This window comes from Topomyia yanbarensis, chromosome 2 (genome assembly GCF_030247195.1).
Source record: "Topomyia yanbarensis strain Yona2022 chromosome 2, ASM3024719v1, whole genome shotgun sequence".
Lineage (NCBI taxonomy): Eukaryota > Metazoa > Arthropoda > Insecta > Diptera > Culicidae > Topomyia > Topomyia yanbarensis.
The window spans coordinates 276,092,910-276,164,998 of NC_080671.1; the positions used below are offsets into that span (position 1 = coordinate 276,092,910).

General features: G+C 39.8%; 5 protein-coding genes and 2 long non-coding RNA genes across 11 annotated transcripts in view; 6 read left to right on the plus strand and 1 right to left on the minus strand.

Annotated features, from left to right (window-relative positions):
* Positions 1 to 13,960: 13,960 nt before the first annotated feature.
* LOC131683171 (uncharacterized) lies at positions 13,961 to 26,461 on the plus strand. 4 transcript variants are annotated; one of them, XM_058965010.1, is made up of 2 exons: positions 13,961 to 14,164; positions 22,880 to 26,461. In XM_058965010.1, exon 2 carries the CDS (start codon positions 23,695 to 23,697, stop codon positions 26,455 to 26,457), a length of 2,763 nt encoding a protein of 920 aa, XP_058820993.1. In that variant the 5' UTR covers positions 13,961 to 14,164; positions 22,880 to 23,694; the 3' UTR covers positions 26,458 to 26,461. The 4 variants fall into 4 exon arrangements, with proteins under 4 accessions (XP_058820993.1, XP_058820990.1, XP_058820991.1 ...); XM_058965007.1 differs by having other exon boundaries at positions 14,131 to 14,164; positions 22,282 to 26,461; XM_058965008.1 differs by lacking the exon at positions 13,961 to 14,164 and adding an exon at positions 21,778 to 22,367.
* Positions 23,085 to 23,657, plus strand: LOC131680352 (uncharacterized). The gene has a single exon (XM_058961072.1). The coding sequence runs from the start codon at positions 23,085 to 23,087 to the stop codon at positions 23,655 to 23,657; it is 573 nt and encodes a 190-aa protein (XP_058817055.1).
* A 573-nt stretch (positions 26,462 to 27,034) lies between the features above and the next one.
* LOC131680353 (uncharacterized) lies at positions 27,035 to 28,138 on the plus strand. The gene has a single exon (XM_058961073.1). The coding sequence runs from the start codon at positions 27,035 to 27,037 to the stop codon at positions 28,136 to 28,138; it is 1,104 nt and encodes a 367-aa protein (XP_058817056.1).
* A 25,930-nt stretch (positions 28,139 to 54,068) lies between these two features.
* On the plus strand, positions 54,069 to 56,405 carry LOC131683172 (uncharacterized). Its single transcript, XM_058965011.1, has 2 exons — positions 54,069 to 56,214; positions 56,282 to 56,405. Exon 1 carries the CDS (start codon positions 54,126 to 54,128, stop codon positions 56,148 to 56,150), a length of 2,025 nt encoding a protein of 674 aa, XP_058820994.1. The 5' UTR covers positions 54,069 to 54,125; the 3' UTR covers positions 56,151 to 56,214; positions 56,282 to 56,405.
* A 45-nt stretch (positions 56,406 to 56,450) lies between these two features.
* Positions 56,451 to 59,516, minus strand: LOC131683176 (uncharacterized). Of its 2 annotated transcripts, XR_009304410.1 has the most exons (4): positions 59,305 to 59,516; positions 58,871 to 59,233; positions 58,678 to 58,816; positions 56,451 to 57,690 (listed from the first exon to the last, which is right to left on the minus strand). It is a non-coding gene; the product is annotated as an uncharacterized LOC131683176 (long non-coding RNA). The 2 variants fall into 2 exon arrangements; XR_009304409.1 differs by having other exon boundaries at positions 58,871 to 59,507.
* Positions 59,517 to 65,167: 5,651 nt separating this feature from the next.
* On the plus strand, positions 65,168 to 66,950 carry LOC131683173 (uncharacterized). The gene is made up of 5 exons (XM_058965012.1): positions 65,168 to 65,759; positions 65,819 to 66,148; positions 66,236 to 66,350; positions 66,423 to 66,547; positions 66,604 to 66,950. Exons 1-5 carry the CDS (start codon positions 65,652 to 65,654, stop codon positions 66,928 to 66,930), a joined length of 1,005 nt encoding a protein of 334 aa, XP_058820995.1. The 5' UTR covers positions 65,168 to 65,651; the 3' UTR covers positions 66,931 to 66,950.
* A 910-nt stretch (positions 66,951 to 67,860) lies between these two features.
* The window catches only part of LOC131683178 (uncharacterized), a 13,090-nt gene continuing 8,861 nt past the window's right edge, over positions 67,861 to 72,089 (plus strand). The window contains exons 1-2 of the long non-coding RNA XR_009304412.1: positions 67,861 to 67,913; positions 67,971 to 68,020. This is a non-coding gene — a long non-coding RNA (uncharacterized LOC131683178). The remainder of the gene's footprint in view (positions 67,914 to 67,970; positions 68,021 to 72,089) is intronic.

The window sequence follows — 72,089 nt, forward strand, 5'->3', positions numbered from 1 at the left end:
TTCCTCCGGTGGACTGGCTGCTTGCTAGTGCTTGAACGAATGCGAATGATGAGAAAAACCGACCGACCAATATTCATATATGAAAACACAAGAAAGCACTACTATCGCTCTCCCGCTCGTTTTCGTGCCATTCCTGTGCCTTTCCTTTCCGTTCGGCTACCAATACTAGCATAACCAAAACGAATATTCTGTCTTTCCATCGCCTTCAATCTAGTGGCCAGTGCTAGCAAACTTGCATGTTCAGTTTTTCAATAACAACATTCCAACAATATTTTCAAAGAATGTTGCAGATTTGAAAAGAAGGAAGGAGAAGATTTTCACAAATTTAAATTCTTTTGTTTTATTTGTTAGCGCTGATAAAGGCTATTTAGTTTGCTACTAGCAAGGAGCTGCACAAACAAATCGATTTATGCAGTTAATCAACGGAGGCTGCCAAAAAGTTCGAATAAAAGCATGCGACTAGTGTACTTTGCATGTTCTATATTTTATCAATACTAGAGAGGATCAATAAAATAATTCAAATTGTTATAGCGACATGCAATTGTGGCAACACTGGCCATGAGATGGTGGGGGAACACGCACATTCGTTTTAGTTATGATGGTAGTAGCAGCAGAAAGGAATGGAAAAGCAGTGCACGAAAACGAGCGAGAGAAGATAATTTAAATTCTCTTTCTTTCTTTCCACACATCGTATTTCTTATATTGCTTTCTGAAAATTATTTGTTATACACCATAAAATGTAAATTTCAGTTTAACTCTTATTAGAACACAATTAATTGGTCCTGTAAAGAACCGTTTATTGTTTTATTGCGGGAGCATAATTCAGACGCACTCCCCGCGGACACGGTGAGCTAGAAAGCACTATTTTGCATTCTCGAACAAACCGACCAAGTAGGCATCGTTGGCTTCTCGGGGCATCATTACGACTGAGCTTTGTAAGCGTAGCTCGACTTTGCAGTCCTGCACAATCTCACGACCCAGACGCTGGAACGATAGCCTACTCTGTTGCCCTTTAGTTGGGGCGAAATTCTTGCAGGGCGACAGTTCCGATGAGTCACCAGTAGCTGGGGCACTTTTTCCGTCCGTCGCTATTGCCAACTGCTTTCCTTCGGTGGACTGGCTGCTTGCGAAGACTCCAAATCAAGAAGACTGATATCTCTTTCCTTCCCCCATACAAACGAGAAGCGACAAAGGTTACAGCGCCTCTATTGGAAGAAGGGAGGAAGCTTTATGTAAAAATGTATATGTGTGTGCATCACTATGGAAAGTACCACCTTTACCCGCAAGTGGCGTTGCTGTTACTGTCTCCGGATTCTGGACAGAGTTGCCAGTCTTCTTGATATGGAGTCTTCGCTGCTTGCTAGTGCTTGAACGAATACGAATGAGGAGAAAAACCGAACGACCAATATTCATATACGAGAAAGCACTACTATCGCTCTCTCGCTCGTTTTCGTGCCATTCCTGCGCCTTTCCTTTCCGTTCGGCTACCAATACTAGCATAACCAAAACGAATATTCTGTCTTTCCATCGCCTTCAATCTAGTGGCCAATGCTAGCAAACTTGCATGTTCAGTTTTTCAATAACAACATTCAAACAATATTTTCAAAGAATGTTGCAGATTTGAAAAGAAGGAAGGAAAAGATTTTCACAAATTTAAATTCTTTCGTGTTATTTGTTAGCGCTGATAAAGGCTATTTAGTTTGCTACTAGCAAGGAGCTGCACAAACAAATCGATTTATGCAGTTAATCAACGGAGGCTGCCAAAAAGTTCGAATAAAAGCATGCGACTAGTGTACTTTGCACGTTCTATATTTTATCAATACTAGAGAGGATCAATAAAATAATTCAAATTGTAATAGCGACATGCAATTGTGGCAACACTGGTCATGAGATGGTGGGTAGAACACGCACATTCGTTTTAGTTATGATGGTAGTAGCAGCAGAAAGGAATGGAAAAGCAGTGCACGAAAACGAGCGAGAGGATAATTTAAATTCTCTTTCTTTCTTTCCACACATCGTATTTCTTATATTGCTTTCTGAAAATTATTTGTTATACACCATAAAATGTAAATTTCAGTTTAACTCTTATTAGAACACAATTAATTGGTCCTGTAAAGAACCGTTTATTGTTTTATTGCGGGAGCATAATTCAGACGCACTCCCCGCGGACACGGTGAGCTAGAAAGCACTATTTTGCATTCTCGAACAAACCGACCAAGTAGGCATCGTTGGCTTCTCGGGGCATCATTAAGACTGAGCTTTGTAAGCGTAGCTCGACTTTGCAGTCCTGCACAATCTCACGACCCAGACGCTGGAACGATAGCCTACTCTGTTGCCCTTTAGTTGGGGCGAAATTCTTGCAGGGCGACAGTTCCGATGAGTCATCAGTAGCTGGGGCACTTTTTCCGTCCGTCGCTATTGCCAACTGCTTTCCTTCGGTGGACTGGCTGCTTGCTAGTGCTTGAACGAATACGAATGATGAGAAAAACCGAACGACCAATATTCATATACGAGAAAGCACTACTATCGCTCTCTCGCTCGTTTTCGTGCCATTCCTGCGCCTTTCCTTTCCGTTCGGCTACCAATACTAGCATAACCAAAACGAATATTCTGTCTTTCCATCGCCTTCAATCTAGTGGCCAATGCTAGCAAACTTGCATGTTCAGTTTTTCAATAACAACATTCAAACAATATTTTCAAAGAATGTTGCAGATTTGAAAAGAAGGAAGGAAAATATTTTCACAAATTTAAATTCTTTCGTGTTATTTGTTAGCGCTGATAAAGGCTATTTAGTTTGCTACTAGCAAGGAGCTGCACAAACAAATCGATTTATGCAGTTAATCAACGGAGGCTGCCAAAAAGTTCGAATAAAAGCATGCGACTAGTGTACTTTGCACGTTCTATATTTTATCAATACTAGAGAGGATCAATAAAATAATTCAAATTGTAATAGCGACATGCAATTGTGGCAACACTGGTCATGAGATGGTGGGGGAACACGCACATTCGTTTTAGTTATGATGGTAGTAGCAGCAGAAAGGAATGGAAAAGCAGTGCACGAAAACGAGCGAGAGGATAATTTAAATTCTCTTTCTTTCTTTCCACACATCGTATTTCTTATATTGCTTTCTGAAAATTATTTGTTATACACCATAAAATGTAAATTTCAGTTTAACTCTTATTAGAACACAATTAATTGGTCCTGTAAAGAACCGTTTATTGTTTTATTGCGGGAGCATAATTCAGACGCACTCCCCGCGGACACGGTGAGCTAGAAAGCACTATTTTGCATTCTCGAACAAACCGACCAAGTAGGCATCGTTGGCTTCTCGGGGCATCATTACGACTGAGCTTTGTAAGCGTAGCTCGACTTTGCAGTCCTGCACAATCTCACGACCCAGACGCTGGAACGATAGCCTACTCTGTTGCCCTTTAGTTGGGGCGAAATTCTTGCAGGGCGACAGTTCCTGATCGGGTTGCGATGAGTCACCAGTAGCTGGGGCACTTTTTCCGCCGTCGTCATCGCCGACTGCTTTTCTTCGGTGGACTGGCTGCTTGCTAGTGCTTGAACGAATACGAATGATGAGAAAAACCGACCGACAGATATTTATATAATCGCGCTAATATGCACTACTATCGCTTTCTCGCTCGTTCTCGTGCCGTGCATGAGCCTTTCCTTTCCGTCCGGCTTCTAATGGCCTAACCAAAGGAATATGCCGTCTTTCCCCCACCAAGTGCTCTCGTCAAGCAACCCAATGCGAATAACTATACGAACAAACATGTAATGGACCTATATATAAACTTTTCATTATTTTATTGTTCGGTTGGTCTACCATAACGACGGCTCTGTGCGGGATGGGCTGAAAATTTTCACTTTTCCGAGTCGTTTTCGAAAGATTTTTCAAAACACATTTTTTTTGTTATTAGCACATGTTATACATACTTCAAATTTTAATACAGCATAGAGGAACATATTTGCAACAAATTGGTCTAAAAATCAAATCATTCTGTTAAGTATGATAAAAGTTATTAACGTTCAAAATCTGACGCGGCGCCGCAGCCGATATTTTGAAACGGGACCCCTATATTGAAACCTTAAATGTATTCTACATTAAAAACTATGTCCCGAAAAAACACAAGTCCCGAAAAAATCGCGAAAACGGCTAAGTGTCAGCCGTCGATGAAAAAAATACAAGTCCCAAAAGCGGGCTGCGCTATTACGATGTTCGCCCGCCGTTTACTAGCCATGGCGGACGAAATCAAAATTTCATTAGCCATCATGCCTCAGCAGAAAGTGGGAGGTCGGTGCAACAATCTATAAATTCGTCGATTTCAAAGTCGGGCGATTCAGCCGACCAAAACCGATTTGATCGTGGGTAAAATCGGAAGAATTTTTTATAGGGATGACACAAACATTACATCATTATCTGGTGGAAAATAATAAACAGACGGCAAAATCAAATGAGATTGTTTTCAACCAGGAAGCTGCAGAAGTGTTCGTGAGACCAGGCGACAAGAACTCAATGGGATACTGTTTTCGTTACCACAGGCTCATTTCGCAGTATTGGCATCATAATCAGTGCAATTCGCCAACTAAAATAATTTGAATTCGTCAATTATGTATCGTGAAAATTCAATACATTAAATAACGTTGAATATTTGAATAAAGACTCGACATATCAATAATTTCTTTACTTTTTATATGTTAGTTTCATTTCGACCTGTTAATAGCATTCATATCAAGCAAAATCACTTCGAATTCCATTTGAAGAAGAACATTGACTATTCTCGTTTATAGTTGTAATGTCACTGACTTATGCATGAAAAGTGAACAAAATATGTCGAATCATTATCCAGTGATTCTGCGTTTTTATGTATATCTATGAAATAAAAAGTGTATTGTCCTTGCAATATGTTACTATAGAACTCGTGGGGTAGTGTTTTTTTTTATTTATCTAAAATTAATTGGCTTAACTTCTAAAACATAGCCCTGCCAAGTGGAAACATATGCATAAACCTAATCTTGTTTACAGATCGATATCACATTCGATTATAAAATCGGCAACTGCCACAAATAATTCTCTATCGTTCGCTTTTAGTACTGGTTGTATATCTGGCACTATGTGCTTTCTAAGGAGAATCCGCCATAAATTCTCTCGTTGTCCATCGAACCTTGTGCAGCTGAAAATTATATGATTCGAATCTGCTGTTGCTGACCCACAGGAACACATGTCATCATCGATTATCCCATTGCGACACAAATGTGCAGGGAGTCGTGAATGGTTACTTATTAGTTTGCATAGGATTACTACTTGCCTTCTCGAGAGTTGCAAATCCTGGAACCACGGTTTAAACGAAATCATCGGCAGTATGCTATAACAGAAACGACCTTTTTCCCCGGTCGTCCACGCTGCCTGCCATCGTTCTTTAGCACGAAGCCTGTGGGGGAATGTTACGTCGAGACTAGTGATGACATAGTCTTCTAAAGTTGATCCATTGCAAGAAGCCAATTTTGCTTCTTGATCAGCTAACTCGTTTAATGTTATTCCCCTATGGGACGGAACCCACATGAAGATTAATTCTGAACCTCTGTTTTCAGCTGAAATAACTTCGCGTTTTATGTCGAACCATGCTACTGGAATCGTTGAACTTATCTTACAATTACAAAGACTTGTTACACTGCTTAAACTGTCCGTCATTACCACGTACTTCCCCGTGGGCATCGATGCGATTTGTTGAGCAGCTTTCCGAATAGCCAACAATTCAGCCATGTACACCGACACTGTTGAAGGAAGCTTTGTTTTAATAGATGGAATACCGGAGTCATTCACTACGGCATAGCCAACATTGTTGTTATCTTTAGATCCATCAGTAGCAAATATTTTGACGTTTCCATAGTGTTCTCTAACTCTTTTGTTGACAATTTCAGATGCAGATACATGATGCTCTTGAGAAAGTTGATTCTTGATGGATAGATCAACTTTCAGTCTCTTCATTCGTATTTCCGAAGGGAACATGAAGCATGGCAAATTTGGCACGGTTTGCTGTACCGGATGATACTCGTGAAACTGTAGAACCGCCTGGCTTATAGCTGTGGCATTACAGCTGTCGCGGATCGTTTGCGCTGCAAAGCGCTCATACCACGACTCTAACGAAAGGCGTCTATTAACGAACCGTATTACCACTGATTCTCGTCGCAAGCTTAGTGGGGTCAGGCCCGCTAGTATATCTAAGGAATCAGTATGAGTTGTTCTAGTGGCTCCTAGGCATACTCGGATACACGCCCATTGAACCCTATCCAATACTAATGCATCTCGCTTTGTAATGTTGACCAGGAAGATGGCACCGTACTCTAATATTGATCGCACACATGATTTGTAGATATTTAGTAATGCTGAGGGATGCGCACCCCAATACTGACTGGCCACACTGCGCAGAAAGTTCACATATGGCATCGTACGCCGCTTCAGTTCGGAAATATGAAGACCCCAGGACAGTTTTTCAGTTATATGCATTCCCAACAGTTTCATCGAGCCCACACAAGTAACAATTGATTCATTGATACGAATTGACGGTTGCTCTTCCATTTGTTTTCTTGAAATAACCATAACACGACTCTTAGTTGGAGAGACCTCGAACCCCAGATCAGACACGCTTTGAATCATACTGTCGATAGCCCTTTGTAATACGTTGCAGCTATCCCTTAACACAGATCCACGAACCGCTACAGAAATATCATCAGCGTAACCAACTTTAATAACCGCATTTGGAATGTTTTTCATTAACCCTGCTATATAGATGTTGAAGCAGATAGGACTGAGCGGAGATCCTTGGGGAAGACCTTTCCACGTAGTCCTCTGTATATTTTGAGAAGCCAAGTGAATGGAAACGATACGTTCTTCGAATAGCCTGTAGATGGCACTGATGATACAGTTGCAAACATGTGTCGTTCGCAATTCTCGAACCAACAGGTTAACATCGACGTTGTCATAGGCACTCTTCAGGTCAATACTGCAAATGATCATGTGTTCTCGTTGCCGTAATGCTGCTGATGCTTGATCGATGAGGAGATGAAGTGCATCCATCGTCTCTTTACCCTTGCGAAATCCACACATTTCGGAGGGCAGAAAATTTCTGCTCTCTATATGCTGCTCTAATTTGTCTTTAACCATTAGCTCGTAAATTTTACGGAAACAAGATGCCAAAGCGATTGGGCGGATCGATGAAGCACTAGTTAGGTCTTGACCTGGTTTCGGAATTGCCACTATCTGGAAGTTCTTCCAGCTCTGAGGTATGTCAGCACCGGCATGTACGTTGTTGTATATTCCCAGCAATACTTTCAAAGCACTAAACGGTAGATGATTGAAGACAGAGTAGGGAACTCCGTCTATTCCCGGTGAAGAATCCTTACCAGATTTCAGCACGGTCTTTAAGTCATGCATTGTGAAGAAGTTGGCTCTTACTTGGTCGCTGCAGCTACAACTGGAGAATTGTATCGGATAATTTTTTGCAGTACTAGGAGCCAGTCGGTCTAGCAGTTCCTCAATCAGCGACTCTGATGTAGCTTGCCGATTACTAGAAGCCACACGCCCTTTGAATCTCCGTGCCATTTTCCACAGTTTATCGACGGAAGTGTTGCTATCTAAGGGGTTACAGAACCAGTGCCAATATTCCGTTTTTTTCTGCTTCACCATAGATCGGAAAGCACGTTCGGCTTCAGTATGCTCATAATGTGCTTCAGCAGTCAGGAAGCGTTTCCACAGCTTATATGTAGCTCGTGTGAGTGCTTTGGCTGCTGTAAGTTCCTCGTCCCAGTATGGTTGCGATATTTTAGAAATGCTCGAAACTCGTTTCGGTATAACCGCCGAAAATTCAATAGCCTCCCAGACACACTCAAAGAAGCGCTCAAATGTTGGTTCGTCTGAAAAGTTGTCTATTCGTTCGTCAAGTTTATCGGTGAATTTGTTCCAGTCCATTTTTTTAAAATTTATTGGTCCATAATGCTTTGTGATTGATGTTGCAGCAGATCCAAATATAATTGGGAAGTGATCACTTCCACATGGTGATTCTTGAACTTCCCAGGTAAAGTCTAAACTCAACTCCGATGAAACAAACGTGATGTCAATTGAGCTCCATGACCGGTTCGCATCGAAACGAGTCGGTTCACTGTTATTCAGGATTACCAGGTTACATGCATCCAGGGCCTGAGACAGAAGGTGTCCCCGACGATTTTCCGATTGGTCGCCCCATAAGGGGTGTTTTGCGTTGAAATCTCCTCCTATTATGCACGGTGAAGGTACTGATAACATGAAGCTCTCAAACTCGGCTTGAGAAACTGATGCTTGCGGATGTACATATACTGAAACTACCGTAATTTTTCCAGCGCTACAGCTGAACTGACAAGCTGTTTGTTGAATTCCTGCTATTGAGGTTATATTATAAGCAGTTGGCTTGAATTCTCTACGTACTGCGAGTGCGACACCCATTGAGTTTCTGGTATGATCTTTGCGGAAAATCACATGATGGGGGAGATTGAAATTTGTATACCGATCAAAATGTGTTTCGCTGAGAAAGGACACATTAATATTTAGGTCGTTTATCATATTTATAAGAGATGCACGTTTGCTTAATAAACCTCTACAGTTCCACTGTAAACATTGCAGTGGAATTACATACTGTGGGTAGGTCGATGTGACAGATTATCATAACCTTAGTGTTGACAAATACTCTTGCACTTTGTTATTTACAACTGCCGTGATTTTCGAGAGAACCCACTCATTAATTTTCTTCTTCTTCAAGCGACACTTCTAGCACATCAGCGATGACTTTCATTACTTCGTCTGACCCAATGCTCGACTTGATAGAATTGCATACCCCATCCGAAATATGTACCTCGAGACGGGGCAGCTCATCATGCAAGTCAACATTTGGACCATATCTGCGTTTGGGTGGAGGGGCATCCGGATAATGCATTTGCGGCGGGGAAGCGGCCCTTCCTTCCTTGACGTTGGGTGGGATTGCAGCTAAAGTTGTTGGTGTGGTGTTTCCAGCAATGAACCAATCGGTGTGACCTTGAGAATAGGTTTGACGGCGTTCAGCATCTTTCTTTTTTGTTGAGAAATTCTAGGGCATAGTTTATGATCGTTTGCACGGTGTGAACCATTGCAATTCACACAGCGGGGTATAGATGGGTTACATTCATGTACAGAGCCAACTTCATCGATACAGTTGTTACAACGGGTTGAGCTTTTACAGCTCTTTTTGTCGTGTCCTAAACGCCAGCACTTGGCACATTGACGAATCGGGTACACATATTGTTTAATTGGGTACAGTACTTGATTAATTTCAAGGTGTGACGGAAGATTTAATCCTTGAAACGTAATTATTACCGTATACAAAGGTATGTCCTTGCCATCATCCGATTTCTTGACAATACGTCGAGCGTCAATTATCGGCGGATTACAATCCTGCGCCATTTTGGATTTATTGAAAGCCTTCGCGGTTTTCAATTCCGCACTGTCCACCTCAGGTTCGATGTATGCTACTCCAAGGCATTCAACCAAACGTTGAGGAATTGTAAACTGCACATTATCGTTGATTTCGGCCACCAATTTATTGGCAGCATCGCCAGTCCTCATTAGAATTTTCATTTTGGTTTTTGATATGGGAATAGCTCGTACATAGTCCAATTCAAATGACTTAATGATTGATTTAGCAATCTTAGAGCAGTGTAGATTGCCGTGTTTTGCCTCTGCAATAACCAGGTAAGGCCCCGCATGTGAGGCACTATATTTCCTCACACGACGCACCGGCTGGTCGTCTGGCATTGTTCAGCTCCACAATATGCAGAAGAAAAGAGATGGGATAATAGCTTGTTATTGAAACGTTTAGCACAGCACACGATAACGATGTGATACGTACCGAAGCACAATGCGAACTGGTGGGGAAGTGTTTTACCGCTTTACCAAGCCATTGGACTTGTGTAAGGAAGATATTGGTAGAGGTGAAAAGAAAACAACTGAATTACATTTTTTATTTTAGCAATGAATTTGACTCTAGTTTCGTACAATTATGATAGCATACTGGAAACACTCATATTTCTTTTTTCTGGATTTTTTGGACTCACCAGATTTCAGGCGAAAAGATATGAATCTGTTAATAACAGCTTGTTGGAACTGATTGCAATGAAAAACATTATTTGGTAGTACTTTCATCTCCATTTCAATTTTTTGTTGCAAATTTGATTCTGATGAAAAGGTTTTTTTACTATTTCTAAAAATTATTTCCATTATTTTGAAAAAAATGAAAACCTCGTCCGATGGGAAAATCGTCTTTCGATTATTAATTGATCTCAAAAGTGCAAAGCGAGAATATACGTTGGCATTTGACTTCTTTCCTGTACATTGTTTCACACACATTCGGCAGGAAGATCGACGATTTCCGATTTTTCTTAAAATATATCCGGAAATATAATAGAGAGTATTTTCTTCTGCTCGATCAAAAATATCGCTGGACTTCGATACACAATCATCGTAGTCAAGTTCTACCAAATCATCCTCAATTTCTTCAACAATGTTCCGATGTGCAACGATACACGAAGATACATTGGATAAAGAACTTGCCTCCTCTTCTGGATGAAGAGCATGTGTCTCTAGCTCTTGTGCCAAAGAAACTTTAGATTTATTGCATCTATTCTTCCGTTGGGCAAGTAAATCGGATATTCCAATCAGATGGGTCTGGTCATCATGGTCATGAGTTCGGAACTGGTTGCATGTATTGCGACAAAGTTATGATCCGTAAATTATTGGAGAACTGAAGCGGTGTTGAACGTCTTTGTCGATATCGGATCAATGAGAAAAGACTCTCTAGGCAGTCCTGTGCAAACCTAGCTGTGAATATTTTCGCATGTCCTTCGTTGAGCAGACGTTGTGTTAAGGGAATAATCGCATTGTAACTCATCGCTATTACAGACTTCCAAGGCTTCCAGTGCCCTACAAATTCGTAAACCCATCAATATAGCTATTCAAAAACATCGATCAACCTACCTGTACTCCCAACTTTTAGGTCATATACTAATTTCACCGTGTGATGTAAATGGTTAATCACTTCGTGTATTCGTTCGATTTCACTGTTACAAAGTGTGTATTCCTCTTGTCGAATATTTATCATTTGAAACCAATTAGTAATGTCCTCTAGAAAAGCTGCGGTTGTGTGCATTTGAAACCGTCCGGTCTTTTCAGCGACTATGTGCAGTGCCGCGGCCACTACTGCATTACAATACTTCGTTGCGTTCGCAACTTTCATCTTATCAACTAATGATATTTTGTTCTCAAAGTCAACGTTGGAAACACTCAGTTTATGGCACATCTTTAATTCATTCCCGATCTCGAACTCCACAACAGTTCTTAAATGATCCCTATGCACAATATTAGATGAAAGATTTTTCTGCTTCACATACCAATCCGGGATGATCAAGTGTTCGTTATTTAACCATCCGTGAATTACGTTTTTGAACAAATGAACCGGATCCGGTATAAACTCCAGCCGATGTTGAGGGTGAACAGGATGCGAGATTGACAAATCATTCAACACGTTAGTTTTTGTGAAGTCGATTCCAAAATTGTTCCACATTCTTTGATTTTCTGAACCGAAATCCGATGTAATAAAATGGACTCTCAAACCAATTTGCTCTGCTTTATGAATCAGTGCAGCAACGGCTTGCTTCAATGATTCCTTCTGAATAGAGCTGCCAGTGTATGCATATCCAACAACTTGTTTCCATCGAGAAGCGAGTCCAAACAAGTCCTTTGCACGCTAGAACTACTGAAGGAGGGAGAGTGATCGTTCCTACAAATCGCTTCGAATTGTTGCAGTATTCTTTCGCTTCGTCCAGACTCATTTCATCTAGTACTATACCGCAATCTTTCTCAATATCCTCCATAGTATCTATTTTTGATATCATTAACGTAAACATATTTTCCAGAACTCCTAGATTTAGAATTCCTCGGGTTAAGCGAGAACCGAAATAAGTTTATATTTTGCCTATCTGGATAAAACTGCACGTCTCATAGTACCGCAATAGTGTTCTGTTGGATGGAAACGGGAATCCTCTAGTAATGAGTCTGTCATAACCTCCTTTGCAAACGAAGCGTATTTGAAGACATTCTAACAATGTCTTTTCTGACCACTTTTTGAACTTCGATACTTCTCCGGTTAACAGTTTCATCTGATCCTCGTTGAAGATTTTCTGCGCAGGATGATTAATTTCCTTCAACCAGTTATATTTGTTTTTCCAACGAATGGCGCTCCTAATAAACATATAATAAGTTAATAGTACGTTACTCAGCATGCTCATGACTTTTATTACCTTCTGAACCTAGAAACCTGTTCTTGAAGATAAGTAATTTTACGAAGAAGTTTCGAGTTATGGGATTCATTAACGAAATTCGACACTTCAACTGTTTCGAGGGGATTATCAATATTTACAGACTCGTCTGTGAACGGCGCTCTCAATATAGGTGCTATTGGTGTTCCATCGGGGTTCATTCTGCCGTTTGGAAAATGGGCCTGAAGCAATCAAAATAGTAGTACTTACACGACCATCATCTTAAAACAAACGTACACTGCTAATCCTAAAACTGGGCTTCACTTCAAAGTTATCGATGTTGTTATTAATACCACAAAATTGTATCCACGTTTGGCGTTCCACTGGATCTACTGGAAAACGATGAAAATGATAGCCGCGATGCTCGCGACTGCTCCGACCGCATGCTTTGCACTTCATATTGTGGAGTCAAACAAAAAATCAGTGTACAACAATCCTATTTATTCGGTTTAAAATCCCTTTATTACAGTGTTTACTACTGTTGGATTACACGTCACTTCACTATCCTTTGCGAGATCAAAATTGAAAACAAACTGTTTTCATCAATCTGAATCGATTGCTTATATAGCGCACGAAAATGTAGCACGACAAAAATTGGAACATTCTTGAATATTCGACAAAACTAGCGCACTGCAACTCGCGCGGTCATCTTTCAGTGCGTGTGATGATGATGATGGTAACGAGGTCTGGTGCTCATCGGTAGCAGCGTTGCGCTTGTTTTCGTTCTCTCGCTGTCTCGTATTCACTCGGTAACTGAATATCACAACGCTCTAGCCGCCCTTACACGTTCAACATTTTTGTCAATACTAGAACGGAATGACAAAAGTATTGATCGTGTAATGGAAAAAGGAAGAATTAACGATGTACATTAAAATAAGATTGACGTATTGATGGGAATTCCATCAGTATATTGAGTGTGTAAATCGGGTTTCTGGCTCGCATGAATTGGAAATTGTAACGATTCGTTACATGACAAGTGGCGGAATGGTGAATCAAGTGGATTTACCAACATTCGTTTTGTTCTTGCGGACGCAACAATATTCGTATTCTAGTTTATGTAATCCAGCTAGTGAAACAGTCAAAATACTACAAGAATATGACAATAGAGGTGTTTTCATATTTTCGGTTGTGAAATTCTTGGTGTTTATTTTATCCACTCTGAGATGATATTATGTTGGCCAGATTTGCTAGAAACATGTGGTATGCGATAAAAATGTTGAATCAATTATAACCAGATAAATTTTCGCCAAATACCACTTGTTAATAAAACGGACATTATGTATTATAGCAACAAAGCTAAATATGAAAAAGAAATCGGCTGCACTGCCAACATCACTAGCCCAGGGGGCCCACATTACCACGGCAGATGGATAGCTAACCGAAGGCGAGATGCCCCACCTGCCAACACCGATCGCCTCAATACATGCCGACAAGTGACGGGCGAACGAAATGCAGGCTCAGATGCAACAAGGAACGAAATGCAGGCTCAGATGCAGGCGGATGGCTGCGTTCTTTGCTATGAATATTAGCCCCGCCATTCGCATGCCTTTTGCCTGCCGTTAGCACGCCATCCGGTCGCCAGCATGCCTGCCGGCGGATGGTACCTTCGGGTGGGGCATCCCGCCTCCCATAGAGTAACAAATAATTCAAAGTTGTTCTAAATCGATGAAACGTGTATAAGCTGTCTGTAAACGTCAAAATTTGACGTTTAATGACAGCTCATACTCCTTTCATCGATTTAGAAATATTATTCAGGAAAAATTGAAAATGTTTTACAAAGTACATTTAATATTAGTTAATCTGAAAAAAAAAATCTTAAAGTTTTGTATTTCTGGATTTGTGTGAATAATTTCTGCATAATTTGGTTTGGAATTTTGGACTGCAGTTTTTGAATTTTCTAGTTGATTAATTGTTTGATTTTTCAGTTGTACTTATTAACATTATTTACAGTTATACAATGCTCTGCCAAGTGATGTTATGCAGCAAAGTTAGTGTGATGCAGCTTAACCACACAACTGAGGCCAAGTTTCCGCTGAAGAACGTGTTTGTAAATCATCCGTCGGAAGTGCAATCAAATCTGTGATCCACTCGTTCGTCTGGTTTACTCAAACATGGGTTATGGCTAGTTTAAAGCCGACTAAGTGACAGTGAAGATGGATAACGCACATAAATGCAATGTAACGTTGCTACGGATGTAGTACTTTGATATTTTGTATAAATGATATGCTTAGGCACAATCACAGTGCGTTTTTGTGGATACCAAGTTACTGCAGATCAAATCGATACCGCTCAGTCGGCTTACCCGGTAACTGGTCAAACCATTCGCAATTTGATTCGGAATCCTGAATGAATTCAATATGGAATCCAGTTGAAAGGCAACAACCGATTCCGAAACCTACCCAGGTAACCAATAAGCATGCTGAATGCGTCTTAACGGCTACTTGATAAGCACTTAAGTCGTTTTAAATGCTATTTAAAAATCGGTTTTGGCAAAATATACGGCTACATTACTGCTGTGCTATGAAAATGCTTTTTTACTACTGTTGTGCAGGCATGTCCAAACACGCCACGGCACCGCGTGCTGCATTTTACCACCGCAACCGAGTGTATTGAAATGAGCACCCCAAGCCAGTGCTCGATGCGAAGCACCGATACATGATAACCGAAGCACCTGTGTCGGTGGCGGTGTTAAATTTTCGATCCGGTGCTTGGATGCTTCGGAAAACACTCGGGCCGGGTGCTTTAAAATTTCTGAAGCACCGGAGCCGAGCGCTTTCAACTTCGGATAACACCTCGGAAACTCTTTGATTTTGCACCCGTATCAAAGCGAGAATGTTTAAGCCCGCTAGCATATGCACAAAAAGAAAGAAAAAAAGATTTTTCGGTGCGACGGAATAAAAGAGAACAGAAAATATACTTCTATTATCACGGCAGTTTGATTTTTAGTTAGATATGTAATTATAAAATATCCAAACTCGATGCAAGTATAGATCGCGGATGGTGGATTTTTTTTAATTTTGCGTCTTGGAAATACTAGTCAACGAAAATTCTATTTCTTCATCTTCTTGCAAATGTATATCAAATTGAAAGCAAAAGATATGAACTTTGCCATCGATAAACATCTTTTTATTTTTTTATGATCCCAATCTATACGGATAACCAAGGATGCAAAATGCCTACCTTTTCCACGGCTGTAATTTTTCTGCCTACATTCTCATTTCTCTCTCGATGCTGCTGTCATTCGCTAGTTCAGGACGCCCAGCGCTGTACGGCTGCCTGTGTGTAAAGCAGTAACATGACAGAAAACTACTGTCCCCAGTACAGCGGCTCATTTACGCTACGGCCGGCATCAACGCTTTCGTGTGCGGGAGTCTCCCTTTGACTATGCAGAGAAAAATGTACAAAGCGAGAGAACAAACTTTACTACGCCACACTCTCACCGAGCAGTCGGAGTACAGCAGCAAAACAAAAATGTATTCTACTGCTGTACGGGAAAATGTACTCGATTTGGCTACTGTTCTGGCAAGAGCTGTAGTGATGCGTCGCTGTAGCGGGCTGTACGGCTTGTGCAAATGTAAATATATCGAAAAAAATGTAGTTTATCGGTACCGTTGGCATCCCTGCGGATAACGCACATATGGTGCTTAGCTCAATTTGAATCTATTCCTATTGCCGCCATTTGGGGCACACGTTTCGAATTTTCGATCAATCAATCACAAGTATTTCACAGTATTTGGATAATTTTTATTATACGAAACTTTGTTACCAATTTTTAGACATTCTATCTATAGCTGGTCGTAATAATAAAGTATTGAGTCATTTCATGTCGCAAACTCTATTACAATATTTAGCTAAAATAGTGATGAACTGCCTCATAGTGCTTTTTAGGCTGACAAAATGGAGACACTGAAAAAATCTGTTTATCCGGTTACCAGGTTGTTTTGAAAAAAGAATTAATTTCAATTAGAATGTCAAATTACAGTACTAATTTTATCATTGCGGTCAATAAAACGTATTTTCAGAGGAGCTAATCTCATACAAAATTGTGGCCCTTCGCTAAAACAAGGTCATGTATAAGGTGATCATATTTCGCAAATATTTCATATTCATTCCAAGCACCCCGTCCTGGTAAGTTAAAAGGGAGGGAGGCTTCGCTTTACTCTAATGGAACTGGAATTGTTCATATCATTTGTAGCAAGTTACCTACTGCAGAGAACTTCAATTTTCAAAATTACTTGAAACACGTTATCGTATGTAAAGGCGTTAGGGCACAATCAAGGTGCGCCCATACGATTTATTTCCGCTTTATACGTCATTACCAGTGCCATTACAAAACTTTTAACACAGCACAATGCATAGAAATGAATTTTGGCCGGACTTCATTACTTTTCTGGAACATCCAACGGCGTCCGTGTGTTGACGTGCCGTTTGGTTCGCTGTACTATAGACTTATAGAGCATTAATCTAGAAAAAATCTACGTTATCATAAATATCGCTAGCTAGTGTCCTAGTCCTTATCAGTTCTTCGATAGTTATACTATATAAGCTATATTCATTATTCCGCATGTAAACTCAATAAAACAAAGACAAATTTAGTTGACAAGATGGTAAGTGATCAACCAAACCACATTCTGAAGTGATGCAGTTTGACATCTGAAGACTAGATTTTGGGTTTTTACAATTTGATCGGCAAAATTTAATTTCTGCATGCATTTTAGGTACATAAAATTTTATTTGACTGTCTAAAGAGATTTAAATTCTTGCACAGTATAGTGGGTGTGTAGACTTACCAGTCATAGAGAGTATAACTGTACTGGAAACAGTGATCGATGTAAGGATATGCGATGATTTTTGCTGATACGGTCGGGCATCTATCATCGACATAACTTTTTATAGTCCGTCGGAGATGGCAAACATGAGTTGGAAAGTTTGTGAAAACTAAAAGCGTATTGACCACCAGACCATCCAGTACAATATTGGTCAATGAAATTATGTTTTGTGTAAGCACTACGCACAGGAAGAGACTCCCCTCACTTAAACGTCGAGAAGTTAGCTAAAGCATTAACACCACAACACAAACGAAAAGCTCATTAATTTACTTTATTTTTTAGTAGTTGAAAAATTAATTGACTTACACCAGAAAATCGAATAACAGACCAATGATTTCCCGGATAATGCGACCTGTAATGCATTAAATACACCTTAAGTTTGTTTGAGAATTCATGCACAAATAGCTATACAAAACTGAAATATATCATGAACCCGTTAACAATATATTATATAAATGAAAAGCAACTGAAAAGACAAATCACACCTTGGAATTTTACAAATTGAATAGAGCCAAATTGATACATTTACATTTAACATATTTTATTTTAGATTCGATTACCCGGGGTAAGATTTTTTAAATCCCCGGATATTCGAATCTGATCTGTTTATTATTTGGAATAAATTTCCCTTTTTCCACAGCAAAACAAAAAAAAATTGTGTGCATACTTTGCATCTATAAGATGTTAACAACGTTCTTAAGAAATGATACCTACTTGAATTTGGCTTGGTTCGTCAATAGACCATCGGTATAATTTGTGTTGGGTTTGTGTAAGTCATAGAAATTTAAACGCGTATGTAAATGATATGTTCCCACGCGAGTTGATTTTATTCGCTTGCGTATTATCGTATGATAAGTTGTTTCTTTTTACTTTTACTGTAAATTTTGACAAATGAACAGTACATTTGATTGAATTTATTAGAATGACAAAATAGGATGATTTGTATTGAACAAAAACCAAGATCTAAAAATTGCAATACAAACTAGTTGGACCCACTACCATTTGCCCGAAAGGTAGACTGAAAATATTGGTCTTAAAGTTCATACACGGGACTCATGAAGTCATTTGATGGTAGCTGAAGCTGCAACTTTAGAAATTTTACTAAAATACTACAATTTCATGTTTGATTTTACCTATGCGGAAACTAAAGAGAATTTCCACAGATTTTAAATATTGATCTTTCTACCTAGAGTTAAAAACTAAAATGTTTTCTCAATCAGTAACATATTCACTTTCCAGACTGATTTCTGGAAACATAATTTCTTTTTGAAGTTATGACTAAAGCTGAATACTTTACAGGATACTTAACGACCTTGACTTATACTACTTTTTCAGAAATCATATTTTTATTAATTTTATAATGACGGGACTTTATTTTGAGCATTTCGAGACAAATGAAAAATACAACCGTCAAACTGGGAACTTGCAACACTTCTGTTAATGTAAATTTAGCAACGGTAATAATAATTTTAACAATTTGGAGTCAAAAGTCTTAAAATTATGCAAAACATATGAAAGGTGTTGACCGAATAAAAATATTTAAAATCAAATTTTTTTTCTATCACGCATTCCTATTTGCTTTTCAATTCAATTTAGGCGCATATGTATTTCCATACCTGAATAAAATTTTCAAACTGAGCTATTTAGTACTAAGTAGCGGAAAACTTTGACACTTTAGTCTTTCAATGATACTTTTAGTAATACAAATGTGGAGGTTACAATCCAATCGCTATTAATCGTTAAATAGTTAGTCTCAATATTAATTTTTTTTAGTTTTTAGAAGAGAATTTTCTCTTATTTTCTCTTCTTAAAGAATACAAATGACCGGACGATATTTAAATTTCGAAGTGCAGAAGAATCTTTTTAATTTTGATACTGAATAAAGGTCAGTTATGGTCTTCAAACGTAATACTCGGACTGAGGTTGTTTGATGTAAGAGTTGGCTAAGATGTACAATTCGACTTCAGTACCAACGCCAATTTAAATCCATTCATTCATCTATTTATAATTCCTACATGCATACCTACTTAATCCTTCTTTACTGTATAATGCATTACAGATTCTTCATAAAGTACCAAGCTCGTTCATGCATATGAACGCACAAATTGCTTTGAGCCACTTACCAAGCGACAGCAATAGCGCGGCGATAATCGCTACCGAAATATAAGCTGCCGTGTTTTACGAATTTAAAAACACTCGGTACGGTGCCTGCCGATATCAGAAACACCTCGGTTGCGGTGCCTGCCGATGTGAGATGCACCTCGGTTACGGTGCCTATCGAAGTCAGAAACACTCGGGTCGGTGCTTTGCCGAAGCAACGAGCACGGTGGTTAAATATCATGCGCTGGCACCGACACCGGTGCCTTGGTATCGGCGACCGGTGTCTGCTGTTGAGCACCGGTACGGCGTGCCAACTTCAATCCTCTTGGTGGCGTGTTTATTGGTAGAAGTGCCCACCGTGCAGCACCGTTCGGTGCTTTTGCCATGCCTGCTGTTGTGCATTCAGAATGCTGCTTACTGGCAAGAAGTTTTTAAACAGTTTTTCAAATGCTGATTAACAACAGTTATGCATAACGAATGCCAGCATACTGCAAGAGGCATCCGGAATGCAAATTTTACGCTACTTTACTGCATACACTAATGCTTGTTGGTTACCTGGGTACTGAGTCAGAATAGGTTATTGCATTTGAGCTAAGTCGAAATCCTTATTGAATTCATTCAAGATACCGAACCGGTTTCGGAATCGGTTTGACTGAGTATATTTGAGTAAACCGGCATTAGTATAAAGGTTCGCAAAGAGTGTGCAGAGAGTGAAGCCAAAAAAGTCTACTTTTCGAGCAAAATTGCTACAAAGACGGATTCCAATTGTGCACGATAGGTAGACTTTTTTTGACTTCACTCTTTGCGCAATTGTTCTCTATAAACTGTGGAGTAAACCGGACAAATAAGTGAATCACAGGTTGGTTTGCACATCCGCCGGCGGGTTTGATAACACCTCTTCAGGTGGACCCTCAGCGGCTTTGTGCAGCTTGGTATCCTTCGCTGCGACTATGTGGTCCGGCCACACAACGCTAGCTTTGCTGCATAACATCACTGGCAGAGCATTACGTCACTGTTACTAGTGTTATTAAGCACAACTGAGGAATGATAAATTCAATAATTTGTAAATTCAAAAACTGAACGAAATTCTAAAACAGGATAAATTATGTATATTATAAAAATCAGAAATACAAGACGCTGAGAGCGAAAAATTTATAGTTTTTTGAAAATAAATGACAGAAGTAACAAAAATATATAAATTGCTTGCTAAAAATATCTAAAATTCAAGATATCTGTAATCAAAAATTTAAAAATTTTGAGATTAGAGAATTCCAATAACAACAACAAACATCCCCAAAAATAAAAAAATTGCATATTCCAAAATTAAACAATGTTATAATTAAAAATAAGTCTAAAATTCAAAAATCAAATCTTCAAAAATTCAGGAAAGTTGAAGAATTCAAATGTTAAAAATTATAAACTTCAAAAATTGAAATGTTCAAAAAGTAAGACCCAAAAATTCAGGAACACAATGATATAAAATTCATGTAATGCTATTCAAGTATTACAAATTCAATAGTTCTAAAATACAAAGATGCAAAAATTCCAAATCAAATTAATACAACCACACTAAAAATACAAATGTAAAAAGAAAAAATCAGAAATAGAGAATTACTAAAATTCAAAAGCACTAAAATACAAAAGGATGAAAAGCCCTTTTAGCACAAAATTCTCAAATTCAAAAGATCAAAAATTGAAGACATCAAAAATTCAGAAATTCGAATATTCGAAAATTCCAGAATTCGAAGATTTTTAAAATACAAAAATTGAAAAGGAAATAAAAATTCAAAGATCCGGTAATTCAAAGGTTCAGAAATTCAAAAACTCGAAAAATCAATGATTAAAACATGCAAAAATTTGAAAATTCTGGTTTCAAAAATTCAATAACTTCAATATTCAATTATAAAAAATTCAAAAATTCGAAGAGCAAAGAATTCAAAAATTCTGTAATTCAGGAATTCAAATTCAAACATTCAAATATTTAAAAATATCAAGAGTTCAGCAATTAGAAAATTCTTGTATTCTAAAATTAAAAACTTCTGCAATTCAACACAACAACAACACAAAAATTCACAAACGCAAAAACACAAAAATACAACAAGAACAAAATACAAAAATATATAAATGCAAAAATTCAAAGGATCAATAAATTGAAAATTCAAGATAACAAAATACTAAATATTCAGAAATTGAAAAATTCATTAATTCGAGTATTTAAAAGTTCAAAAAGTCAAAGATTAAAAAATTCAAGAATATGAAAATTTTAGAAATTTCAATAACCAAAAATTCAATATTTCAAAAATTCAACCATTCAAAAATTCTAATGTTTAAAATTAAAAACCTCGAAAATTTATAAAAATCCGATATTGAAAAATTCTTAATTTCAAAAATTTAAATTTCAGAAATTCAACACTACAATAATACGAAATTAAAAAACAATGTATAAATCCAGAAATTCAAAAACACAATAATGCAAACATACTAAAATACAGAAATACTAAAATTCTAAGAACATAATAATTTCAAAAATATAAGAATCCATAGACACAAAAAATATAAAAATACAGGGATACAAAAATACAAAAAGTACAAAAATACAAAAAGTACAAAAATGCTAAAAATACAAAAATATTCAAATACAGAAATACAACAATACAAAATTACTAAAACTCAAAAATGAAACAATACAGAAATACAAAAACCCATACAAAAATATAAACAAAAAAATATAAAAACTCAAAAATACTGTAGGAAATTTGAAGTATTTCAACTTAAATCTAAACTAATCTTAAACAACTTTCTAATACTTATAATTATAATTAATCGCCAGTTTAAAAAGAACTACACATAAAGCTAAATTCGCCTAGCCTACTTATACCTAGTGCCTTATATATTATTGCTTACATGCTATACCAAATCACGCACTGAATCTGCAACTAGAGAAGCAACCGATAACAGAGATAGCAGATTGAATTTTTTGTTAGGTAAAATTTAGCACTTTCGTCCAGTTAGCACTGGCTCGGCTCGATCAGTTCAAGTTCACCTCCAGAAGGGTAAGGAATAAAATTGTCATCAGTACAGCATACAAGTTTTTTTCACCCTACAATCACGTTTCCCGGCACTTGTAAAATATCGTCGCGAGTATTTTTCTATTGTGCCCGTCACTAGCCTTCGGCTAGCCGCTATTGCGGAATAGAAACCCTTCGACCTGGCATTACGAGTCCCGTTGGCTCGAACATTTGGTCCTTCGAGCCGGATCGAAGGACACCCCGGGCAGAAGAATTAGTGAGTAGTAATATTAACCGATCAGATGCGCTGATCGCTGATTGCGTAGCACGTGGCAAGATCTACGCAATTGCGATTGTGGTGAACAAAAGGTCCTGTAAAATTCTGGACGCGCCAGAATACAAGCTGCTTTGTTGAGTACGGTTATTGTGTGCCAGAATAAAACGTGAAGTTAGCGTCATTCGAGAGCGTGGGTTGTACGACGCCATCGTAGTTTTGATCAATAGAGTGCAAAGGGGCCAAGATAACTCAGCTTGAGATCCGATTGCATATTCCCCAGCACAAGTGACTGTAAATACCTATCAAAGTGTGTGCGACCGATTCGCGTCTGAATTTCGTTATTTCGCCGGGAAGGATTTTCGTCCGCGTCGGGAAGGACCTGATCGATACCGTCCGCGTCGGGAAGGATAACTCGATAACGTCCGCGTCGGGAAGGAGAATTCGATATCGTAATCCGCGATCGTGCGAATATAAATCGGTGCACAATGTCGAAGAAAGTACTCGGAAAAAGATTGAGTGAGTTGATGGTGATCAGAAAGGGTCTGTACGTTGTTCGCGACTCTGTAGAAAAATTTGTGGCACATTCTAACTACGAAAGAGATGCGTGTCAGATTTTTGTTCGATTGGAATCATTGGATAGGATGTATCGTGAATTTCTGGAAGTGCAAGGTGAGATTGAGAGAACCGATGATTCAGACAATCTTGATGATCATCTCACAGAACGGGCTGACCTTGAAATGCGATACTGTGAAGCCAAAGGTTTTCTGCTGTCGGTTCGTATGCCTGATCCAAATCAGACGGTTTTGAATACGTCAATGATCGCTCCTGCGCCGCATCCATCCAGCAGTTTTCATTTAAGGCTGCCAAAGATAGATCTCCCTAAATTCAACGGTGACTTTTCTCGATGGTTGTCGTTCCGCGATACGTTTAGCTCAATGGTCCACAGCAATGACGATATCCCTCAAGTGGCCAAGCTCCAGTATCTCCTCCAGTCTCTCGTAGGTGAAGCAAGAAAACCGTTCGAAAGATTCGAGATATGGCAACCGTCGTTTCCTTAAAAAACAGCTTTTTCGAACCCTTCATAATCTACCACCGATGAAGAAAGAATCTGCTCAAGAGTTACACGAGCTCGTCGATGAATTTCAACGTCATGTGAGAGCTCTCGCCAAACTGAACGAACCAATTGAACATTGGGATACTCCACTCGTCAATATGCTGTCCTATAAGCTCGATCCATCAACGCTCCGCGAATGGGAGGAAAGGAGCAGTCAAGATGAGGAAGTGATCTTCGATGACCTCGTCGACTTCCTATATCAGCGAGTACGAATCTTGAAATCCGTTGCGTCAGATCTATTACAACGTGCCCAGTCGGCTCAAGCAAAGGTGGTCGGCACCAGCGTCCCTCCGAAGAAGAGTTTTCATCCACGAATAGCAGCGAATGCAGTTGCTTCCGAAGGCAAGTCATCCGCTCCGTCTTGTCTAGTATGTTCCGAGAGTCACTATCTGTTCCAGTGTCCGGCTTTTGCCAATATGGCAATCAACCAACGTCGTGAGTTAATCTCCCAACGAAAGTTATGTTGGAATTGCTTCCGCACTGGTCATGCGGCTAGAAGTTGCGGATCAAAGTTCACATGCCGCATTTGTCGAGATCGCCATCATACGTTGCTACACGATTCCAACTCGTCATCCAAAAGCTCCGTTACTCCAGCAGTGACGTCGACTCCTCCAGCCCAGCAATCGAATGCACCCACATTGCCAAATGTGGGAAATGCAGGACCTTCCACTCCCCAAGTGAGTCTGCCGGTCCACTCCTATTCCAGTACAGTCTTGTTGGAAACGGTTGCACTCCACGTCGTCGACGATCAAGGGAAAATCTTCGAAGCCAGAGCGTTATTGGATTCCGCCTCGATGTCAAACTTCATGTCGAGGAAACTTGCCAATCTTCTTTCCAATCGTCAATCCAAAGTTGATATCGATGTGGCAGGAATCGGTCAGTCCATGAAAAAACTGAAGCGGACTGTAACTGCCACCGTAAGGTCTCGAATTCCGCTGTTTTCTACGAAGCTCGAGTTTTTAGTCATCGATAAACCTACCACTGATCTACCTACAATGCCAGTGCCTACATCATCGTGGAAATTTCCAGATATAAATCTTGCCGATCCGCAGTTTCACACTCCCAGCCAAGTGGACGTCGTTATAGGCGGAGAAACATACTGGGAGCTCCATACTGGCAAAAAGATGTCCCTTGGACCAGGTCAACCACAAGTTATCGAAACCCTGTTCGGTTGGACTGTATCTGGTCCAGCCCCGCACAATTCATCCATTGCATCACCCAGATGTTTTCTGACTGCCACTGACGACCGTCTCGAGGTCGTCATTCAACGGTTTTGGGAAATGGAAACAATCGTCGATCAACCTACCCATTCAACTACAGAAAAACGATGTGAAGATTGGTACACAGCAACTACAATTCGCGATTCGTCCGGTCGTTACAAAGTTCGCCTGTCCAAGGTGGACGATCCAGAAATCGTTTTAGGCGAATCTAGGGCTATAGCAACACGAAGATTACTTAGTCTTGAACGCCGATTAGAGAGAGACACCAACGTGAAGTCAGCATACCATCTTTTCATGGACGAATATGAGCGTCTTGGTCACATGAAGCGACTGAACGAGCCAATAGATGACTGCAAGGAACATTGCTATTTGCCACATCATCCCGTTTTCAAACTTTCCAGCACTACAACGAAAACGAGGGTGGTGTTCGACGCGTCGTGCAAGACGACATCGGGATTCTCTTTGAACGACCGATTACTAGTCGGCCCAGTTGTCCAGCATGATCTGTTGTCCTTGATTATGCGGTTTCGGATTCACGCCATCGCCTTAATCGCCGACATTGAAAAAATGTACCGGCAAGTGCTGATCCATCCCGAAGATCAGCCACTCCAAAGAATCCTGTGGCGCACAAATGCTACTGATCCCATCGCCACCTACGAACTACAAACAGTCACCTATGGGACAGCATCTGCGCCATACCTAGCAACAAAAACGCTTCAACAGCTATCACACGATGCAGGTTACCAGTTTCCCGTCGCCGCAGAACCCGTTATGGACGATTTCTACGTTGATGATTTTTTGTCTGGAGCCGCTGATGTGAAGACAGCACAGTGTATTCAACGTGAAGTTTCCTCTATGCTTGACTCAGCCGGTTTTTCTCTGAAGAAATGGGCTTCTAACTCCGTTGAAGTCCTGGAGGGGGTCCCTGAAGAAGATCGAGCAATTCAACCTTTCTTCGATCTGCAGGACGAGCAGTCTGTCAGCACCCTCGGCTTAATATGGGAACCCAAAACCGACACTTTCCGTTTCAAAGTACAATTACCTCTGCCCGCTGCTGTCCTGACAAAGCGAAACGTGATGTCATACATAGCTCAAATTTTTGATCCGCTAGGATTGGTGGGTCCCACCGTCATGAAAGCCAAGCTTTTTATGCAGTGTTTGTGGGCATTGAAATCGGCCAATAATAAACGTTACGAATGGGATCAACCACTGCCACAAAAACTCCAGAACGAATGGAAACAGTTTCATACCACCATCGATCTACTCCGTCAGCTTAAAATACCACGCTTCGTTTCCCTAATCAATGCAGTTAGCATCGAGTTCCATTTTTTGCGGATGCGTCAGAAAAAGCATACGGGACATGCTGCTACATCCGTGCCAAATCGTTGCAACAAGTCTCCGTCCAGCTCCTTGCCTCGAAATGCAAAGTTTCGCCACTCTCCGTACGGCATTCGATTGCTAGGCTGGAACTTTGTGCTGCCCGATTATCCATCCAACTCTACAAGAAAGTTGTTGCCGCTTTGAAGGTTTCACCAACCAGTGTCTACTTCTGGTCCGATTCTACCACAGTTTTGCAATGGCTGCGCTCACCCCCGGGTCGTTGGAAGACCTTTGTAGCCAACCGTGTGTCCCAGATCCAGCAAGCCACACCGATCAGCAACTGGAAGCACATCGCCGGTGTCGACAATCCTGCCGATGATATCTCCCGTGGTCTGAGCCCGCCAGAAATCCTGAACAGTTTGAGGTGGTGGAATGGAACACCGTGGCTCTCACTGCCACCCGAAAGTTGGCCCGTTGGAGCATTGCCAACTGACGATTCTCTAGAGACTACGAAAGAAAGCAGAAAAATACCGATAATTGCGATGACTGTCACTCAAAGCAACTTTAACGACTTTTTGTTCAATCGATATTCTGATTACACCAAGCTCCGTCGAACTACCGCCTATTGTCTGCGTTATCTTCAGAAACTGCACGACCGTGTCATCAACCGTCGCATCCACCATGAAACCGCGGTCAATTAACGCTGAAACAAATCACCATTGATTCCACCCACGCACTAACCACCGATGAGCTGCTGAAAGCCGATATCGCCTTGTGTCGTATGGCTCAACGAGAAGATTTCCCGGAAGAATTCAATGACTTGACTGGGGGCGAACGAATTGTTAAGTCGAGTGCCATGAAGTTCTTAAGCCCTCAGTTAGACGATACTGGAATCATACGTGTTGGAGGTCACCTGAGCAACGTAAACTGCTCCGAACCGATGAAACATCCTATCATACTCCGAGCAAAACATTCCCTGAGTGTACTTCTAGCATCTCACTACCACAAACTCCTGTTACATGCCGGTCCTCAACTCATGCTTGCCAGCCTGCGTCAAAAATTCTGGATTCTGGGAGGCAGAAACCTGGTACGCCACACATACCACAAATGTCACACCTGTTTTCGCAGCAAGCCGGTGTTGATCCAGCAGAGCACTGCCGATCTACCAGCCTCTCGTGTCACTCCCACGCGTCCATTTTCGGTTTGTGGCATCGATTATTGTGGGCCCTTTTACATTAAATCGCAAGTCCGCAAGCGTGGGCCTACAAAAGTATACGTGGCCATCTTCATATGTTTTTCTACACGAGCGATCCACATTGAGCTCGCAAGCGACCTCTCTACTGCTGCCTTCTTGGCCGCCCTTCGCCGTCTGGTTGCTCGTCGCGGAAAGGTGAGTGAACTTCACTCCGATAACGCAACGGCCTTCAAAGGGGCCTCCCACGCACTCAATCGGGTTTATCGAATGCTCAAGGCAGAAGAAGCCGATCGCAATCAGATTTTCAGCTGGTGCGCCAACAATGAGATACGGTGGAAATTTATACCACCGCGCGCACCGCACTTCGGAGGACTGTGGGAAGCCGCAGTTAAATCTGCCAAATCCCACCTACTAAAGGAAATGGGCAACACTACTATCGCGTACGAGGACATGTTGACCTTACTTGCACAGGTCGAAATGTGCCTAAATTCACGTCCATTAACACCACTACCATCCGATGCTTCTGATCTAGAAGCTTTGACTCCGGGGCACTTCCTAGTCGGGTCGAGTCTTCAAGCTGTTCCTGAACCATCCGTGAAGGACGTCGCTGAGAATCATCTCAACCATTGGGAACAAACACAACGGCACCTTCAACGAATCTGGGCCCGATGGTATCCGGAATATTTATAACAGCTCAAGTCCAGCGCAGCGAAGGGCTGCGATCCGCCGGTATCTATCGAACCAGGCAAAATCGTGGTCATCAAAGAGGACAATCTGCCACCTACACAGTGGCCCCTTGGAAAAATCGTCGCCGTTCATCCTGGAGCTGACGGAATCGTCAGAGTCGTCACACTGAAAACAGCGTCCGCAGAGAACGTCGTGAGACCCGTGGCGAAATTGGCGCTCCTACCGATGCCAAGTGATCCTGTTCAACGAGCTCCTGTAACACAAAACCATTAGAGCAGTACTACACATGCTCGATGCGAAGTTGGATACCGTACAGGTAATTGCATTTCCAATAAATTAATTCACCCCGTATGATCTACCTGGTCTTCTTTTTCCGGTTGAACGACGAGGATTATCGCACCACTGCATTCAACTACTTCTGGCCTGCATCCTCTTGATCTTCACTAAACCTGCATCTGCTGACAAAACGAAACATGTGGAGAAGAATGTATTCAGTCAAATTCAAGCCACGTCACGGAGGAAAAAATTAAGAAGATACAGACAAACCAATGAAGTACAAAAAATTAAAAATATTTGAAATATGAAGAATATTTCAAAGGTGGCCGGAATGTTGGAAATTTGAAGTATTTCAACTTACATCTAAACTAAACTTAAACAACTTTCTAATACTTATAATTATAATTAATCGCCAGTTTAAAAAGAACTACACATAAAGCTAAATTCGCCTAGCCTACTTATACCTAGTGCCTTATATACTATTGCTTACATGCTATACCAAATCACGCACTGAATCTGCAACTAGAGAAGCAACCGATAACAGAGATAGCAGATTGAATTTTTTGTTAGGTAAAATTTAGCACTTTCGTCCAGTTAGCACTGGCTCGGCTCGATCAGTTCAAGTTCACCTCCAGAAGGGTAAGGAATAAAATTGTCATCAGCACAGCATACAAGTTTTTTTTACCCTACGATCACGTTTCCCGGCACTTGTAAAATATCGTCGCGAGTATTTTTCTATTGTGCCCGTCACTAGCCTTCGGCCAGCCGCTATTGCGGAATAGAAACCCTTCGACCTGGCATTACGAGTCCCGTTGGCTCGAATAAATACCATAATACAAAAATACTGAAACACAAAAATACAAAAGCACAAATATACGAAAATGTAGAAATACAACAGATAGATAAATACTACAATATAAAAAAATCAAAAATTCGAAAGAACGAAAATATCGTGTATTTACTCGAAAGCTGAAAGTAAGCGTTCGAATACAGGGGATGTGTGAATGGTGTCTGCTGTTTCGCGCTGTATGAGGTATTGAATCATTACAATTCACATGTATGTCTGTAGAAAAAGCAATACTTTCAAAATGCTTACAATGAAATTTAATGTGAATATAATTTATTTCCTAGAATAATGCTTTTATTGATAATGCTTCTCATAATTGCCGGTATTGTCACCCCCCGTGCGGTAGAAGTCAAACCAAAACAATCATCACTCACTGGCGGCTGTTTCATTCATTTCGTACAGTCTAATTCATACGTGGTTGTGTTAGTGCGACAGTTGAGGTTAAATGTTGTTGGACCATGGGGGTTGAGGTTAAGTTAGCTGAAGGATAACATACTCATTCCACGCCTTTATGCATTACATCTGTGTGCAATTCACAGACAGTGAATGACTCGATTAATTTTTGACAAACTGGTTGACAATGAAGTTTCAGCGACTATTCTCGCGACTACTCGACCGAACGAATACTTTAACCGTCCGTGTTCAGATAGAGATTAAAAGCACAATACAAAGATTCAAAAATACAGGAATACTAGAATACAAAAAATGCAAAATACAAGAATACTATACCACAAAAATACAAAAATTCAAAAATACAAAAACACAACAATACAAAACACTATAATATAAAAATACGAGAACACAAATATACCAAAATACAAAAATACAAGAGCATAAAAATACAAAAAATTCAATAATACAAAAAAACTAAAATACTAAAAATACAAGAATACAAAAATGCTCAAATACAGAAATACAACAATCCAACAATACCAAAATACGAATATATATAAATACGAAAGTGCTAAAATAGACAAATACAAAAATTTTAAAATACAAAAATAAGAAAATGCAAAAATACAAGAATGCAATAATAGAACACATACAAAAACACAAAGATACAAAATCACAAAAATATAAAAACTCTAAATCACAAAAATACCAAAATACAAAAAACAAAAGAGTAAAAAAACGAAAATACAAAAATACCATATTACTAAAAAATGCAAAAATACCAGAATACAAAAATACTGAAACACAAAAATACGATATGCAAAAATACGAAAATACAAAAATTCAATAATACAAAAATACAAGATTACAACAATACAAAAATGCTAAAAATCCAAGAATAAAATAATGCAAAAATACTCAAATACAGAAATACAACAATCCAACAATACATCAATTTAATAATACAAAAGTAACAAAAAAGATGGGTGGGTAATGTCAGAGACATAACCGGAGTGAAGTAGAATACACTTTAGACCGGTAAATTTTGCTCTGGAATAAGCAATTTCTATGCGATTTTGTCGACATTAGCACATTCATAGTTTATTTGGAGTATTTTTGGAATTATCAAGTTGACAATTTGCAACATTCTTTGAAAATATTGTTGAACTTTTATGAATGAAGGCACGCAAACGAGCGTTTGACTGTCGTCCTACTACCAGCATCAGAGAAGTAGCAGATCAGCATTTTTCGCTACATGACCTGTACCAAACAAACCGCTTGTAAGTCCACCGGAGGAAAGGCTCCCCGCAAGCAGTTGGCAACAACTCCCTGGCAACCCTATACCATCATATGGAGTTTGACAGCGACCGACATATATGGGGCGTTATAGCTATAAAGCCCCAAACAAAGAATTATGTTCGGCACTATGCTCGATATTCAAGCATTTCACACGACGTTTTGCATCTTGTGGGATGATTTAATAATTTAATTTAATCGACATTTTGTAACTAAATACAGCTTCTAATCATTCGGCTCAAAATCAATGTTTTGCCTTTCATGGCAGTGATGCTGGCTGTACAGAGACGTCGTCCTTGACAGGGGCTGGTTGGCAACGAAGGCCGTGTAAAAGTGCCCCAGTCACGGTTGGCGTTAAGAAGCCTCATCGCTACTGAACAGAAACAGTCGCCCTGCGAAAAATTCTCAGCTATCAGAAATCGAGCGGGCCTAAATTGTGACCCAAAATAAACCACAAACCAACAAGTTGTTTTCAGGACCAGCCAATTATAAAGTATTATTATTATAAATGAAATTTTCCATTGCCTTACAACCTCCCCCCCCCCCTTTCCACCCGGCTTGAATAACTATCAATCTTGATGATGCTGTGCGGCGGGGGCACTAGTTTTTATTATAGTGGAAAATTTAGGTTTGCGCGTTTTTCCCAAAAGTTTTTTAGCTGTGCTGTTTTCAAGGAAGTTGTAGTTGAATTCAAAATAAAATAGTTTATTTCTGTTGTCAGAGATGGACCTTCCAACGAAAACTAGTCTGGCTCGCTTGGAATCGAATTGTATGGACCAACCACTGCTTTCACAAAATCTGTTATTTTCAGTAATTGAACATTCTACACAACTAGTCACAACTATTTTCAATCAGCGCAAAAATCGAAGATTTTCATTCAGTACAATAGCAGATTTTCACTTTTAGAAAAACAGGCAACATTCTGGCCGAAAATTTTGAAACGGAGCACCTATATCGAAACGTTAGAAAACGTTCGATTTTTGTAAATTGAATCATTACACTAACCTGTCTACAAATCACACAAATAACACAAATCTACTTGAAAGCGACGATATTGTTCACAAGTGGCTCACTTACCATCCAACGCTCTTGGCAAGCCACTTTCTGATGCTTGTAATAAAATTTCAATTCGATTCTTTGTCGATAAATTGATGGCCCTGAAAAGGGCCTTTTCTTTGGGCAGTTTTCGAAATTTACTTGGTGCTGGTGTATATGGTAACAGTTTTGGTGCCATCGAAGACGGCGTGCTTGGCCAACTCTTCTGACAGCAGCAAATGGACGGTGGTTTGAATTTTGCGGGAGATGCTGCAAACGAACTGCTGCATGCTGATGCTGCAAACGAACTGATCGTGAACAACAGCATGCTGAGTTTTTATACCTGTCTACAGCACAATGTAAGCTCGTCCTTTTTTGTGTTGTCCTCAATATGTGTTCGTCGTAGCTCCACCCCTTCGTTGGTCGACCACATATTTTTGATAAAGAACAAAATTGAAATTGTGTTTCCAATACGGAGGTTATCGAACACACAGGGTAAAAACAGTAATGTAATACGGCACCTTGGTAAAATGTTTGAGAATTGAAACCTTTTTTGAATGCGCCTAGTAAACACGAAACTGTAAACAAACACACAAATGATAACTTTTTATTTTATGTCATTCTACGTGAAATCTACGATATTGTTCACAAGTAGCTCACTTGCCATCGAACGCTCTTGGCAAGCTACTTTCGGATGCTTGTAATAACAAAATTTCAATTCGATTCTTTGTTGATAAATGGCCCGTACCAAACATACCGCTCGTAAGTCCACCGGAGGAAAGCCTCCCCGCAAGCAGTAAGCAACGAAGGCCGTGTAAAAGTGCCCCAGTCACGGTTAGCGTTAGGAAGCCTCATCACTACTGAACAGAAACTGTCGCCCTGCGAGAAATTCACAGCTATCAGCAATCGAGCATGCCTAAATTGTGACCCAAAATAAACCACAAACCAACAAGTTCTTTTCAGGACCAGCCAATTATATTCCAGTAAGATATACATGAAATTTTCGTTTTCCATTGCCTTACAACCTCTTTCCTCCCGGCTTGAATTACTATCAATCTTGATGATGCTGTGCGGCTGGGCACAGGCAGTTTCCATTATAGTGGAAAATTTAGGTTTGCGCGTTTTTCCCAAAAGTTTTTTAGCAGTGCTGTTTTCAACGAAGTTATAGTTGAATTCATAATAAAATAGTTAACTTCTATTGTCAGAGGTGGACCTTCCAACGAAAACTAGTCTGGCTTGGAATCGAATTGTATGGACCAACCACTGCTTTCACAAAATCCGTTATTTTCAGTAATTGTACATTCTACAGAATTAGTCACAACTATTTCCAATCAGCGCAAAATCGAAGGTTTTCATTCAATACAACAGCAGATTTTCACGTTTGAAAAAACAGGCAGCATTCTGGCCGAAAATTTTGAAACGGAGCCCCTATATCGAAACGTTCGATTTTTGTAAATTGAATCATTACACTAAACTGTCTATAAATCACCAATAACTTCATTTTGTGCCATTCTCGTGAAAGCGACGGTATTGTTCACAAGTGGCTCACTTACCATCCAACGCTCTTGACAAGCTGATGCTTGTAATAACAAAACTTCAATTTCATTCTTTGTCGATAAATTGATGGCCCTGAAAAGGGCCTTTTCTTTGGACAGTTTTCGAAATTTACTTGGTGCTGGTGTATATGGTAACAGTTTTGGTGCCATCGAAGACGGCGTGCTTGGCCAACTCTTCTGCAAAACATGCTGCAAACGAACTGCTGCATGCTGATGCTGCAAACGAACTGAGCGTAAGCAACAGCATGCTGAGTTTTTATACCTGACTACAGCACAACGTAAGCTCGTCCTTTTTTGTGTTGTCCTCAATATGTGTTCGTCGTAGCTCCACCCCTTGGTTGGTCGACCACATATTTTTGATAAAGAACAAAATTGAAATTATGTTTCCAATACGGAGATTATCGAACACTCAGGGTAAAGAGAGTAATGTAATACGGCACTTTGGTAAAATGTTTGAGAATTGAAACCTTTTTTGAATGCGTAGTAAAAATGTTTTCCACTTCACTCCAGTTTCTTTCTGACCATATTTGCAATTTGCGTACTGAAATAAATCATAATTTGTGGTTTAACCCAAATTGCTCTCCAGGGAGAAACAGTCCATGAAACAGAAAATGCAAACTTATTCTTTGAAATGATGTTGGTGGCCCTGAACAGGACCTTTTTTATAATGATACAAGTGAGTTCTACCTTTTCAACTTCCAAATCCATACAAAGTGCGTCCCTGCCGCTTCAGATTATAGACGACATTCATTGCGGTTTTGCGCTTGGCGTGTTCAGTGTAGGTCACGGCATCTCGGGTGACATTTTCCTGCACACCATCAGCATTCATAGATTAAATCGGAGATGCATTTTACATCACCACGACGAGCTAGACGCCGAATGGCAGATTTGGTGATTCCCTGGATTTTATCACGAAGAACCTTGCGATGACGCTTGGTACAGGAACGCAAACATGATACCGCTCATTGTACCGTCCGGACGAGCATGTTGCTCGTGTGGTAAGCGAGCACCCACTGATACAAAACAAGCTCGCGTGACCTGTATATATAACATTCCCGTATGTAATGAAACGCTTACATGCTCCTTTTTGACGACTCTGCGTGGGATATGCTGGCAAATTGCGCATTTTCCTCGCTGTTTTCGAAGGATTTTCTGAAAATCCTTGTTTTGGTTTATTTATAGTAGTCGCAGTAATTCCGAAATTTAATACGAAATACGTGCACAAATTTCCGATCAGATAGTGCAAAAATATTGCGATTTCGTCCAGTAGAACGGAAGATATTCGCATTTCAAACCTGGGAAAATTTCTCAACTGAAATTTTTGAAACGGGACCCCATATTGAAACGTTAGAAGTATTCTACTTCAATACCAAAATACGAATATACTAAAATACAAAACTACGAATGCGAAAATACAAGAATAGAAAAAAATCAACATACTGAAACCCAAAAATACAAGAACACAAAGATACAAAAACACAAGAATATAAAAATACAAAATCACAAAACTATAAAACACAAAAATTCAAATATACAAAAACACAAAAATTCATAAATGCAAAAGTTCAAAGGATCAATAAATAAAAAATCAAGAGATGAAAATATCAAATATTCAAAAATCCAAAAATTAAATTATTTAGGGATTCAAAAAGTTAGATTCGAAAATTCAATGTTTCAAAAATTCATGAATTTTAGAATTTTAGAAATTTCAATAATTCGAAAGTTCTAACCTTCAACAATTTAAAAAATTAAATATAGAAAAATTCAAAAATAAAAATTTCAGAAATTCACCACAATAAATAAAATTCAAATTTGAAATGATTCAGAAATGCAGAAATACAAAAATGCAAAAATTAAAAATACAAAAATATGAAGAAACAATAATACAAAAACACAAAAATACAAAAATGCTATAAAACAGATAAAAAAATCCAAAATTACAAAAATATAATAACAAAAATGCAATAATTCGGAAAGATAGAAATCAGTGGTGCAAATTTCCATTTTCAAATGCCAACTTTCAGTTCAATCAAACCCAACCATGATTTAAAATCAAAGCCTCCCTCAATCATTCACTTTTAAGTTGGCGGGATTTTCATAACTCAATCGTACGTCTTCATTTCAAATTGATGCTTTTTCATTCACCAACCAAAGCTGTCATCTGCTCTGTAGAGTCCAGTTTAGGTTAAATGTCGTCATGTTTTGCGTTTTCAAGCTTACATGGACAGTAAGAACTATGTTCAGAGTAGTTTTGCTTGAAAAACCTAGTCAATACCCCAGTACAGAGATATTCACAGGGCCAATGAAATTGAAAATGAATGGACAATGATTGAGCAGGTCGGCTGTTTGAATGAATAATGGAAACGAACAACTGCGAATTGAACATAGTAGGGCATGATTTGAGAATTTTTCCTCCTTCAAGTTCAAAACAAACTGTTGAAGATTTGCAGCTCTGGTAGAAATACAGAAATTCAAAATTTAAAAATACAAAAGTACGAAAACACAAAAATATAGTAATACAAAAATAGGAAAACACAAAAATGTAATAAAACCTGTTTTAATCCACTTAGTGGTATAATTGTGTCTTTCTCATTTATCAAAGCTGGTTTCGTTCAGTATAACATTGAGGAAATGGCTATTACATTCTTATTACACTTGGTAAGTATATATGAGTGCACGACTGCTACGAACCTGATGAGCAACATGTCGACGCTGACACGCTTGAGACAAACAAAAATATAATATTTAATTAGCTTAACAGCGCGAGTTCAATGTTGTCTTCACTTTAAGGTTCAAGTTACCTTTTTTAAGCATGTGTTAGAATTGAACGCTTGGTAGTGTGCGTAGGAAAATTTGTGTTCAGCTTTGCCACCGGATTATCCATTTAAACCTTTTTAAAACGCTAAAAGAAGAATATCAGTCGATTTATTAGATCATCACGATTCAATTCATGCAAAATACCTGCTGGAAAAACCATCGGCTTAGCTAAATGGTGCTTTTGAAAAAGTGGCTGTGGTTTTTTCATTGCGCAGTTGTGTTGCGTACCACAGCTCGGTGTGGTAGTGTGATAAAAAATCACAGCCACTTTTTCAAAAGCACCATCCAGCTAAGCCGATGGTTTTTCCAGCAGGTAATTTGCATGAATTGAATCGTGATGATCTAATAAATCGACTGATATTCTTCTTTTGGAGTTTTGAAAAGGTTTAAATGGATAATCTGGTGGCAAAGCTGAACACAATTTTTCTTACGCATACTACCAAGCCTTGAGGTAACTTGAGCTTTAACATATTTTGAAATGCGCAGTGGTGGGAAAGGGTAGGGGCATAATTAGTGGAAGGGGAAGAAGCGTTAGGAAAAACCTAACGAATTTGGGGTGAAGGGAATGCGGGTGTGATGTTGGTCAAAAAGAGGGGGGGGGTGAAGGTAAGAGAGTTGGAAAGGGGTGTGAGAGGAAGGAGGGGTAGATGGGGGGGGGGGGGTGCAACAGCCAACTTCATACTATGCCTTCCATTTGAGACTAGGTTAGTGAAAATTGGTTCAGTCATCACCGAAGTGGCTTTAGTTCTGAAATATGTCCGGAACCCTTGACTTCCGGAATTATCGATAGTGGACAATATATTCCGAGAATCTAGGCCAGCGAATCGAAGTATTTTGATGTTAATTTCAATAGATTTTTAAACTATGAGGTGTTACGATTGTACCGGTTTATATGGGAAATTCCTTTGTAACCAAAAATCAGGACTGAATGAGATTCAATGGCAGTCAATGGAAGTAATATGTCTTTAATTTGAAATCAAGTTTGTAAAAATCGGTTAAGAGTTCGCTGGAAGATAGGGGGATATTAGCTTAGGAAATTGGCGAGCTCCCCGGGGGCATCAATAACCGTCTTAGGTGGTCAATGTGGTCAAAACTACGTTGATTGGTTATTGATATAGAACCGCAAATCCAAGTAATGTTGAACCTATTTGAATATGTATTATATCATTCGGGCATCATGGTGTTACCAGTTTATAAGGGAGTTTGCTGTGTGACCGTACTCTTCAATTCGTAACTCCGGAACCGGAAGTTGGATCAACTAAAATTTATATGGCAGCTTATGGGAGCATTATACCGTTTATTTGAAACTAAGTTTATGTAAATCGGTTTAGCCATCTCTGAGGAAATTGAGTTAAATTATTTGACACACAAATATATACACACACGCAGACATTTTGCTATCTCGAACTGAATCGAATGGTATAAGAGACTCGGCCCTGCTGGCCACGTTTAATAGGTCGAACTTCCGACCGATTGCATAACCTTTCTATATAAGAAAAGCAAAAAGGTGCAAAGTCCCAAAAAGTCTATTTTTCTCAAAAACATTTTTTCGGTGTAGCATAAAATCTCGACATTTCATGAATTTTAAGGACATTTAAGGAAATGCGAATTAAATTTCTGAAATTTCATGGGGTCCCCCCTTCGAAATAAAAATGCCAAATACAAAAATGTAAAAATTCAAAAATACAACAATGCAGAAAACTAAAACACATCTTGAATTTTTAAACATTTAAATATTTTTTCTTAAATTTTTAAATTCCTGATAAAATGTTCACAAATTTTTAAATTATTAAACTATTAACTTTTTAAATTTTTGAAATTTTTTTTTAAATGTTCACATTTTAAAATTTTTGAATTTTTAAATTTAAAATTTCTTAAATTATTAAATTTTTAAATATTGAAATTTATGAATTTTTAATGTTTTAAACTTTTAATTCTTAAATTTTTATATTCTAATTTGAAATTTTTTTAATATTGAAATCTTTAAATTTCCAAATATTTTGATATTCAAATTTCTTAAATTTTTGTTTTTAAATCTCTACATTTTTGTATTCCTTAATATTGAAATCTTTTAATTATTAAATATTTAAATTTTTAGATTTTTAAACAATTAAATTTTAAAATTTTTAGGTTTCTCAATCTTTACATCTTAAAATTTTTAAATTTTCGAATATATAAATTTTTAGATACTTGAATTTTTAAATTTTTAGTATCCTTATACTTTTCAAATTCATTTTTTTTGTATTTTTGGATTTTTTTACTTTTCAATTTTTTAATATTTAAACTTAAAAAATTTTAAATTCATTTTTTTTATCGTATTCTGGTGTACTGTCAGACTTCGCTGCCGCTCAGTCGGCTTTAAACTACCTATAACCCTTATGTTAAGTAAACCGGACAAACGAGATGATCACAGGTTTACTTGCAAATTCCAGCAACGGGTTAAGGGGCCGTACACAAATGACGTAGCTTTGTTTCGGCGATTTTTGACCCCTCCCTCCCCCCTCGTAGCATTTGGTCACAAAATTCCAACCTCCCCCTCGTAAATAACGTAGCATTTACCTACCCCCTCCCCCTCGTCGGTGATGAATAAAAAATTACATATGTTTTTCAATTATTTTAAATACATGTCCTTTCAAAATGTTTGACGACTTTTATCAACATTTTCATTATAACAACAAATTGCGTGCAAAATAAACCCATTTCATGACAAATATAGTGTTGATAGTTTTGTTTTGAATTTTATATGTGAAGGAGAGCATGAAGACAAGTTCTCTCAGTTCACAATCGTGCAGCTGCTAATGATTCTAAGAACCATACGTTCATCTAAATTACTAAATTTTGTTTGGTTAAATCCGAAGTGAAAATTTAATTCAGCTTCCAAACTAAGTCTACTAGTTAGCAACATTAGCTAACTAATGCAGCAAGTTAAATCCGCATACAAAATCTTTTCGTATTATTGTAATTCCGCGAATCGTAAAATTTACCTCATGAAAAACCGCATCAAAAGTAACTTGTTTGAATTTAAATTCATTTCTTTTGAAAATGGAGGATCATTAAATTGTTTTCTCTAAACAATGGGTTTTAAACTTAATGCTACGTCGCACACCTTCTGACCCTACCCTCCCCCTCGTCACACTTCGTCACAAATTTGGTATACCCTCCCTACCCCCCAAAATGCTACGTCATTTATGCATGACCCCTAATCAATTTCTCGTTCGGCGGATCCTCAGCGGCTTTGCGCCGCTTCGGATCCTTCGCCTCGGGTATGCGGCCAGGCCGCATCACACTAGCTCCGTTGTGTAAGCTCACTATTGTCAAGACTGTTATCACAGAGAACAGACATCCATGATCGAACAAAAATATTTAAAAAAACGTGTGTAAACATTTGAATTCATATACGAAAAACCTATTTTAATCTACCTAGCGGTGCAATTGTGCCTTTCTCAATCATGAATCACGAGAATGTGTGCGTTGTTTATATTCATTAAAAAATTTTAAATGCATATATTACATTTTATTATTATACATCACATGACAACTATATTCAGGAAAATAAATCATTATTCGAGTTCTAAAATTTTGAAAAAGAAAAAACAGCCATGGTAATATTGAACTGAAAAAACCTGTTTTAATCCACCTATAGGTGCAATTGTGCCTTTCTCATTTCTCCAAACTATGATTTAATAACTGGTTCGTACAATATAACATTATGGAAATGTCTTTCATTCTTATTACACTTGGTAAGTATATATAAGAGCACCTTTTTGCATTCATCGAGGTACCGGTTTGAAACGGAGTTTTCTATGTGATCGCACTCCACAACCCGTAACTCCGGAGCTGGAAGTCGGATTGAGATGGAATTTAATATCAGTTTCCGGGTACGCAACACCTTTCATTTGAGACTATGTTGATCAAATCGTTCTAGCCATTTTCGAAAAACCAATATAACCGTTATTCTGAATTTGGATGCTTCCGGATTCGTCGATGGTGGCCAGTGTGGCCAAAGGGACTTTGAATGACTGTTGGTGATCTAGATCTACAAATTCAACAGTTGTGTTTATATTTTGGAAAAAAATCACCTCACCAATTCATCGCAGAATCCGTTAGAATCGGGATTTGCTGCGTGATCGTACGTATCACCCTGTAATTCAGGAACCAGAACTCGGATCCACACAAAATTCAACAGCAGCTGATGGACCTTTCATTTAAAATCAAGTTTGTCAAAATCGGTTCAGAAAATTCCGAGAAACCGATGTGGACAAATCAACAAATTTTGTTTTGTAACCATACTCTTCAACTTGTAATCCGGAACAAGATGTCGGTTGAAAATGAAATTCAATAGCAACCTATGGGAATATTATACCTTTCATTTGAATCTTAGTTTGTAAAAATCGGTTCAGCCATCTCCAAGAAACCGATGTGGACATTTTGTTAACAAATCCGCACATACACACATACATACATACATACATACATGCATACATACATACATACATACATACATACATACATACATACATACATACATACATACATACATACATACATACTTACATACATACATACATACATACATACATATGTATATACATACATACATACATACATACATACATACATACATACATACATACATACATACATACATACATACATACATACATACCGGGGGGCAGCAGGGACAGGAAGGACAGGAGTCTAGGGGCCTAACGAACCCCTCCCCCCACAGCCCTACTGCGAGTTGGGGAGTTTTGCTAGGATATGGTGGGGCTAAGATTGGGCTCTTCTGAACCTCTAAAAAAAGCCATAACTCCGAAAGCAGCTCCGACGAAGCGAGTCTGTGCCGCTTCTGCTAAGATCCTAAGATTCCAATAATCTAAGATCTGGGCAATAAAAGCACTCTAGCCCAACCGGAGTGCCAACCGGCACATCAGGATCGACGCCAGTAACATCTTGATTATGGTATACTGGCCATGGCGAACGGCAACGGACAGGACACGGATGACGAAAAGGATGGCGACTTAGGGCTGACAGGCGTGCTGTTCTACTCCCTGAGTAAGGAAGGATGACACCGACTTGAAATGGCGAGTGGGCTAACAGCATGGCTGCCTCCGTTCCAACAAAACCCTGGCAGGTCTCCGGGTACGTTCGAAACTCGCCATCATTTGGTTGGTGGTACTAGGTTCGGTTGAAGCATTCCCGATTTACGCCGATCCGGCTCTGAACACTACTCCCCATGAGAGATGGTGTCAACCCTTGCATGACCTCACTGCTGCTTTTCGGCAGCATAGATAATCATGGGATCGCGAGAGCCGACTATGTGCAGCGAGTGGAGATAGCGGCCCGGAGTTGGGACCCAATAAAATAAAATGGAGAAACAACAAGCAACCGATATAAATGGAGCAGGCACGGCAAATCCGTTTGCCAGAGGTGGGTTGGTGAGGTCACCACCACCAATAGTAGCTGAAGCCACCCAGCAAGAGCAGGAGGAGGGGAAGCCGAAGCAACAGCAACAGCAGCAAAAAAAACAGCCGGGACAGAGCGGAAGGAGCTACACCCCACAAACGCCAAAGGTAGTGGTAGCGAGGCACTTGGTGGAGGAGCTCCACAAGTTCGTGGACATGAGAAACAATGTCCACAAAGACATTAAGGAGATGGTCATCAAAATCCGGAAGGCGCTACTGTCTGCCGTGAAAGAGTACGATACGGCAACGCAGAGGGCAGATTCAGCTGAGCGAGCATCCGCGTCGGCTAAGGCCACTGTCCTCCTAGCCCCTCCGAAACAGGGTAAGGAGAGGCAGATTGGAGTGGAGAACACGCCAGTTCCCATAACTCCAAAGAGGACAAGATGCTCTCCAGGAGAAGAAAGACCAGGCGGGTCAAAGAGGCAGACGCTCGAGGATGCTGTTGCTGCCGAAGAAAAGGACGCCACCTTACAGGGTGAAAGCTGGAGCACCGTTGTAGGTCGGAAGGAGAAACGCGGGAAACAGCAAAAAAGAAGGAGGAGCGAAAAGGGGAGCAGAAGAGGAAATCAGAACCCTCGGCTCGTCAGAAGGCGCCTAAGGGAGAAGCCGTGCTCGTCAAAGCAAATGACGAGACTACGTACGCAGCACTGCTCAAAAAGGTCAGAGAGGACCCGGAGCTGAAAGATTTGGGGGAAAACGTGTTAAGAGTCAGGCGTACCCAAAAAATGAGATGCTCCTCGAGCTTAAGAAGAATACTACGACTAGTAGCTCTGCCTTGCAGGAGACTATAACTAAATCAATGGGTGGAAAGGCAGAAGTTAAAGCCTTAAGCCCGGAGATGGTAATCGTGTGCAAAGACCTCGACGAAATAACGACGGAAGACGAGCTGAGAGGTGCTATGAAGCAGCAGTGCAAACTGGGCGAGGTGCACATGACGATCCGGTTAAGGAAGGGATACGGAGGAACGCAGATAGCGATGATACGTTTACCGGTAACCGCTGCAGACAAGGCACTGGAGGTAGGTAAGGTTACAGTTGGATGGTCGAGATGCCTACTGAGAGCCGCCCCACGAGTAAACAAACAAGCAGAGAAATGCTTCAAATGTTTAGGCTTTGGACATTTAGCAGGGGCTTGCAAAGGCCCGGACAGATCCGGGATGTGCTGGAAATGCGGAGAGACGGGCCATCTTGCGAGAGACTGCACGAATAGGCCGAAGTGCTTGCTTTGCACCCCAGCGGAAGGAAACGACCATCAGACGGGTGGCTTTAAATGCCCAGCGTACAAGAAGGCGACTGCAGGCCAACGGTGATGGAGATGACCCAGATAAACCTGAATCACTGTGATACCGCACAGCAACTGTTGTGGCAGTCTACGACAGAAACTATGTGCGATGTCGCTTTGATCGCAGAGCCTTATCAAGTCCCCCCTAATAACGGTAACTGGGTGGCGGATAGATCAGGAACCACAGCGATACAAGTAATGGGAAGATTCCCTATCCAAGAAGTAGTAGAACGTTCCTATGAGGGTTTCGTGATAGCCAAAATCAACGGCATCTTCGTATGTAGCTGTTACGCTCCCCCAAGGTGGACAGTAGAGCAGTTCAGCCTAATGCTGGAGCAGTTAACCGAGCAGTTGATCGATCGGAAGCCGGTAGTCATTGGTGGTGACTTCAACGCCTGGGCTGTGGAATGGGGCAGTAGAGTAACCAACACAAGAGGGTGTATCCTGCAGGAAGCTCTAGCGAAGTTAGACGTACGATTGTGCAATGAAGGCTCTGTTAGTACATTTCGGAGAGACGGGAGGGAGTCCATCATAGACGTCACATTCTGTAGTCCCTCATTGACGGCGAACATGGATTGGAGAGTATGCGAAACGTATACGCATAGTGACCACCAGGAGATTCGCTACCGTATCGGCCAACGGAACCCCGCGGCAGTACAGAGAAGGGTGACCGGCGAACGAAAGTGGAAGACGAAAGCCTTCAACAAAGACCTCTTTGTTGAGGCACTTCGGCCGAACGGCGGGATCGAGAATGTGGATGCGGCTGACCTAACAAGAAGGATTGTGGCGGCTTGTGACGCCACAATGCCGCGCAAAAATGGAACCACGCAACAAACGGCGTCCAGCTTACTGGTGGAACGAGACGCTTAGTACGTTACGCGCTGCTTGTCTCAGAGCCAGAAGGCGGGCCCAAAGAGCAAGGTCGGAACCAGATAGAGAAGAGCATAAGGCATCGTTTCGGGAAGCTAGGGCCGCTCTAAAACGGGAGATCAGACTTAGCAAGTCAGAGTGCCACAAGGAGCTATGCCGAGAAGTAGACGCCAATCCCTGGGGTGACGCATACCGAGTCGTGATGGCGAAAATGAAGGGTCCGACGACGCCAGCCGAAATGTGTCCGAGCAAGCTGAAGATAATCGTCGAGGGTCTTTTCCCGAAGCACGATCAACTATATGGCCACCGTCACCGCACGGCGAGGAAGAAGGAACAAACATGGATCGGCAAGTGACTAACGACGAGCTAGTAGAAGCATCGAAGCGCCTAAAACCAAAGAAAGCCCCTGGTCCGGATGGAATACCAAACGTGGTACTGAAAGCTGCGATCCTGGCATATCCGGACATGTTAAGGATAGTGATGCAGAAGTGCCTAAATGAAGGCAACTTCCCCGAAATGTGGAAGGTCCAGAAGCTGGTGTTGCTGCCGAAGCCACCTGGCGACCCGACCTCGTACAGACCCATATGCCTGCTGGATACACTCGGAAAACTCCTGGAAAGGATCATTCTTAACAGGTTGACGAAATTCACGGAAGGTGAGCGCGGACTGTCCAAGATGCAGTTTGGTTTCCGCAAAGGAGCATCGACAGTGGATGCAATTCGGATAGTGCTCGAGAGTGCCGAGAAGTCATCTAAACAGAAGCGAAGAGGAGATCGATACTGCGCTGTGGTCACGATAGATGTGAAGAACGCGTTCAACAGTGCCAGCTGGGAAGTCATCGCTGCAGCGCTGCATAGAATGAGGGTTCCCGACTATCTGTGCCAGATCCTGAAGAGCTACTTTCAGAGCAGAGTGCTACTGTACGAGACGAGCGAAGGACAGAAGTCATTGCGTGTCACAGCGGGCGTTCCCCAGGGATCCATTCTCGGTCCAACCCTTTGGAACGGGATGTACGGTGGGGTGTTAACGCTGCAGCTGCCTAGGAAAGTGAAAATCGTAGGTTTCGCGGACGACGTGTCACTAACGGTGATGGGTGAGACACTTGAAGAAGTGGAGGTGTCGGTGACGGAGACAATAGACGCGATCGAGAGCTGGATGAACGGGGTCAAGCTGCAAATAGCTCACCACAAGACGGAGGTGTTGTTGGTCAGTAACTGCAGATCGGTCCAACGGATGCAGATTGACGTCGGAGGGCACGTGATTGCATCGAAACGTGCATTGAAGCAATTGGGAGTTATAATCGACGACCGGTTGAGCTTCAACAACCACGTTGATTACGCCTGTGAAAAGTCGGCGAAGGCAACGAACGCAATAGCGAGAATCATGCCAAACGTTGGCGGTCCGAGAAGCAGCACGAGACGTCTGCTATCTACTGTTTCGTCATCGATACTCCGATATGGGGTTCCTGCCTGGAGTGCTGCGCTGAAAACCAAGCGGAACCGTGAAAAACTAAACAGGACATTCCGACTGATGGCCGTACGAGTCGCGAGTGCCTACAGAATAATATCGTCGGAGGCAGTATGCGTTATCGCCGGGATGATCCCCATCTGCATTACCCTGGCGGAGGAATGCTATCAGCGGAGAAATGCACGTAACGCTAGGAGACAGGTTCGAGCGGACTCGTTGGCTAAATGGCAACAGGAGTGGGACAACGCGGAGAAAGGAAGGTGGACCCACCGACTCATCCCAAATGTATCGGCCTGGGTACATAGGAAGCATGGAGAGGTGAACTTCCATTTGACGCAGTTTTTGTCCGGGCACGGATGCTTCCGGAAGTACTTGCATCGGTTTGGACATACTTCGTCACCCCTTTGCCCGGGTTGTGCGACCGTGCAGGAGACACCGGAACACGTGGTCTTCGAATGCCCTAGATTCGAAGAAGTTCGTAGGGGTATACCTGGTATGACAGCGGACAATATCGTCGAAGATGTGCCGTGACGAACATACCTGGGACGCTGTCAACAGAGTGGTCTCGAGCATACTCTCCGAGTTGCAGAGGAAGAGGCGTAGAGACCAACAAGAAACCGCAAATCGGGTTTCGAGAGAAATTCCGCCGCCGGGGAACTCTCCAACTGTGTAGACTAGGTCCACCGCCGGGGACCAGTTGAGTAGTGCGTGATGTAGCACCGAGTTGGGTCGTCGGGGCGCCTGGGAACCGGACGTCAAGCTTCACCGGAATCGCTGAACCGACCTCGACATCCTTCCGGGTAGCTCGTGAGTAGGCTATATCCACCGCCGGGGATTGGACCGAGTAGACCGCGTCGCAGAGCTAGCAGTGAGTCGTTGGGGCGCCGGTGAACCGGAAGTTACGCTCCAACCGGAATCGCCGGATAGACCTCAGCACCTACTGTATGGCCCGTTGAGTAGGCTAGATCCACCGCCGGGGACTAGATCGAGTAGATCGGGCGAAACGGAACGAGAGGAAGCCAAAGAGCTCATGAAATTGTGGTGCTAAAACAAAAGAAGAATCGGTACCGGGGGAGCCTCCTTCGCCGGGGAACTCTCCGTCGGCGTAAGCTAGATCCACCGCCGGGGACTAGACTGAGTAGACCGCGACGAAATACCACCAGTCGCAGGTCGTCGGGGCATCAGCGAACCGGACGCTCTGCTCCACCGGAATCGCCGAGCTGACCTCGACATCTGGTTGGTTGGCTCGGTTTCGGGAGAACTTCTCTCGCCGGGGAATTCTCCGTCGGAGTAGGCTAGGTCCATCGTCGGGGACTAGACCGAGTAGTTCGCGAACAAGTCTGGTGCTCAAAGAGTAAACGGCGTTGAATGGTGCGAGAAGGGAGTTGCGGTGCTAGGCGGCACAAGCGAGCCGCAGGGCTCGGTGAAATAGACAGTCAGAAGTTTGCCGCTCAGACTGTACTCGTAGGGGAGGAGTACTAAGCCTCGACTCACAGCCAGCTTTCCGACTGCCATGCAGAGCTTGCCAGTCTGTGTGGATGGTAGAGAATTGGTGGTGTGTAGAGGAGTGGGGCTGTCACCCTACGGAAGAAACGAACTAGTAAGTAGTTGAATTAGAGTGCGTGCTATGCACATAAAAACCCCTCCCCGAAGTAATGCCGTAAGGTAGTGCCGGGGAGGAATCAGGTTCTGGGCAAGAGCAGTGGTTTTTAGCGGGTCGGGTGATGGCAGCCCAAACCCGTTCCCTGACAATGGGGTTTTTGTACATTTTTCCTCACTCAGGGTTTTTCTGAAAATTTTTTTACAGCTCTCAAAAAAAAAAAAAACATACATACATACATACATACATACATACATACATACATACATACTAACATACATACATACATACATACATACATACATACATACATACACATATACATACACACAGATATTTTGCGATCTCGGCGAACTGAGTCGAATGTTATATGAGACTCGGCCCTCCGGGCCTCGGTTAGAATGTCGGTTTTTGGAGCAATTGCATAACCTTTCTATATAAGAAAGGCAAAAGAATAATATTTAATTAGCTTAATAAGCGTGAGTTCAATATTATCTTCATGTGATTATAATTTGGAAAGGTTGGTGGAATGGGTTTGAACTTGTAGGGAATGGGGGGTTAGTAGAGTGGGAGTGGAGGATGCGTCAGAAATCCTTCATCTTATTTCGGTATACGGGGTGGATGAAGGAAATGCGGGCGTGAGGGTGGTCCAAGGGGAGGGGAGTGATGAAGAAGGGAGGTGTAAGGGTAAGTCGGGGAGGGGAGGGGCGGCGACGCAATACTCAACTGCATATTTTGCCTTCCATTTGAGACTTGGTTTGAGAAAATCGGTTCAGTCATCACCGAAGAACCGATTTGACTTTAATTGTGGAATATGCCCGGAATTCCGGACTTCCGGAATCGTCGATAGTGGACAATATATTCAAAGAATGTTTGATTGGCAATCAGTGATCTAGATCTGCGATTAGAAGTTATTTGGTGACCATTTCAATAGTTTTTAGCCTCTGAGGTATTACGATTGTACCGATTTATATGGGAAATTCCAGTGTATCCTTACTAACGACCCTGTAACTCCGGAAGCAAGAGTCAGAACCGAATGAAATTCAGCAGCAGTCAATGGCATTACTGTATCTTTCATTTGAAATCAAGTTTGTAAAAATCGGTAGAGAATTCGTTGGGGAATGGGTGTGATATTAGCTTAGGAACATGGCGGGTACCCCGGGGGCGTCATGAACCGTCATAGGTGGCCAATGTGGTCAAAGCTGCTTTGATTGATCATTAGTGATCCAGACCAGCAAACTAGAGTAATGTTACATCAATTTTAATATGTTTTACATCATTTGAACATCATGGTGGTACCAGTTTATATGGGAATTTGCTGTGTGACCGCACTCTTCAACCCGTAACTCCGGAACCGGAAGTCGGATCAACTAAAAAATCAATAGCAGCTTATGGGAGCGTTATACCTTTCAGATGAAACTAAGTTTGCGAAAATCGGTTCAGCCATCTCTGAGAAAATTGTGTGAGTTTAAATGACACACACACATACACACACACATACACACACACATACATACACACAGACATTTGCCGATCTCGACGAACTGAATCGAATGGTGTATGACACTCGGCCCTCCGGGCCTCGGTTAAAAAGTCGATTTTTACAGTGATTGCATAGCCTTTCTTTATATGAGAAAGGCAAAAGGTGCGAAATCGGCAGTCCCAAAAAGTCGATATTGATAAAAAAAATTTTCGAGATAACATAAAATCTCGACGTTTCATGCATTTTAAAGATGTTTGGCATCAAAAATACGGATTCGATTTCTGAAATTTCATGAGATCCCCCCTTTGAAAAAAAAAATGTGTTCCGGCTTATATGGGAATTTCATATGTGACCGGACGATTTAGTCTATATTTCCGGACCCATATAAGCGATCCATACGAAATTTTATAGACATCTTTGGGGATATTATAGTTATCATTTGGGACTAAGTTTGTGAAAATCGGCCAAACCATTTCCGGGAAACTGATGTGAGTTCGTAAATTTTGAAAGATGGCCGCTTTTCCCGGGCACTTCCGGAACCATATATGGTGGTCAATGTAGTCAACGAAAGTTTGGTTGGCCGTCGGTGACCTAGAACAGCAAATTTAAGTTGTTTGAGAGACATTTTAGCGAAATTTTTACCTTTTTTGCTTCCATCGGAGTATAGGTTTGAATCACAATTTGCTATGTGATCGCACGCTACAGCCTGTAACTCCGGAACCGGAAATCGGATCGGGATGAAATTAAATAGCCATTTACGGGGACGCAATACCTTTCATTTGAGACCAAGTTTAGCCGAATCGGTCTAGCCATCTCCGAGTAACCGATGTGACTGTTATTCTGAATTTAGATACTTCCGCCGGGGCTTCCGGAACCGATGATGGTGGTCAATGTGACCAAAGAGACTTTGAATGGCTGTTAATGACCTAGTACTACAAATCGAAGCAGTTGTGGTCATATTTTGGAAAAATTTCACCTTTATACATTCATTGCAGAATTTATTAAAATCGACATTTTCTGCGTGTTCGTACTTATCACCCTGTAATTCCGGAACCGGAAGTCGGATCCATTAGAAATTCAATAGCAGCCTATGGGAACGTTGCACCTTTCATTTGAGGCTAAGTTTGTCAAAATCGGTTCAGCCATCTCTGAGAAAAATGAGTGACATTTTTCTCAGAGATGGCAGATTTCAGATTTCACATACACACACATACACACATACATACATACATACATACATACATACATACATACATACATACATACATACATACATACATACATACATACATACATACATACATACACACATACAATCACACAGATATTTTGCGATCTCGGCGAACTGAGTCGAATGTTATAAGACTCGGCCCTCCGGGCCTCGGTTAGAAAGTCGGTTTTTGGAGCAATTGCGTAACCTTTCTATATGAGAAAGGCAAAAGAATAATATTTAATTAGCTCAATCAGCATGAGTTCAATGTTATCTTCATGTGATTATATTTTGAAATGTTGGTGGAATAGGTTTAAAAGTGGAGGGAATGGGGGGTTAGTAGAGTGGGAGTGGAGGATGCGTCCGAAATCCTTCATCTTATTTTGGTATACGGGGTGGATGAAAGAAATGCGGGCGTGAGGGTGGTCCAAGGGGACGGTAGTGATGAAGGTTGGAGATGTAAGGGCAAGGCGGGGGGGGGGGGGGGCGGAGGGGCTCTGATGCAATACTCAGCTGCATATTTTGCCTTCCATTTGAGACTTGGTTTGAGAAAATCGGTTCAGTCATCACCGAAGAACCGATGTGACTTTATTTGTGGAATATGCCCGGAATTCCGGAATCGTCGATAGTGGACAATATATTCAAAGAATGTTTGATTGGCAATCAGTGATCTAGATCTGCGATTAGAAGTTATTTGGTGACCATTTCAATAGTTTTTAGCCTCTGAGGTATTACGATTGTACCGATTTATATGGGAAATTCCAGTGTATCCTTACTAACACCCCTGTAACTCCGGAAGCAAGAGTCAGAACAGAATGAAATTCAGCAGCAGTCAATGGTATTACTGTATCTTTCATTTGAAATCAAGTTTATAAAAATCGGTAGAGAATTCGTTGGGGAATGGGTGTGATATTAGCTTAGGAACTTGGCGGGTTCCCCGGGGGCGTCATGAACTGTCATAGGTGGCCAATGTGGTCAAAGCTGCTTTGATTGATCATTAGTGATCCAGACCCGCAAACTAGAGTAATGTTACATCAATTTTAATATGTTTTACATCATTTGAACATCATGGTGGTACCAGTTTATATGGGAATTTGCTGTGTGACCGCACTCTTCAACCCGTAACTCCGGAACCGGAAGTCGGATCAACTAAAAATTCAATAGCAGCTTATGGGAGCGTTATACCTTTCATATGAAACTAAGTTTGCGAAAATCGGTTCAGCTATCTCTGAGAAAATTGTGTGAGTTTAAATGACACACACACATACACACACACATACATACACACACAGACATTTGCCGATCTCGACGAACTGAATCGAATGGTGTATGACACTCGGCCCTCCGGGCCTCGGTTAAAAAGTCGATTTTTACAGTGATTGCATAGCCTTTCTTTATATGAGAAAGGCAAAACGCTAGCGACGTCACACCAACCTATCCCAACTATCCGTCAAATCGATTCCGGAACCGGTTCGAAATCCTGGATGGATTCAGCATGGAATCTAGCTCAAAGAAAACAACCGATACCGACTCTATCGGTTGACGCATTTGAGCTGGAATTCATGCTGGAAGTCCGAATCGGTTCCAGACTAGTTTGACTGGGTATAGAAATAACCGCTGTCAATTCTGTCGCACTCAGCCACAAAAAACATGACGACAGTAGCGCACCTAGTTTAGATATCCAAACTACCTTCGAAACCGTTAGAGATTTTACACAAGTTGAATGCTGAAGTTGGACGTCTGTTCTCTGTGCTGTTATTAAGCACAACTTATTTTTTCAGTTTATTTAACTACGGTTGAAAATTTTACATTTACGTTATCGGATTCGGTTTATTTAGATTGAAATACATTCTTTTGGCAAAAAACCTTATTAAAATTGGACATCTTTCACTTTCTAAACTAGATAATTATCAAGAGAAAGAAGAGACTACAGGAACGATTTTCTCATTGTTTCCTCTGGAGTACTTCAAGTTTCTCTTGGCATTGGAACAAACCTAATACTTTCTACGCAATATTACTCACCGGACAAAAAAGGCATGAAACGAGAAATTTCCACAATACATCGTGCAGCACCTCCAGCGAGGGTTGCTGATGTACGAAGCACCGCGGTGGAAAAGTCCACCCTCCGGGTACTAGATCACAAATCCTCAAGGTGAATATTTGAGAGCAAAGCAAATGACAAACGAATGCAATAATCAGTGGATACACTTTAGTTTGCAACACTCCGTGATCTAGCAAGTGGTTACCGATTGTTTTTTTCCAACACGCAATCCACAATGAAATTTCTTCGCCGAATCAACATCTGAATAATCTTGGCTCTACTGGCTACTTTACTATCAATATAATACTTCGCTCACCTTTGGAAGAAACAAGTATTTTCATGCAGAAGAATTTGACAACGACATCAACATCTATGATCGAATATCACTATTTTGCACAACAGCAACTTTTCTTATTGAAAACACTTTTGATTGCGGAGATTCGGCTCGATCCGTAAATCACTTGCACTAGCAGTATAATCCGCTCCCCCGAGAACGGGAGGAAACACCACCGAAATTCACTGCTGTACATCTCCAGTAAAATACCGTAAAGTCTCATAACAAAAAAATCGAAAAAAAACTATGTCCCGAAAAAACACAAGTCCCGAAAAAATCGCGAAAACGGCTAAGTGTCAGCCGCCGATGAAAAAAATACAAGTCCCAAAAGCGGGCTGCGCTATTACGATGTTCGCCCGCTGTTTACTAGCCATGGCGGACGAAATCAAAATTTCATTAGCCATCATGCCTCAGCAGAAAGTGTCACTCCTGTCATCCGCTATGGAGATATACAGACTTTGACAGTAGTCAACATCAAAGAGAATAGGGAAAGAGACGAATAGTGTGAAGCCAAAAATACCTTATTAAGCAGATCAATCGTGCAATGTAAATAAACATTACTCATGCCTGAGTTGGAGGAGATAAGTATTGTACATGTATTTAAAAAGAAATTTCAATTTTCGTCAGAATTTGGTTCAATCGTGATTGTGAGGTGCATTCTAGAGTATATGTATGAGTAAAAACAAGCTTTAGAATTATTTCATCTCTTTGTTTCGAAATGCGCATCGTTTGATAAACAAATCCAACGATCGACATACGGTTTGTTTTCAAAATATAATAGGAGTCATTTAAAGTGCTGCCTGTGGAAGCGGTTGCCAAAATTCTAGTGTTGAAATCATCATAAAGGGAGTGTTGCCGTTTTGACTGATTTTCACTCTTCGACTCTTTCCCTATTCTCTTCGGTCAACATCTGGGACGGGACCTGCGGACTCGTGTTTTATTCTTTCTTTTTGTTTGTTATATCTTACTTCTTCGATTCACACACACTAATACTTGGTGTAGTTCAAGAAATGACATGACTTTTTTAAAGAACAAACAAGAATTGAACTTTCAATTTTTTCGTGAATCCATTATCATGAAGTGCAAGGTAGAAAATTGCGGTCGTAGTAAAGCGAAAAATCCGGAGATAACTTTACACCATTTTCCGGTGAATCCCGATTTGAGAGAACAGTGGGAGAAGTTCACAAGAATTGACGTTCTCGAAATTAATGAAAGCACTATCACTCCACTATCATTACTGATCTAATGAGTAATTTATAGATATATTTGAAAAAAAAGTTAACATTTTCTCAATTTCAAATAATATACTCCCCATATTAATCACTCTGAGAACAGCCGGTTCAATCTGACATTTGCGTGCTGGATCAATTTGACACGCGTTTTTTTTCTTTCCGCAGGTCCCGTCCCAGGTCAACATATGATGGGCCTAGCCACCTCTAGGCCCATGTCGCCCGTGCAATAGCATTGGGTTGTTTTGATTTTAACAACACGCAGAAAAATTTAGCATATTTAAACCAAAAATATGTGTTATTGAATTCAATCAATTATTGTTTATCACTTTAACCAACAAAATTATTAATTTCACAATATTTTTTTATTAGAAAAACAATGTATTTTTGCTTTCAATAAAAACATTTTCAATTTCAATAATTTTCTTTTATTTTCAATAAAAAAAATTATTAGAAAGCAAAACAATAAACTTTTTTATTGAAACAATAAATAAATTTTATTGAATTCAACAAATAAATTTATTGTCTCCCGACCAATAATTTTATTTATTGAATTTAATCCATATTTTTATTGAACCTACAAATCTTTTTTCTGCGTGAAAGGCAGATGTTGGCTAGGACAAAATGGCTGTCTAGCAGAGGGCTGCGCTAGCCGCATACAGTCAACTGTCATCAATTATTCAGCAGGGCACAAAAAGGTGAAGAAAACCAAAAATAAGAAGCCAGTTGTCTCGTCCTAAGACAAGACGGGACAAAGAGGGGGTCGTTTTTGTTCCAATTTTACGTCAGAATGTTCCAGCTCCTGCCCGGTCAAACCATTCGGAATTTGATTCGGAATCCTGAATGGAGTCAGCACAGAGAACAGACATCCATGATCGAACAAAAATATTTAAAAAACGTGTGTAAATACGTACGTCTCGTGTCGGATGTGGAGACAGCAATAAAAAACAAACCAGAAGCCGACAACATACGAGCAGAAGTGTCTACAATAGTATCCAATTATGTAAACTATCAGAGCCAACCCCGAACAAAAGAGAACGACTGGATACATAGGGACATTATGAAAAGTAAAAATTTCTTACGAGAGAACCCAAACCTCTACGTAACAAAAGCCGACAAAGGTAACAAAACTGTACTGATATCAGCCACCGAATACCACCAAAAAATGACTGCGATGGTCAACGATACATCGACCTACAAGGAGCGCAAAGATAATCCCTCGAAAAGGGTGTTGAAGAAGCTGAATACCATCGTGAAACAGTGGTGGTTAAATAAACACATAGATACGGCAACCAAATACAAACTTAAAGTATACCACTGCAACCCACCGCGGGTCTACGGTCTACCGAAGATACACAAGGAAGGCCGCCCTCTTCGACCTGTCGTTTCCACCATCGGCTCAGCCACCTATCGCATGGCTCAATACTTAGCAGGAATACTGAACAATTTGGTAGGAAAAACCGAATACCATGTTCGCAATAGTTTCGACTTTGCAGAAGAGGTATCCAAGGTGCGGGTACCGGACGGATGCGTCCTTTTTTCGCTAGATGTGATTTCTCTTTACACAAACGTGCCTGTAGAAAAGGTATATGAGTGCGTAGAAGAGAGATGGCATGAGCTGGACCTCATAACGACTATACCGTGGGACAATTTCAAACAAGCGATGAAAGCTGTCCTGGAAGCTTCCTTTTTTCAATATGATGGGAAGTTTTATGACCAGACATTTGGTGTGCCAATGGGATCACCTTTATCTCCTGTTGTCGCGAACATAGTGATGGAAAAGTTGGAAAAAGATGCTATCGAAAAGCTGAAACAGAAAAACATATCACTAGTAGTATACCGGCGCTATGTGGATGATTGTTTTGTTGTAGGACGAGCTAACGAAATCGAAACTGTCGTTCGAACGTTCAACGAGCAACATAATAACATCAATTTCACTTGTGAAATGGAAGAACGTGGTCGCATTCGTTTTTTGGACCTTATGCTGCCTAGAGAAGGAGAAAAAATACAGAAAGCATGGCATCCGAAACAAAAAACTGGACGATACCTAGACTACACTTCGGAGAGTCCACACACTCATAAGAAAAATACTGCAATTGCACTCTTTGACAGAGCGCTTAAACTGACGGATACGGAGAAACGAGAAGAGACCATTAAAACAGCATTAGACATACTACGCAGCAACAACTATCCAGAACATTACATTAGACGTATTTTAAAACAACGAGTAGATCTACTATACAACACGATGAAAACCAGGGGAACAGAAGAACGAACAACAAAATACGCATCTATTCCGTACATTCCCTGCTTAAGCGAGAAGATAGGGAAGCTTCTGCGCAAGAATGACGTCACAGCTGCTTACAAACCAACGAATAAAATTAAAAGTACCGTATTTACCATGCTGAAGGATAAGATACCTAAGATGCAACAAACCAACATAGTGTACAGTATCCCTTGTGGCGTCTGTGACAATAAGGAGTACATTGGGCAGACATCACAGACGCTAGAGAAGCGCATAACACAACATAAAAATTCTATACGCACAAGAACGTCGTGCACGGGTCTAACTCAACACACGACGGAACAGGGGCATCATTTTGATTTCTCCAAAACACATGTGTTAGAGAGAGTCAACAACGAGGCCAATAGACTAACAGCAGAAGTTCTTCACATAAAACTGAGAGAGGAGAGCGCAGTGAACCTACAGCGTGATGCCGCCAGTTTCTCCTATGCATACAACGGGCTTCTCAACAAACTGCGGTCTACGCAGCACGGTAAGCGTGGTCAGCAAAGAGAGACGCCACGAACGTGAGAGAGAAATTTAAATTTAGTTTTATTTGGACAGTCCCGCGAGCGAGAAGCGAACGGGCTTAAATGTAAGTGGTCTTGTGGAAAAAAAATGTGTCTTGTTAAATTAATTGTATTTTCGTATTTAATAAATAGTTCTGAGGATGGCCGAAGAATGAGTAGGCTGAAACGTAAACAACGGAAATAGTTTTATTATATTTTTCACCGAACAACATCAACCGAAACCAGTAAGCAGAATCGAACGGTGACCAAAGCTGAAAACAAAAAAAAAACAAACAGTTTATTGCATTTTGCAAACGTCATTTATTGTTATTGGTTTCTTAAAAACTATTGATCAAAATAATATATTCTAAAAACATCAAAACACAATCCAAATGCTTGTAACATGCTACCGTAGTATAAAAAATAACCTCACATTGAATTCAAACTTTTGACACTTTGCTTAATATAGTTTCGTTACCAATGTCATCATGACAATCTTACAGCTTTAGCACCCAGTTAAGCTCAGCCGGAAATGAACCGGAATTCTGGCTGGTTCCAGTTCGTATTCCGACTTCAGTGGCTAATTAGAATCGGTTGTGTTACTGGAGCCAGAATACGAACTGGAACCAGCCAGAAATCCAGTTCAATTCCGGCTGAACCACAACTTTTTTTATCGCTACTCCCCCGGTACGTGAGTCTTCGAAAAAAATTCTTCAGTTAAAACATGTTACGTAACGTCGGTGACTACGAAAGTAAACGAAGAGAGACAATTACGCAGTGTTCAAATTTAACGGTAAAAATTTGTTGCCTTCCTTTAGCGGAGAAAGTTATGTCTTATGTGTAATATAACTTGTTTTAGTTTAGTGCTAGGGCGTTTAGTGACAACGGTTTGCCTTGCTCTCTTGGTTCGATCTCGACTATAGGTTCTATCTCTCGATGCTGAATCATGGCAGCTAGCAACGGAATTATTCTTCAATGTGAAATTTACCCAACAGTACCAGAATATAATATTCGCGCAATCAACGAATTTGCGTCGGAGTCAGTCGAAACTTTTCATAGTTTGGATTGATACCGTTTCCGAGCTAGTGCTTTTTTAAAGATATCTGATGAGTCAGAATTTGTAATTCCGGACATATTCTCTTGTCTAGTGCGTAATTCTACTGGATCGTTGATCGACTTTTAACAATCGCACCGGGAGGTTGCTGATCTAGCTCAGTGCCTTCAAGTTTTACGGTAAACTTAAAAATTGCTGGGTGACTTGGTTTCTAGCTTGAGCGCAAAATAGTGGTTTCCTTTCTGCTAACAATGATTAGGTTTGTTCCAGTACACGGAAGTCACTCCCTGTTGCTCCGGAACAAAAAATTCTTGCTCCTTTTCACTCCGATTTGCTACCAGAAGAAAGAAAAGAAAAGAAGATAATACAGGAACGATTTTCTCCCTGTTTTCTCCGGAGTACTTCCAGTTTCTCCTGGTACTGGAACAAACCTATTGCTACCAGTGTTCTCTTGCGGCAACGTTGGTCCATCACAGAATCTCTTACGTTTGTGCGGTCCTGGTGTTTTCTGAAAAGAGGAAATAAATCACTATTACAGCAAAATGGTGAATAGTGGGACGAAATTCTTGAGCGTTTTTTCAAAAAGTCATATCTGCAATGAGTTACTCTATTTGTTTACTTTCTCTTCTGTTAATAATTCGGTCACTTTAACATTTATCCCTCAAGTCTGGTCATAATATGCTACTTAAAATCACCGTCTTTCGATCTGTACTGTAAAATAAGTGAAAAGCGTTATAGTGACACCGTAAAAATCGAAAGAGAAAGTAAACAAAGAGAGTAACTCATTGCAGATGTCTTTTTGAAAAAATTCTCATGCGTCAAAATATTCGTAAACAGGCGTGTGTCATGAATGCCACCAGTATATTAACCACAATCATAGTACACTCAAAAAAGTAAACGTTATGCCTATTGGTTTATAGATTTTTGCACTATTGCGGAAGCATACGTTTACGACACTATTTACTGGCACATAAACCTAATGTGTGTATTTACAATAAATATTAATCTTACATTCACATTTCATAATTATTAGGCACATAAAACCCCATTCTATAACAATATGCACATATAACTTATGTGTGTGCATACATAGTTTATACAATTGACACATAGAAGGTATGTGTGCGCACGATAACAATAGCATTTCTTCTTCATATGAATTTCAAGCGGCTTGAAACAAATAGAATTAACGTTTCGATTTTTTTAGTGTACTTTTGTGCAGAGAATATTGTAACAACATAACGATAAAGTCAAAATAACACCTTTCCGATCCGCTTTGGCAACGGTTCAGTACCGTGCACGAATGCCAATATTATTTTACACGCTTCAAATGTGAGCACACTTGTCCGGGACGGTGCCATGCCGGACAAGTGTGAATGCTCGCTTTTGATTTGTATGAAAGAATTGGGCTAAGACGGCTATGTGAAACCAGTAGATTTGGCCATCACCTAGTGCCGGTCGCGTGGAAATTTTCCAAACCTTGGGATAGGAATACCTGTAACTACAATCTCTCGGGACTCGTGGTTCCTAGGGCTGTGATTCCCGTACGATATTGAATCGTTAGTGCCACCATTTCACCAGAATAATAGTTCCGATCAACATAGTCATCAATTGACAGCTATTTGGCATCCATCCTAAAAAAATATGATCGTGAAACTAGCTGTGCACAAACTTACGAAACATTTTACCTATTGTATATTTCACTCCCTTTCCAGTACTCCCTCTTTGCCTTGCATACTATGGCTTTGGCCAGTTATGTGCACTAAATAACGGCTATTCCGTGTATGTTGAAAGACACCATGTCAGTGGCATTGCTCGAAAATATGCAAATAAATCCTTTGATCCGGACGCTAGTTTCTCTCCCAATACCAGGATATCAGCTCCAAAGCTATTTTTCGAGTGTACGTTAGTCTTGAAGATGACAAGCAGCAGTATTTTCACGTTTTGATGTCGCGAACTAACTTTTTGCGACTGCACAGAAATAATGAAAAAACTTATCTCGCAAACGCATGAAGCGCTTCAAATGACTGTCATTCGAGCCAGCCCAAACACTGGAAACAGATGAAACACGAATGATCAACTACTGTTAGTTGAGATGATAATAATAAGAACCATCGTTTACTTTGTTGGGTGCAAATAATTCATATGGCGTTATGTCTATTCTTCGAATATCACAGACTGTTCATTCCAATACAGACATGAAGTCATTCGATCTTGAATCCACCATTTTTTAGATGATTGCCATTCGAAATCGTCAACATTGAGTTTTTATGTCGTTCAAATGACAAATCATATGCTATATCGCAACAATTTTTGTTCAGTGTACGCAATGTTACTGCAGGAATAGCGAAATGATGTTTGGCAGTGTTGCTATATTTATAGGAAAATAATGTAATTACTTTTGGCATATAATATTATTATCGTTAAAAGAGTAAAAATGAATAGATGAAGCAGAAATTATGCGACAAAGTAGAACAAGTATCTACCACACGTTTGCCGTATACGTGGTTAATTATTTTAAACAAAAATAAGACACCAAACCGTAATCTGAAATTTGTCAGAGAATGGTTTCATCAAACCTTACTAAACACCCATGACATGGAAAAACGGTGCCCTTTATGAATATAATGGAGTCAAGATACAAAATATTGCAGGCATAAAATCAGCCCTCTGTCAAAGACGACGTCTCTGTGCAGCCAGCATCACTGCCATGGAAATCAAAACATTAACTTTGAAACGATTGATTAAAAGCTGTAATTAGTTACTAAACGTAGTTTTTCTGAATAATATGGTGTTAAATCATCCCACAAGATGCAAAACGTCGTGTGGAATGCTTGAATGTCGTGTATAGTGCCGAATATAATTCTTTGTTTGGGGCTTTATAGCTATAACGTCCCACACTGAAAATCAAAGTTACCTATTTTTGAGTTAAATTTGCTCACTGCGAAGTTTATACATGGGAAACACAAAATTAGGTAGAAATTTGAACATGGCGATTACCCATAATTTGAGTTGGTCGCTGTGAACTTCGTGTTGGGTAGGAATTGAATAACAACGTCTACTCAAATTCAAGTTCACCGCTTCGTACTTATATTTTGGGTAGCCCATTTCAAACAAAGTAGTATCACGCTCGTAAAAAGTTACTCAGATTCTGAGTACTTTTAACTCAGTTTTGAATGATGTTCGTAAACGTCAAAAATTGAGTTGTCATGTATAATATCTCTGAGTAACTCTGACTCTATTTTTGGGTATTACACAAGAAACCGTTTTGGAGTTACCAAACGGAAAAGCCGTTTCTCGCCAAGTTAAAAATTCCAAGCGTCATCCGCCATTTTCCATTAGTAGGTACACGCTCGTTTAGTTATCGCTCATCACTTTTTCACAAATAAAAATTTGTTCAAATATTTATAATAGTTGAAGCTAGAGTTGTAGTGTGTAAAATACATTTTAATTGAAAGAGTGGATTTGAACAACCAGCATGCAGAAGATTTCGGAAGAGGTGGATGCTGAAACTGCAATGAAGTTGCGAGGTAATATTCACGTTATATTATATATATATATATATATATATATATATATATATATATATATATATATATATATATATATATATATATATATATATATATATATATATATATATATATATATATATATATATATATATATATATATATATATATATATATATATATATATATATATATATATATATATATATATATATATATATATATATATATATATATATATATATATATATATATATATATATATATATATATATATATATATATATATATATATATATATATATATATATATATATATATATATATATATATATATATATATATATATATATATATATATATATATATATATATATATATATATATATATATATATATATATATACTGGAAAAAAAGTGTAAGGTTTCAGGTTTCTCATGCCATGTGCCAAATTGTGGGAAGATGATTCCTGGACACGTGGATGAATTGAAGGAACACTTCCGGTTGGTACACAATTTGAACACCAGCAAAGCAGCCGCTCAACCTTTCCTTTGTTCAGAATGTGGTTCACTGTACCAGAGGTTTAAGAGCTTGAAACGGCACATAGAGAGTGTTCATCCACTAATTACAGAAAATTCTACAAATATTTCATACGACCATGACGCTGTTGAACAAATTCAAAATAATCATCCGGAAAATATGCTCGTAGATGATGATTATCTGTTGAGAATAACGAATACTATATTCTTTAAAACGGCGCCGTCGTTGGATGAAATTACTAAGAAAATTAGTAAATTCGCCACAGATTTGCGAAAAGATGTATCTCTTCCCGAGACAAAAATCAAAAAGTTCTTACAGGTTACCTCGAATCTTATAGAAGATTACGAGTGTTACATGTTGAATCTATTCAGAGAATTTTTGAAATCGAAGTCGATCCCATTAAACGATACCGACGCTTTGAAATTTATAAACGACGCATCTTTGGATGGAATTTTTGCAGACGTAGCTTCTCCAAAAGACAACCTAGCATATTTGTCTGGAGTTGCGGGTTGTGCTGTGCCAAACCCTAGGGAAGAAGTCTTGGGAAGAACTAGAATCACTAAAACTGTCCCCGCGATTACCAAACTAGGCAAAAGAAAAAGTGTACAAATAGTGAAAGACGTTGCTCACTATATTCCACTAACCAGCATTTTAGCACTGGTTATGAAGAATCCCGGAGCTCGCAAGATGATAGCAGAAGAAGCAGTGAATGACGATATCTTGTGCGGTTTCAAAGATGGTCAACGTTTCAAAACACACCCATTCCTGACACGGTTTCCCGATGCATTACGACTCTCGCTTCATCTGGACGATGTCGAATATCTGAACCCTTTGGGATCACGCAAATCAAAAAAAAACTTACCAATTTCAGTGTTAAAATTGAGAATCTCCACCCCGCAATTAATTCATCCTCCAACAGGATATATCTAACGCTTACAGTTCGCTCAAGAGATGTAAAAAAATATGGCTACAATAACGTTATGAAACCGCTGATTCAAGATTTGCGTGAGCTTGAATCAGATGATGGTGTTGTAGTACAATATGGGAGTGAAAAGTTTACGATGAGGGCAGTTCTAGTGCATGTTTTGGGGGACACGCTGGCAATTCATGAAATTTTCGAGTTAATGGGGCCCCAATCAAGTCTATTCTGTAGAATGTGCTATGCGACGCGTACTGCACTTCATTGTGGAAACATTGGTGATACCTTCCCTCATCGCACTGAAGAAAGCATACAAGGTGATTTAAATGCTCTTCAACGCGGAACTAAAACACCTTCACAATGCGGAATCATTCGAAAATCAGCACTGAATGAAGTTAAATATTTCAACATAGCGGAAAATAACACGTTTGATCCAATGCATGATCTTTTGGAAGGCGTCGTCATGGTCGTAATCAAATGTGTTTTGAACGAAGCTGTAAATATCCATAAAGTGATAACGATTAGTCAAGTCAACCAAATTATACAGCATTACGAATACGGAATAACTGAATCGGCTGATAAACCTACCGCTAATTTTACTTGCGAGAAGTTAAAAGCACGTGGACATGCTATTCCTCAGTCAGCTTCGCAATGTTGGCTTCTCCTTCGAGCATTCCCTTTTATGTTCAACCAGATTCTCGGATTTAATTCAAATTTATCATCATTGCTTAGAGCTCTCATGAAAATAACTTATTATAGTTTCTCCAATAAGCTAACATTGAATCAGATTAACGATCTGGAAAACGAAATCGAATGTTTTTACAAGTTGTTCAAATCCTGCTTCCCTGCCATCAACCCTACCAATAAATTCCATCACATCTCTCATTATCCCTACATAATTCGTCAGGATGGGCCAGTTGTTAATCATAGTTGCTTACGCTTCGAAGCGAAATTCAAGGAGTCGAAATCCCAAGCGAAGACATGCAACAATTTCATCAATTTAACAAACAGCTTTGCTAAGCGCCTGAATCTAGCACAGATAACCACTATTCTTGACCATTCATACGAAATTGGTACGGTAGATATCGTTTCGTCAAAGCACATACACAAAAAATCTCTAAGTAATTTACTCCTGATCCGGGATCTACCAGATTCAATCAAATATATAAACCATATGAAAATAAATAACACAAGCTTTCGGCCGGGACTGATAGCGAAATACCAAGTATGCAACGAAATGTCCTATGGTTTGATAATAGATATATTGCAATCGGATAATCAAATTGTTTGCCTAATACAACATCTCGAATGCGAATATTGTTTACAATACAACAGTTACAAACTCAAAACTGACAGTCAAGTTATTCGCATATCACACAAGAACTTGCAAACGAAAAAAACATACAACTTATGGAGTATATACGGAGATTCAGAAGAAAACTACTATATAAGTTTGAAATATGTAGATAGTTAGTAGGGAAATAAACTTGGAAATAAATTTATAATAAAATCAAGAAGGTAGTGCAAACAACTTGAGATGTCACTTTAAACCTTTATATATACTTATTCGCTCTTTTCAGCCCAAAAAATAAACGATCAGAACCTAGTTCTGCTCAACGATGCCGACCTAGTTGAAATGGGGATAATCGAAAAAGGATCCCGTCTAACAATTCTTAACATAATAAAAAACTATAGTTCTGAAGCTAATCCGACCAAAGATAAAATTGATGAGACTTCCACTAATGTTCAAAATTTGGTAAACTTTCTACTATAATTACTGTAAGCGCTTGTCGTACTATACATATTTAACGTTTTCAGATTAACCGTTCGACATTCGAAGATGACGCAAAATTCCGAATGAAAATTTTGTATCCAATTTTGGATCAAGGGATCGTACCAGATAAGGACGGTTTAAATCATCTTACACGAGTCGCATGCAAGCAAATGGAGACTCAAATAATGGACGGTCAAAGGCAAGTAGAAAGTTTTATTTGTTACTCTACTAGTGCATCAAACTATGAACACTCCTTAAAGTGTGATAGAATGAATTGTTTACATTGAACCGCACGAGTCTCTCCGCTAGAGCAACCTTGCGGCGAAATGCGCAATGCCTATACATATTTATAGGGCTTACGGCCAATTTCTTTATCCTCGCTTAAATTTTAAACCGGGTTCACCAGTACGTTTAAACCTGGTTAAGACGTTAGGCGAGAATGAAGAAATCGGCCCTTAGTAGTCCTTCGAGCAAATATGCAGGTGATCTAACACTGTCTATGAGCAGAGAAAAGCAATGCCTTTCGTTGTGAAGCTTCTATTTCAAAAAACATCGTAGTCAATCAGTATCATGCATTATTACTTCATTGAGCCTATGAAACTATGAAGTATGCATAGTAATGAAGCACGGCCAAACAACTTCACTTCTGATTATAAATATAAAGAAATGTATGAAACACAGTACAAACTGCTAGAGGAAACCACATAGTTATCAGTTCTTCGCATCCTGATTTCAATATTGACCATTCTTTACACATCTTCAATCTGGTTCGATTTATAAACTTCGGCATAAGAACGTACATGCGTCTTTGACGGTGGTACTTAGAAAGCGTAATTCGTCATGTTCCGGCACAAAATTATAAAGACGACCGACGACGACGAATTATAATAACTTAAACATTTAAACCAACAGAATTTAAAGGTATACAATTTCTGTTTATAGCGAGCGTGTTTATTTGTTTACATATACAGTTCAATCGTAAATCGACCAAAGGGTCTAACTAAGCCGCAATGTCGTTGAATCGAGCAACAGCGATGCCAGATTTACAGACTGTGGACAGATTTGCTGCACTGAGAAACAAAAATATGCAGAATTAGCATACTTTCATTCCCGTCTCTTTTGCTGTAATTCTCGACGAACATATGATTACGGCCTAAAAGCCAACCGTCAAAATCCACTTTGAATGGAAATTCCAGACAAACCGTTACTAGTCGAACACAGCTCACAACAGTTTATGAAAGAGAAAACTTTTCTCTTTCGTTTACTACCAACATCTGTGATTGGCGTGTAACGGTTTGTCCGGAATTTCCATTCAAAGTGGATTTTGACAGTTGGCTTTTAGGCCGTAATCATATGTTTGTCGAGAATTTTCATGCATTTTCTAGCATATACTTCTAGTAAATATTCAATGAGTGGATAGACCGAATACGTCCAATGCACAAAATTTGCAGCAGAAGAAACGAGAGGCAGATCAAAAAGTATGATATCGGTGATTAAAAAAAAGTTCTGCGTATGCCTGGTCCAGACATTTACAGACTTTTAAAACAGTAATAAACTGACCGATTTTCTTCAGAAAATAATAGATGTGTCCCAGCATGCAAAGAATTACGAATCAAATACCGTTCATACTTTTACCATTTAGATTTTTTTTAAGAAATTTAGAACTTAATCTTTCACGGAATCTTTTTGGTCTTTTTCGGAGTAACGAACCAATGATCTCTAAATGCGCAGGTATCCTTCTGTTGATCAACAGCATGCGGCAGCTGTTCAAATCGTAAAATTATTTCCACAACTTAGTAATACGCGAGTCACACCAACTGCTCCTGATGAGGTTTGTTATTCTATGCTTATTTAATTTCTCTAATATAATTATAATTATTTTCATGCTAGTCATTTTTCTTTTGGCGCAACGGAGGCAAGGAAAAGGGTGCTCATACTGGCATGATATTTCATCGCATCCGGAATGTCATCAAACAGCTACCTGCAGGAAAACATAAATATAATCGAGGAACTATGCCTGTAGAAGAGTCCGTTTCAACTGAACTTGTAGAGCGGGCTCAATTGCTCCGAGTAATGCTTGCATCGGCATCAGTAGCAGAACATATTTGTGATGAAATGGACCGATGCTTTCCAGTCCTCAAACTGTTATTAAAAGAAAAGAAACCCGTTAATGATATCTTGGATATGTTTCCACACCTGTGTTCATATGAAGGATTGGTGGTAACATGTTTATTTTTTATTATTTACTATTTCACTTTATGGTATTCACGGAACATATGAATATTTATATCATATCACTTTTTCTAGATTCGTCAAATGTTTGAGAGATTGTATCCTAACAGAACAGAAGGTCTCAAAATCGAGGATGTCTTCTCTCAGTGTCTATCTTATTCACCGTCCAGATTCTCTAGAGTAGAAGATGGTGAGATATATTTTTTTTTAATTTAGCCCAAAGGTCTGTCATAAAATTTTAAATTTGTAAAACTATTCACAGATCACATTCGAGGATGCTTGAGAATAATTTCTCATATGCCAATTCGCGGACAAAAAAGAACGCTGGTAGGCTGTCCAACTGTAGGCGAAGAACATTCGGCTTCAATTTTAATTCGTTGGATTGGGGTAAATGCAATATAATATACATAAGGTTAGATGTAATGATTTTATATCATCATTAGGAGTGCTTAGATACATACGTGGCATCCCCCGCAACTGATTCCAAACTACACATGGTGTGCGTAGCAAGCCCGATGAAAAGAGGAAATTATGCCGTCATTTGTGAGAAAAAAGTTATATTCGAGACTAACAATTCTATTCATGCAGTGGAAATTTTATTCAAATGCTACGCAGTTCTCGGAGTGGAGGTGCCACCTAATTTTAGAATGTTTTGGGACTTTCTGGCATGTGCCATATATAATATAATTCCGCACAGTCAGAGGACAACTGTGAATAGACTCGTCCAAACTTTTATTGAAGTTTCCCGCGCACGTATTGACAACAAATAAAAGGACAACTTTTTTATACAATACTTACTAAAAACCATAAAATTTAATAAACAGAAGTTTCTTTAATTATTATTGTAAAAATATTCCATAAGAAAAGAAAGACTGCATTGTGTTGTATCCAAAACAAAATTTTGACGGCCAATTTCTTCACTGGATGTAAACCGGTTTAGTTCCAGTTCAAATGCAACAATCGATCATGAACCAATTTAAATAGGAATCGGTTGTTGCATTTCTTCTTACAGAAACCATTCAGAATTGCAAGTCATAATCCGGATGTTTCTCAGTAAAGTTCAGTCAGAAATGAGCCGGAATTCCGGCTGGCTCCAGTCAGTATTCCGGCTCCAGTGACACAACCTATTCTAACTAGAATCGGTTGTGTCACTGGAGCCGGAATACTGACTGGAAACAGCTGGAATTCCGGCTCATTTCCGGCTGAACTTTACTGGGTTTTAATGAAATATTGCACTCATAAATTGGGTAATATTCTACCCAAAAACTGAGGAATTACAACTGGCTTTGTTGTCTACTCAAAAATTGGGTAAGCTTCTGCTCATAATATGAGTAAAAATCGATCAATTTTTGGTTTTGTTGAAGTTCTACTGAACCCAAAATTTGAGTAATGTTCAACTCAAAGTCTGCGTAATAATTACTTAATTTTTGGTTTTGTTAAATTTGTACTGAACTCAAAATTTGAGCAATGTTGAACTCAAAATCTGAGTACTAGTGAAGCACTTTTGGGTTTAGTGTAGATAATATTGTACTCAAAAACCGAGTAATAATTACTCAGTTTTTGGTTCATGCTGGCTTACTCAAATTTGAGTAACTCCGGAATTACTCAATTTAAGGGTTGTTCCACTTTATCTGGAAATGGGTGGGATTAAACTCATTTTTGAGTAACTTTTTACGAGCGTGTAGGTAATGTTTTTGACAGCCATTGTTATTGTTGTAAATAAAATTGCATGAAGTGGCTCTGTAAAAGAATGGTAATTATAATGCGTAATGCAATAATTTCAATTAAAATCATGATTAATTTATTTCAGCCTAGAAACTTAGGATAAAGCAATTAGCGCTGGATCTAAAACATGAGTCGGTGAGTACTGAAACGTTGTTTATTTTTTGATTGTGGGTTCATGTTGAGTTGCTCATATCGTTTAAATAGCGGCCACCGCATCATTCCGAAACCCGATCGGACCTCGAAAGACACATTGAACTCATAATGACGAAATCGCCATAAGATAAGACGTTGATGATTCATATTTTTTGGAAATGTCTGAAATGCATATCGCTAGAGTTAAAATAGAATATAACTACTAGAGGGCAATTGCAGCGGCTAGCGGTGATTAAATATTTTCTCGCTCTTACATATGATGGGGCCCATTAGATTGACATTTGTTGCCTCTGACACACGCAGGTTAAAGTAATGAGTAACAATAGCAGCTACAAAGTGATACAGTTTGGCAATTATATACCAAATGTTCCAGGCTGCAACAATTCTACCCTATTGTTTCGAGTCTGTTGATCAAAAGCAGGCAAAAACCTCAAGCGGTGTGAATTTAGTAAACGGGGTAATTCTAAAAGATGCGACGAAATTTTGAATGATAAAAGGTCGAATATAGCAAATGATTGAATATAATAAAGGTTCCAATGTTACTAAAGGTTTAATGAAACAAAAGTTTAAAATTAAAAAAAAAGAATAATGTATTCTCACCGTTATGACGCGTTACCTCACCTAGTTTGGTGAGGTGAGAGCGAAAAAGCGATCACCGCTGTCACTTAGGTGACTATAGTCACCCAAGGTGACAGATGTCACCTGGCAAAGCGATTCTAATAATCATTTTGAGTGACGACGGCCACCGTAAGATGGAAAAAGTGACTAAATTCTCACCTAAAAATGTAGGTGATTAGAACCGAAAAGTGTTGCGTTTGCTTTCAGATTTTTTTTTTAATTTTCGGGTAACATTTCCTTTTGGATAATGGCACTTGGGAAGTTTCTGAATGACTAAAATTGACGATAGACGTTTTTTTGAAATTCAAGAAGGCGGCTTAGGCTGCGTTTACGTAGCGATGTAGATGCATGCATTTGCGATGCAAGCATGTAACGCACATCAAAAATAATAATTTATTTTTTCTCCAGTGTTTTTCTCGCAGTTCCAGTAGTTTGCCTCTTTGTTTTTCTCTCTCGTCCGCCATCTCTCAAAGCAACAAAACGTCATCCGCAGTAGTCAAAATCGCAAAAAATAAGACTTATACTATTAGTATTTAATATTATCTGGAAAAGTGCAAATAAAAAATTCTGTAATCCGGGCGATGACCGATCGAATTGTGCATGTCGGAACGATCAAGGAACGGATCACCGGTGTGGAGCTTTCGGTGAAAACCATTGAGAAGAATGCGAGGATGAACTGTATCAAGCTTCGAAGGAGTTTGGATCCTTGGCAGAAGGAAGATATATGGCCAAGGGACAAAGTATTACCGATTCGAAGAAATCGAAGGCCCCTTAAATTCATACTTATGTGTGTCGCAAATAAGTTGCTGGAACTTCGTGACGAATTTCTTTAGTAGGCACATCAATTTTTCGGAAAGTTCGATTTCAAAAGGTCAATGTTTACTGTGTCCTTAACATGAACTTTTGCGAGTTGCATCGGTACTCCAGGGTGATATTTTTCTATGCTAAAGGTCGCTGTTGTTTTAAGGTGCCAAAAATCTGCAAGTGCATCGTTTTGCTTGAGAAAGCGGTATTTCGTATTTGTTTTTGTGGTATTACTCGTATTTGTTTATTAACTTTACGATAACTGTCGACATATGCCTTAACTCAGGTGAAGGAAGGAATCCGTATTCATGTCGGCAACTCCAAAGCTGGAAAGTCAAAATTAATTTGGTAGAACACTAACCCTAGAACGTTGTACTTGCGTTTTCCACCCTAGAACGTTGCACTGGGGCACAATGGCTTTACCACCTTTTCCTACTCTTACTATGAACTCTAAATTGAATTATGGTTAGGGTAAATGCCAAATTCTCGTCTTCACACGGCTCCAAAGATGGCGTGGGGTACATTTGTACCCCAGTGCAACGTTCTAGGGCTAATACAGGTTACGATTATTTAATTAGGCACTTTTTTATATCTTTATTTTAGAGGCTTTGAGCTGGTTAACCTCTTGTAAAAATTAGGAACGTTAAGAAAATTATTCTAAATCGATTATCATATTCTCCCTGCAAGACAATATTCGATGTTTTATGAATTAAGTTTAAAGGTAGCTCTCCATGGTTGGTTGAATAGGAGACCCGAGTTTTTCGGCTTCAAGATCGGCGGTCTCAGCTCAGTTCCAAAGTGTTGTCATATTTTTATTTCTCATATGGTCTATGTTTGTCGAGATATATTTACATAGGCGAAGAACTTGGCTGTCTATTTGCTGCAAAATTTCACTTTTACTAAAGTATCACGAAAATTCATGTACTAATACTTCAAAACTAGGGTATGGGATCTAGAAATTGGAATAGATCTCGATCATAAGCTCTAGCAATGCATCTAAAACATAAACATGAGAATTGGTCTCCGGAAATCAACTATCAAGGGGAATTAATCCAGGTGAGCTACGTTCAAGGCTATCTACTTATGCTCTTCCTAACTTGGAAATTAAAATCTGGTACCGTAGATTTAAACTTATACGTATAGAACTTGGGATCAGCGATTCTGAATTTTTAACTTTGAACACGGCATACGAAACCTAATACCTGGGATCCTACACATGAGATTGATATCTGATAAATAAAATTAGACTAGGACATTGATTTTTGAAGTTTGAGTGTGAGATTGAAACAGAACTTAAGATTTAAAATGAAAAATTTTGGATCTTAAACATAAATTCTAACAGTGTAGATCATGTACTTTGAGCAAAGGATTTGTAATTGTGAACCGCACGGAACAACGGTACAATTGGATAGCCATATAGCCCTCTCTGCAAGTAGTCATAATCTCGAGAGTGATAACTATCGAGGTATACTGATCCTCAATACCGCCTATAATGTTCTTTCGTCTGATCTGTTAAACAGACTGCGCCAAATCCCTTGTCGGCAAAATAAAACATGTAATTTGTTTATTGGGGGCTTTAACCAAATGATCATTCGCCCGTATGTAAAAGCATTTTTCGTATAACGATGTATGGGTCAATATCTGGCATAAGAATAGGCCCAGGCATCTCACTAGTTTTTGATGTTAGATGAATTGAAAAAGGAAGATATAAGCACTTTTTAATTTGTGCTATACGAAGATCTTGTGTGCAAAGGAATGGAACTACCATCACGCGATTTCACATGCTTCTTGGCTTTGCAGATGACATTGAAATTATTGGAGTCGACTGCTGCAGAGCAGTAGAAGAAATGTAGGTATTTGTAAAGGGAGGTTACGCGAATCAGACTGACTTGAAACTCTGACAAGACAAAGTATAGGGATAAAAAAGAGTCAATTCGAACGGTGTCGATTCCGAAGTGTAAATGATTTGGGGAGCGATAAGAGATTGTCGACGAGTACATGTTCATATATCTTAAAACACTAGTGACATGTACTGGCTATGGCGAGAAAAAGATTCGTGTTGCGGATGCGAATAGGACTTCCAACGATTTGCGTTTTCAGCTAAAATCGCATTACCGACCAAGCATAAAACTAGGTATATATTGCGCACTTCCCACTATCCTGGACTCCGCACTTTCAAAGTGCGAGTGATCAAACTGCTACTGAAAACTGCGAGCTGTCAAAACACATGTATTTCAAGTGATAGAGATGGTACTTTCATAGACAGACCAGTCAAACTAACCAGTCTATAAGAATTGAATAGAAGAATAGTAAGTGCGCAATGCGGTTTTAATCCAGTTTCTAGTGCCACAAGCAACACAACTCACTGATACTTCCTGTTATTTCATACAGCCAAGAGATGTGCAGAGTCCCTAATTTCCCCCGGTTTCAATCCCGGTAATATTCAATCATCATTTGCCAATCTCTTGGATGCTCGATTCCATGAGTCAAGTTGCATCATAAATAATTAGCCTTAAGCTAAGTAAGTTTCATTAACGCTGCGCCTTGTATACGCGAAGGCAATGTTTAATAACAACAAAATTGTTTGATTACGCCGCGACCCTACTGTAGCAGGGGCATGGCATCACCT

Excerpts from the sequence above, each read along its gene's own strand:
- LOC131683171 (XM_058965010.1), top strand. The coding sequence starts at position 23,695 with ATGAAGAAAGAATCTGCTCAAGAGTTACACGAGCTCGTCGATGAATTT.
- LOC131683173 (XM_058965012.1), top strand. The coding sequence starts at position 65,652 with ATGCGCAGGTATCCTTCTGTTGATCAACAGCATGCGGCAGCTGTTCAA. Across the intron at positions 66,351-66,422 it reads ATTCTCTAGAGTAGAAGATG|ATCACATTCGAGGATGCTTG; the intron begins GTGAGATATATT and ends AACTATTCACAG. Across the intron at positions 66,548-66,603 it reads TTTTAATTCGTTGGATTGGG|GAGTGCTTAGATACATACGT; the intron begins GTAAATGCAATA and ends TATCATCATTAG.
- LOC131680353 (XM_058961073.1), top strand. The coding sequence starts at position 27,035 with ATGGCTCAACGAGAAGATTTCCCGGAAGAATTCAATGACTTGACTGGG.
- LOC131683172 (XM_058965011.1), top strand. The coding sequence starts at position 54,126 with ATGTTCCAGCTCCTGCCCGGTCAAACCATTCGGAATTTGATTCGGAAT.
- LOC131680352 (XM_058961072.1), top strand. The coding sequence starts at position 23,085 with ATGTCGAAGAAAGTACTCGGAAAAAGATTGAGTGAGTTGATGGTGATC.